This window comes from Lathyrus oleraceus, chromosome 2, assembly GCF_024323335.1.
Source record: "Lathyrus oleraceus cultivar Zhongwan6 chromosome 2, CAAS_Psat_ZW6_1.0, whole genome shotgun sequence".
Taxonomy (NCBI): domain Eukaryota; kingdom Viridiplantae; phylum Streptophyta; class Magnoliopsida; order Fabales; family Fabaceae; genus Lathyrus; species Lathyrus oleraceus.
Window position 1 is genome coordinate 345,880,892 of NC_066580.1, and position 72,089 is coordinate 345,952,980.

The 72,089-nt window shown below is 40.9% G+C and overlaps 2 protein-coding genes across 2 annotated transcripts; both read left to right on the forward strand.

Annotated features, from left to right (window-relative positions):
• Nucleotides 1-7,607: 7,607 nt before the first annotated feature.
• Nucleotides 7,608-38,855, forward strand: LOC127123202 (uncharacterized). The gene is made up of 3 exons (XM_051053445.1): nt 7,608-7,841; nt 37,830-38,299; nt 38,540-38,855. The coding sequence occupies exons 1-3, from the start codon at nt 7,608-7,610 to the stop codon at nt 38,853-38,855; spliced, it is 1,020 nt and encodes a 339-aa protein (XP_050909402.1).
• Nucleotides 38,856-60,888: 22,033 nt separating this feature from the next.
• Nucleotides 60,889-62,163, forward strand: LOC127123203 (eukaryotic translation initiation factor 4 gamma-like). Its single transcript, XM_051053446.1, has 2 exons — nt 60,889-61,662; nt 61,771-62,163. Exons 1-2 carry the CDS (start codon nt 60,889-60,891, stop codon nt 62,161-62,163), a joined length of 1,167 nt encoding a protein of 388 aa, XP_050909403.1.
• The last annotated feature ends 9,926 nt before the right edge of the window (nt 62,164-72,089 follow it).

Genomic DNA, 72,089 nt, shown 5'->3' on the forward strand with positions numbered 1-72,089 from the left:
CGGGGTGGTGGATTTCTTCTGGTTTGAGGCCTCCTCTACCTCCCACTTGAAATAGCATTGGTCTCATTATCCTTACTCTTGCTGAAACTGCTCCCATACTTCTTGCTAGTTGACGCCTCCTCTTTCGTCAATCGTCCTTCACAGACCCCTTCTTCAAGTCTCATCCCCATGTTTACCATTTCGGTAAAATCACTGGGGGCACCGGCAATCATATGTTCATAGTAAAATGAACTCAGGGTTTTGAGAAAGATTTTCGTCATCTCCTTCTCCTCCTTTGGAGGAGTGATCTGGGCAGCCAACTCCCTCCAACGCTGGGCGTACTCCTTGAATGTCTCCTTATCTTTCTGAGACATGGACCTCAGCTGGTTCCTATCTGGCGCCATATCCACGTTGTACTTGTACTGTTTCACAAAAGCCTCACTTAGATCATTGAAAGTGCGGATACTTGCACTATCTAGCCCCATATACCATCGGAGCGCAGCACCTGTCAGGCTATCCTGGAAATAGTGGATCAATAGTTTATCATTATCTGTCTGGGTTGACATCTTGCAGGCATACATCACAAGATGACTGAGTGGACAAGAGTTCCCTTTATACTTCTCAAAGTCAGCAGCACTTTTCCCAAACAGATCTTTGCCTCTCAGCGTTTTCAGTTCCTTGCTCAGCTCAAGGAATTGATCCTTCAATTCATCCATCTTTTCATACTCATGTTAGTCTTTCAATCAACTAGCATTAGGATTTTGAGATGTCATTGGCCAATTGAAATGAATGGATGAAGAAGGGGAATTAGATGAAGAGGGAAAGGGATGAATGAGATCACAAATTGGTCAAAAGAGGATTTTTACCAAATTAATATTATTCATTCATTTTGGGAGATGGAATGTACATTCCATCAATCCCCTAAATCCAATAATATTAACTTGACAAAGTCAAATCAACCTTGACCAAGGCCCAACAACAGAGGAGAAACTCCAACAAGTCAATCCAAATGGTTAACATAATTAAGATGGCATTTATTCAATTAAAAATATTAAAATAATGCATTAAATCCAAATATGTTTTGTCCAAATCCTAAAATCACATCAAAACACCAAATAAATGGTCAAAGGACCTTGGATAAAAAATTTCATAATTTTTGGACACTTAAAAATATTTTTTAACAATTAAAAACCAATGAAAAATCAATTAATTCATGAAAAATATTAATAATGATCCAAAAAATAATTTTAATTCAAAATATGAAAGAGAAAAATATTTGAAAAATATTAGTGAAAGTCCCATACTTTTTGGATCAATATTACTTTTATTATGAAATATTAAAGAAAATGGAATTAAATGAAAAATCTGAAAAATCAAAAATACGTGGACCATCAGATCTCCCTCATTAATTGAGGTGGCAGATATGATGATCCACAGCGTGCGTTCCACCAACACGTGAGTCAATTGCGCTGCAAACATGTTAATCAAAAGGAATGGCTGAGATTATAACATGAGAAATGGATCACACGGTTTAGACCAAAGACAACCTGTCACCGAAGCCAGAGCTCCGGTTGTCTTCTCCGGCGAGCTTCGCCGGACTGGTCATCATGAACCATCACCAAACTTTCAAATAGGGACATGATTTTAAAGAGAAAACATCACTGAGAACGAATATCACCTCTATTTCTTCCAATTCCAACTATATTGAGAGATGTGTGGAATTGAAAAATGAGGTTCATGATCTAAGTTGCTTCGATTTGACCTCAAAGCAACTCAAACACCTATCCTACATTGGTAGGACTTCAGCCAACACAATAATCAGGAGAATTGAGCCAGAAACAAGGAGAATCGAAGAGATCAAATTTTCTGCAAATTACCTTCAATGGAGGTCTGAGCTTGCTAGATCTTGATCTCAATCGTGCTTGGCTTCACTTTAATTGCTTGCAAAAGAGGAATGGAATGGCTTAGAATCAATGGACTCCTGGAGAATTGAATTCCAAAACAGTGGAGACTCAAGCTCAAATTCAACTGAATTTTTCAGGTTTATCCTCTTAATGTGAAGGGTTTTCTGTGGGGATTCAAAGCTGGCGCAATGTGTGTATGATTTCTGAGCATGAGGGCTTTAACTTATAGAGAATTCAAATGATATTTGCACACTCACTCAACTTTCCAATTTTAGAAACATGATGCAAGCATGGTGCATGGGCGCGCATAGGCCCATGAAATGATTGTTTGAAAGTCCAAAATGAGGTTCATATGCATTGGAGGTAGATTGGATTGCAAGGCAATTGAGCATTGTTGTTTGAAGTTTGATTCTTGACACATGATACCAGTCTGTTTAAGCCACGTGCAGCCTATGCATTTCTCATCCAAAATGCATGAAATTTATCTCTTTGGAAAGGTGAGATCAAGAGGAACAAGTTTTATGTTGGACACTTTTTCATTTGGAGCTTGGAACTTGGAGATATTTGAGGTGGATGTTTGGAAAAATTTGACATATTGAATTTTTTTAAGTGTCAAGCCATATGTCTCAATATTCTACCTTGCTTAACTTTTTATGGGAGCTTCTAATGATAAACGTGTCTTCATCAAAGTTGTAGCTCTCTCAAATACCTTCAAAATGGTCACCAATTTCATGTCATTTGGATTTTAAAGGATAGAGTTATTCATTTTTGAAGTTTGGCAAAATCGCTTGATCAATGGTATAAGTCAAAAGTGACCTATAATGTAGCCTCATATCACATGTTCAAAGAAGTTGAATTAGCTCCCACTCCAAACATCAAAGTTGAAGTAAACACATTTAATATTATTTTGAAACTTTGAAATCTTTCATCTCATAAAAATTGAGCAAGTTATGGCCTTGGGAAGTTGACTTTCAAATTAGGGTTTAGACAAAATGACCTATAATGTTTCAACATAGAAAATGATTTTCCAAGCAAAAATAGCTCTAGGTCACAACATTAAAGTTTTTTGGAATGTCATTTAGAGTAAGTTTTCTCTTGGAATAATTTTCATATGATGAAAATTGTAGGAGATAGAGTCTAGGGAGACCCAGTTTTGATCAGATGAATTCATCTAGCCAACCACCATCAACCAACTTGCTAATCTTCAATTCTCTTGACTTTATTGACTCATGGTATATCATATATGCATAAGATGATGAAATTTTAAGTGTCCCTTGATAAATTTGATCAATTGGTGAGATAACTTTTTGGAGAAGTTACTCAAGATACCCAGTCAAACTAGGGTTTCCAAGGCAAATCACCCTTAAACTCTTGAAGCAAACTTGATCAATATAACATGTAGAAGCAAATGGGACTCATATATGATGATCATAACCATTATTGAGTTGATTCTTGATTGTGCTCTTTGTTCATGAGGGTCTCAAACCCTAGATGTGATCAATGAATCAAGGAGATCATGCCCCTACCTACAAAAGAGTTAGATGGATACAAAGACATATTTTTGGTATTTTGGTTTGTAAAATGATAATATACACGTATGATATAGTCACAGAGTTCTTGGTGATCTCTCCCAAAACAAACCCAATGAAGAAGGGTAAGGAGGATGCCAAAGTATGATCCCAATGTTAATGCTTATGATAAAATTGCATGAGGGATCTTAGGGTCAAAATTGGAGTCTTACAATAAGATGAAAACCATAATCCACCAAAATGGATGATTGATCTTGACAATGAATTGATTCATCCCTTGACCTTTGTTTTGCTTTCCTTGTGTGTAATCCCTTATTTGTGATTATTCATGCATTCATACGCATCATGACATTTATCACACGAAAAATAACTTCAAGGAACTGAGGTTTTATTTGCAAATATTTTCAGACCATGGATTGTGGACGAAGGAACACTAAGAAGTACAGTTTCAGATGTCCTGACTTGAAAGAGCTAAGGTAGCTATGATCTTTTGTATTAGATCCCTTAGACTTCAAGCAACATCATGAAAAGCTCTTACCTTTGATATTTACTGATGTGGTTGAAGGACTCTTGAGTGTGTTGGTTCAGTTTTATGACCCTCTCTATCATTGCTTCACTTTTCCCGGTTATCAGCTTATGCCTACGTTAGAGGAGTATGCCCATCTCTTGGGAATATCTGTTTCTGAGAAGATGTCGTTTAGTGGATTGGAGGATATTCCCAGATCTCATATTATAGCTGAAGCTCTTCATCTGAAGAAGTCTGAGATTAAGGCTCGTTGGGTGAAGAAAGGAGGAATATTTGGATTGACTTCTGAGTTTCTCATAGGGAAAGCTACTGTCTTGGCTCAAGTCGGTAGTGTGGATGCTTTTCAAGCTATCTTTATGTTTCTCATATATAGTTTGACTTTGTTCCCTAACATTGACGGTTTTGTTGATGTTAACGCCATTAGAATCTTCTTGATTGGAAATTATATGCCTACTCTGTTAAGTGATGTGTACTTCTCTTTGCATTGAGGATTTCTAAAGGTGGTGGAACTATTGTGTGTTGTGTTCCTCTTCTGTACAAGTGGTTTATTTCGCACTTGCCTCAGACACCTGCTTTTGTGGAGAACAAACAATGTCTACGGTGGTCTCAGAGACTTGTGTCCCTCACTAATGATGATATAGTTTTGTATGACTCCGCATTGAGTGGATTGGATATTATTTACAGTTGTGGTGAATTCTCTAATGTGCCTCTCATTGGTACATAAGGAGGAATCAACTACAACCCTGCTTTGGCTCGTCGTCAACTTGGGTTCCCCTTGAGAGACAAACCTAATAACACTCAGTTAAAAGGTTTTTTCTATCAAGACGGTAAAGATCCCCAATAGATGAAGCTGAAGATGATACATGCTTGGCATAATGTATATAGGAAAGGAAGATCCGAGCATGGTCCGTGCAACTGTGTAGCTTTGGAAGCTTACAATACTTGGGTGAAGAAGAGACCTTTGGAATTGAAGATGTTAAATGCTTGTGAAAGACCTATGTATATGGTTGTGGTTGAGCCATCAACTCTCCCTAACTAAGACGTAGAGGAGTTGCAAGACGCACTCGCCAAGATGAAGCAAGAGAAGGATATGTGGGAAGAGCGGTTCCATGCTTTGAGCCGGAAGCATGAGGAGTTGCAGCTCGAGTCGAAAGACAAGGACACACTTATTGAACTTCTTGAAGACCGGGCAGTGAAGAGACAGAGAGAGCCAGACGGTCCATCTTCCTCTAGTATGCCTCAGTCTTCCAGCGCTTGGTAGAAGATTGTTGATTAGCTTGTCCTGGAGAAGACTCAGATGAAGACTTCTTTTGAGTCCGATATCCGACGCATCCGAAGGAAGTACGCGCCTTCATCCAGATCATCTGACACTGTTATTAGGGGATCCTTAGGATGATTAGTTTCCTTTTCTCTTGTATTCGTATTATGGTTTATGAAATTGTACTCAGTGTAATACTTCTAAATTTTTATGAATAAAAGAGATTTTTATGTTCAATCAAATTGTTACTATTGTAATTATATATTTGCAAATAAAATAGTATGTTCCTTGAAAATAAAAACAAACAAAAACGTTGCATTTCATGCATCATTTGCACAACAGGTTTTTCTTCTGCCAGATGTCTTATCGGTTATTCTTCTGTGCTTTAGCCAAGCTGACTCACTGATACAACACTCGCGCCAATCAACCGAGAATCATGGAGCACTTAGGGCAAGAGAACCGAGAATTGAAGGATAAGATTGCTCGTCTAACTGCTATGATGGAGTCTGTTCTAGATGCTCAGAACCAGTCTTCTCCAACTCCTGCAACTCCTCCTCCTCAGAGGATTGTCGTCTCATAGGTTGCTACCTCAACTGTGCCTATTACTGCTACTCAACCTGGCCCGTCTATGCCTGCCGGATTCCCGTGGGGGATTCCATAAAATTTTATGCCTGAAGGGTTTGCACCTACATTTGCTTCTATGTCGGCATCTAGCCCGGTCATGTCTGTGTCGCCTCTAGTGGTTCATACTCTGCCTCGTGTTGAGGATACCATCTACCATTCTAAGCCATCTGAGGGCCCTGATGTTTATGATAAGATGGATGAGATGAAGGATCATTTCCTTGAGTTGCGAAAGGAATAGAAGACATTGAGAGGAAAAGACCTGTTCGGTAAGAGTGTTGCCGAACTCTGCTTGGTACCAAACGTTAAGATCCCGATGAAGTTCAAAGTCCCTGACTTTGAAAAGTATAAGGGAAATACTTGTCCCCTTAGCCACCTTGTTATGTATGCCAGGAAAATGTAAACTCAAACTGATAATGATCAGTTATTGATTCACTACATCCAAGACAGTCTGACTGGTGCCTCTTTAAGATGGTACATGGAGCTAGATAGTGTAAGTGTTCACACTTTTAATGATTTGGGTGAAGCTTTTGTGAAGCAGTACAAGTATAATATGGACATGGCACCTGATAGAGACCAGCTGAGGTCTATGTCTCAGAAGGACAAAGATACGTTCAACGAATACACTCAAAGATGGAGGGAACTTGCTGCTCAGATTAATCCACCATTGGAAGAGAAGGAGATGACGAAGATTTTCCTAAAGACCCTGAGTTCGTTTTATTACGAGCACATAATTGCCCGTTCCCCCAGTGACTTTACCGAAATGGTAAACATGGGGATGAGATTAGAGGAAGGAGTCTGAGAGGGACGATTGTCTAAAAAAGAGGTATCATCTAGTAAGAAGTATGGAAGTGGTTTTGCCAAAAAGAAGGAAGGGGAAACCAATGCATATCAATAGGGAGGTAGAGAAGGCCTCATGTCAGAAGAAGTCCGCAACCACATCAGCATCAACATCAAGTTTCATTAGTTATTCTAGTATTTTCTAACAATAATTCAGTGCCAGTTCAACAAGAACGTCAACAACAACTGTCATAAAGAACCAACAACTACAACAACAACAATAAGAATCAACAACAACAAAACTTCGAGAGGGAGAAGGTCTCTTTTGACCCTATTCCTATGTCTTATGCCGAACTCTACCCGTCTTTGGTTCTCAAGAACCTACTCCAGCCAAGAAATCCACCTCAAATTCCAGAACCACTTCCGTGGTGGTATAAGCCCAAACTCCGTTATGCCTTTCATCAAGGAACTCCCGACCATGATATCGAGAACTATTACCCATTGAAGTTTGAGGTACATAAGCTAGTGAAAAGCGAGATGGTGTCCTTGGAGGACTGTGCTCCTAATGTGAAAGCCAACCCATTGCCCGTTCATGGTAATTCCTCTGTTAATATGGTAGATGGTTGTCCGGGAAATTTCCGAGTCTTCAATGTGCGACGTATTCGTCGGTCCTTGCTGGAGATGCATGGGATCCTGTGTACCATCAATGATTGTGAACACAACCATGATGGTTGTGCAATTTGTAGCGTGAAACCTCATGGGTGTTTGATCGTCAAGAGAGATATCCAGAAGTTGATGGATGAGAATGTAATCCAGACTCAACAGTCGAGGGATATAGATGATGTCAATGTAATTGTTCTAGTGTTTAAGACCCCGGAGCGGGTAGTGATTCAGTTTGATAGCAGCAGCAGTAACAACGTCAATAGATCGGTATCTCCGTTAGTGATATGTTTAGCGGGCCCGTCCCGTATGCATCCGATAGAGCTGTTCCTTACTAGTATAATGCTATAATGGTGGAGAATGGTCAAGAGGTTTCGTTGCCTACGACCAATTCTATTGTGAATATTGCAGATATTACGAAGGTGACCCCTAACGGTCGTGTTTTCGGTCCCGTTTTCTTGAAAGAGGTGATAGAGGATGTTTCAGTTGGTAAGAAGGTTGATATACCTACAATAAGCCCATTTAGTGCTCCAATGTGTCAGTATGGTGAATCCAACAAATTGAAGTCTAATGATGATGACGAGGTACTAAGATTAATCAAGAAGAGTGAATTTAATATGGTGGAGCAGTTGCTGCAAACTCCTTCGAAGATTTCAGTGTTGTCTCTACGAATGAATTCTGAAGCGCACAAAGAAGCATTGCAAAGAGTGTTAGAGCAAGCCTATGTCGAGGACGATGTTACTGTGGATCAGTTTGACCACATTATGGCTAACATCACTTCCTGCAACGACTTGAGCTTTTGTGATGAAGAACTTCTCGAGGAAGGCAGAAATCACAATCTGACACTCCATATATCAATGAATTGCAAGGAGGATGCATTGTCAAATGTGTTGGTTGATACCGGTTCTTCCCTGAACGTACTCCCCAAATCAACTATGTCTAGATTGTCATACCAGGGCGCCCCTATGAGGTACAGTGGTGTGATTGTTAAAGCTTTTGATGGTCCTCGCAAGACCGTCATTGGAGAAATGGACCTTCCAGTGAAGATAGGTCTGAGTGATTTTCAAATTACTTTTCAAGTAATAGATATCCAACCAGCCTATAGTTGTTTGTTGGGAAGGCCATGGATCCATGAAGCTGGAGCTGTAACATTCACTCTGCACCAAAAATTGAAATTCGTGAAGAATGGCAAGCTTGTCATTGTGGGTGGAGAGAAAGCGTTGTTGGTGAGCCATCTGCCGTCTTTTTCATATGTGGAATCTGAGGAGGAGGTTGGAACTTTGTTCCAAGCTCTATCTATTGTTGATGTAAAGAAAACTGGGGCACCCATGTCTTCTTTCAAGGATGCTCAGAAAGCTATTGAAGTTGGCAGTACAAATCAGTGGGGTCGTATGGTAAAAGTCTGCGAGAACAGGAATAGAGGCAGATTTGGATTCCAGCGAGGGCCATCTAATGTTAAAGCTGAAGAAGTGCAACCGAGTTTCCGTAGCGGAGGGTTCATCCATGGTAATGAACAACACTCAACTGTTGTAATCGAAGGCGTTGAAGATGAATATTGTACCAATTTTGTGACGCATGACAAGACTTGCAACAACTGGGCTGCTGTTGATGTCTTGTTATTATCCATCGCTCTAAGTAATTTGCTTTTTCATTATTTTTAGAAAAAATACTTCTCCTATGCCTAAGGGAGAAGTGAACATTGTTGGGCATTTTTCAAATTATCATCAATAAAATGCAATTCTATTCATCCACATCTATGATGTTTTATTTTTACTTTTTGCTTTCCTAAAATGGTAATCACAAAGAACATAAATAAATAATAATTGTCCATCTGTATAATATTTGGTCATAATTCACTTCTCTAAATCAAAATATTAAATCATTATGCAGGTTGGTTCCTAAACCCATCGAATACAATGATCATACTCCCTCTCCAAACTTTGATTTCCCTATGTTTGAGACTGAGGAAGAGACTGATGATGAAGTATCTGATGAATTATCCCGTCTACTTGAGCACGAGGAAAAAACCATTCAGCCATTCGAAGAGAAGATTGAGCTAGTCAACTTGGGTTCCGAAGATGATGTGAACAAAGTCAAGATTGGGTCTCAACTGTGTACAGAAGCTAATAAGGGGTTGATTGATCTTCTTCAAGAATATTCAGATGTGTTTGCTTGGTCCTATCAAGATATGCCTGGTTTGGATTCTGAGTTTGTGGAGCATAGATTGCCATTAAAGCCAGAATGGCCGCCAGTCAAGCAGAAATTGAGGAGAACTCATACCGATATGGCAGTGAATATCAAAGAAGAAGTCCAGAAGCAGATTGATAACGGTTTTCTTGTTACCGTTGATTATCCGCAATGGGTGGCCAATATTGTGCATGTTCCGTAGAAGGATGGAAAATTCCGTATGTGTGTTGATTATAGAGATTTGAACAAAGCTAGTCCGAAAGATGATTTCCCTCTGCCACACATTGATATGTTGGTAGAAAATACAACTAAATTCAAAGTCTTTTCGTTTATGGACGGATTTTCCAGTTATAATCAGATCAAGATGGCACCCGAAGACATGGAGAAGACCACATTCATTACGCCCTAGGGAACATTATGTTATAGAGTGATGTCTTTCGGTTTAAAGAATGCTGGTGCGACATACCAGAGAGCCATGACCACTCTTTTTCATGATATGATGTACAAAAGAAATCGAAGTCTATGTTAACGATATGATTGCTAAATTGAGTGATGAAGAAGAACATGTTGAGCATTTGTTGATGTTATTCCAGCGTTTGAGGAAGTACAAACCCCGCTTGAATCCCAATAAGTGTACTTTTGGTGTTTGTTATGGTAAGTTGTTGGGCTTTATTGTCAGCGAGAAGGGTATTGAAGTTGATCCTGTCAAGGTCAAAGCAATACAAGAAATGCTTACGCCCAAAACTGAGAAGCAAGTCAGAGGTTTCCTCGGCCGCTTGAATTACATCTCGAGATTTATATCGCACATGACTGCCACATGTGCGCCTATATTCAAGCTTCTTCGGAAAGATCAGTCTTGTGATTGGATCGAAGATTGCCAAAAAGCTTTTGACAGTATTAAAGAGTATCTGCTTGAGCCTCCAATTCTGTCTCCACCTGTTGAAGGAAGACCTTTGATCATGTATTTGACTGTGCTTGATGAAAGTATGGGTTATGTTCTTGGTCAGCAAGACAAAACTGGAGAGAAAGAATATGTTATTTACTACCTCAATAAGAAATTCACCGACTGTGAAACTCGGTATTCTATGCTAGAAAAGACTTATTGCGCATTGGCTTGGGCTGCTAAGCGTCTGCGTCAGTATATGTTGAATCATACTACTTGGTTGATATCCAAAATGGATCCAATCAAGTATATTTTTGAGAAGTCTGCTTTAATTGGGAGGATTGCCCATTGGCAGATGTTGTTATCCGAGTATGATATTGAATACCGACCTAAAAAAGCAATTAAAGGTAGTGCCTTGGCTGACCATTTGGCTCACCAACCGATTGAAGATTATCAGTTAGTACAATATGATTTTCCTGACTAAGAGATCTTGTACCTAAAAATGAAAGATTGTGATGAACCATTGCTTGAAGAAGGGCCAGAACTTGGTTCCCGTTGGAGCATGGTATTTGATGGAGCTATTAATCAGTATGGTAATGGCATTGGGGCAGTGATTATTACTCCTCAAGGCACTCATTTTCCATTTATAGCTAGGTTGACTTTCAAGAGTACGAATAATATGGCTGAGCATGAAGCTTGCATTATGGGGCTTGAAGAGGCCATTGATCTCAGAATGAAGTATTTGGAAGTCTATGGAGATTCAACTTTGGTCATGAATTAGATCAAAGGTGAATGGGAGACGAATCAACCCAGTTTGGTACCATATAGAGATTATGCAAGGAGGATTTCAACTTCCTTTACAAAGGTTGAGTTTCATCATATCCCTCGAGATGAAAACCGGATGGCAGATGCTCTTGCGACGTTGCCTTCAATGAGCGTGGTGAAGTTTTGGAATGAAGTTCCCTATTTGACTATGATACGTCTTGATAGGCCAGATCATGTATTTTCTGTTGAAGAGGTCAAAGATGAAAAGCCATGGTATTTTGATATCAAGTGTTTCCTCCAAAGTCAGATTTATCCGCCTGGGGCATCTTTGAAAGATAAGAAAACTTTAAGGAGATTAGTTGGAAACTTCTACCTAAATGGTGATGTGTTGTACAAGAGAAAATTTGATATGGTTCTGCTCAGATGCATGGATAGACACGAAGCAGCCATGTTGATGACTGAAGTCCATGAAGGTTTCTTTGGTACTCATTCCAATGGACATGCTATGGCTAAGAAGATGTTGAGAGCATGTTACTATTGGCTGACAATGGAATCTTACTGTTGCAAGTTTGTGAAGAAATGCCACAAGTGTCAAACTTATGCAGATAAAATTCATGTTCCTCGGACACTATTGAATGTCATTTCCTCTTCATGGCCCCTCTCCATGTGGCGAATTGATATGATTGGTATGATTGAGCCCAGAACTTCGAACGAACATCGTTTCATTCTGGTGGCTATTGACTACTTCACAAAGTGGGTTGAAGCGGCATCGTATGCAAATGTAACCAAGCAAGTTGTTATGAGGTTTATCAAGAATCAGATTATATGTCGGTATGGTGTGCCAAGTAAGATCATTACTGACAATGGATAGAACTTGAATAATAATATGGTGGAAGCTCTTTGCAAAGACTTCAAGATTTCACATCATAATTCTTCTCCCTACAGACCTAAGATAAATGGGGTTGTTGAAGCTTCAAATAAGAACATCAAGAAGATCATTCAGAATATGGTTGTGATGTATAAAGATTGGCATGAGATGCTCTAATTTGCTCTGCATGGGCACCGTACATCCGTCCGCACTTCAACAGGGGCAACCGCTTTCTCACTTGTTTATGGCATGGAAGTTGTGCTCTCAATAGAGGTTGATATCCCATCATTGCGTGTTTTGATGGAAGCCAAGTTGACTGAAGTTGATTGGTGTCAGACCAGATATGACCATCTGAATTTGATTGAAGAGAAGAGATTGATTGCCATGTGTCACAGTCAGTTATATCAGAAGAGAATGAAGAAAGCATTTCATAAGAAGGTCAAGCCTCGTGTATTCAGAGAATGTGACCTCGTGCTCAAGAAGATTTTATCTTTCAAACCAGATGCTAGGGGAAAATGGACTCCTAATTATGAAGGCTCATATGTTGTCAAGAGATTCTTTTTAGGTGGTGCTTTGATTCTTACAACTATGGATGGTGAAGAGTTCACTCGTCCTATGATGCAAATCCTCAGCATATCCTCTCTCTTTCCCCAATCATGGTCGAGCTTTTGAGGTGGATGATTTATGTCCATCCCCAACTTTTTTTCTCTAGTTGGTGCCTTCATCCTGTCGAGATTAGCCGAGTGTTGTGTAAGAACAAAATTGGTTCTACAATAGAATTCCAAGATTTTGATGATAACAAAGGATGAAACCAAAAATGGCACCCAAACGAAATTTTTCTAAGTGTGTAGGACTCTGAACAGCAACGAAGGACTCTGATCATTTTATCAGATACAAAGTGCTAGAAGATCAAACACCGCTGAGGAAGAAGTACGCCCAAGAAGTTATGAATCTGACCAAAGCAAGACAGTAAAACGAACCAGAATCTCTAACAACTATGGGTCTTAGTTCTGATTATCAAGAAAGACTAGTACTCTGAGAAGCTCTGATGAATTCAGACATGATCTCCTTCTAAAGAATGACTCCGATACAACAAGACTCTGATGAAGATTCACTAAGTCCAGAAAAAGTAACGGAAATAATTTCCCAATATGGAAAGGAAGTATTTTAAGAAAGAAGTTATTCAGGGAGACAAAATGGTTTTAGCAAGAAACACAGAAGTAATGACATTGAATGCTCATCAAAGGCCAAGTTTCCGTCATCACTCCAACGGTCCTTCTCACTACTATATAAAGGATAGTCTACCTCATTGAGAGACACAACAACAACACACAGAAAAAGTCATTCATATTCTCTCTCAATCTTTCATGAGCTGCTGCTCATACGTGAAAACTCTTGCTCCAATACTTTGTTGTAATACTTGCTTACTCTTAGAAGCACTCTTTATTACAAATCTATTTTGCTATATTGTTTTGTTCCTCAAGTGACTCTGCGCAGTCTGTATACTTGAGAGGACTAAGAGATCATTCTCTTAGATGATTAGTTGTGTAATCTTACAAGATTAGTGGATTAAGTCCTTTTTGAAGGAGAAATCACCTTGGCCGGGTGGACTGGAGTAGCTTTGTTTTCTAAGCGAACCAGTATAAAATTCTGTGTGTTCTTATCTTTTGAAAAAACTTTTATTTTTTAAAACAATTCAAACCCCCCTTTCTTGTTTTTCTCACCTTAAGTTGGTATCAGAGCTACGACTCTGTTATTGATTTCCTAATCAAACACTTAACAGTGTAGAGAGATCCAAAATGAGAAAAACTATGGCCAACTGTTACCACGAAAAATCTCTAAGGCATGCTGAAAGCATAGTTAATGACAGAGTCCTGTAAATTTGGGGGTTATACCCCATCAAAGGATGAAGAGGTGTTGGAGGCAAGCAAGAGTGGGAAAAAATACAAGTCAAGGGGAAGCCGACAAGAGAAGATGGACTGGTCGACAGGCCATTTCGTCAACTGAGTTGAAGTTTGAGACTTAAAGAATTATAGCCAAATGCGTAGAAGAAAGCATCGCCCTAATGTCTGGGCGGGAGAAATTTGAAATTTAAAAATAACCAGCAGTTACAAGAAGAATAAGAGCGCCAGAATCTAGAGCAGTTAGCAAGACATGGGTGCAACGGTTGTGCAGATCGTGTGACATAACCTCTGCTAGTTTCTAGGAGTTTTAGCTTATGAGCAGTTCCTTTAGTTTAGTATAAATAGAATGTCCCACGAAGGACTCAGGGTGTTCACTTTGTACTGAAAATCACCTGTAAGAAAACTTCCCATTCCCAGCGCGAGGAAGCAAGAGTTTTTTAGAGTGCTATGTACGTGAATCACCATATTTATTTCAATGCAACTTCCTTACTTTTCAATTGTTCCCGTTGAACATTTTATCTTAATTTTGTTTACTTTTGAGTTTTCATTTTACGTTGTCATCTACGCTGTCGACACTGATTCTATTATGATAATAGAGTTTACCGAAAGCGTGTTCGTCGTGTACATCTTTTGAATGCTATAGCGCTGTCGATCACGAGTCACCCATAGGCTGTAGCATCGTCTAAACCGTTCGTGTGGAAAATTCTACACTTGTTCGACACTTTGTTGGGAGCCGTTCCTCACAAAGTTATTTCATTGAGTTGGACAAGCCTCACTTGCACTAGCACATGTCCTAGTATCAACTGGTTGATCCTGCAAGTAACCCTTTGTTTTAAGGCCTAGGGAGGACCAGTGGTTGTTTACCAATTTCCACAGTAAACAAAATGGCACGCCCAGTGGGACGGTGCTAGAGCAGTTGCGAAATTGCATGAAACTCAGAAGTGGCAAATTGTATAGTAAGCCACGAAACACTATGAAAATGTCAGAAAATAACACGGATGAAGTACCACGAGGAACTTTATCCACTATGGAAACAGTAATCTCACAGGTTACCACTTTGCCACCGATGACAAGTGCAGCCTTAACCATGTCGACCACGGGTGCGGTTGGAACATCAATGCCTCATGTCGCATCACGCGAAAAAAACCGGCGGGAAAGAAAGAACAACAGAGCCGCCACCGTGCGTTATTTATCCCAAAAGAGGGAAAGGAAACGCTCAGAGTAAACCTGGAAAAGACATGGTCTCGCGACCAAAGAGAATGGGTTCGAGAGTCGGTTATGCGAAGGGAAGGTATTAGCACCCCTACGCATCCGTAGTACTCTACGGGATCCACGCACAAAAGGAAGGATAAATGGTTGCTAAACACTGCTCAAACACACACACACTAGCTGAAAGAGACAAAAGAAACTGACTGAAACTGACTCGGCAGGATATCGCATCCTGGGCCTACTTAGTCTATCAGGCATAGACATCAGAGTCGAAGTAGTTCGGACTGGGGAGACGACACATGCTCGCTAGGATATCGCATCCTATACATACGTATCTTCTCGGACGAGAGAAGAATCAGAGCATTCGTAGCTCGGCTGACACGCACACAAACAAACACAAGCAAAGGCAAACGTGGAGCCTGAATGCCAATCACTGGACTTACATCAGCGTCCGAACCAGAACACACACAAAGAGGCAAACGTGGAGCCCGACTGCCAATCACTGGACTTACATCAGCATCCGAACCAACAAACCCACACTGGAACCCAAATGCCACTCGATGGACTTACATCGGCTTCCCAGCACACAACAAGGCAACAAGTTAGTAGGGAGTCGGGGACTCGAGCCCATAACTGTCAAGCACACACTCAAACAAACAGACAACAAATTGCTAAGGAGTCAGGCACTCGAGCCTAGCAACTGTCAAACAACACACACAAAAGAAAAGAAAAGGCGCCCGGAGAGATCAACTCAATCTCCTGCCTACATACTTCATCTGGTATGAAGATCAGGGCGATGTAGTTCCCCTACAGAGGGATAAAGGACTAGCCTAACCAGATAACAGAGGGAGACACAACTAGGGAGACTACGACTCGAGCCTAGATGTTATCATGCAAAATCAACCCTAAGTTAAGGTTTCTAGCTAACTTGCACAGGAAGCAAGCCTATCCTAAACATGACTTGCATAGGAAGCAAGCCACACACACACCTAACTTGCACAGGAAGCAAGCCAAACAATCCTAACTTGCACAGGAAGCAAGTCAAACAATCCTAACTTGCACGGGAAGCAAGTCAAACAATCCTAACTTGCACAGGAAGCAAGTCAAACAATCCTAACTTGCACAGGAAGCAAGTCAAACAATCCTAACTTGCACAGGAAGCAAGTCAAGCAATCCTACAAGCACAGATAGCACACACTATACACAAGCAAGTGGCTCAAACAAGGGTTAGGTTTTAGTCGAGGGGTCATATCAACCTCAACAAACAAACCTCTGGAACTGGGTGAATGTGCTCTTAACCTTGCCATTGAGGGGCTAAGGTGAAGCAGATGAAAGGAGATGAGGGGTGTGCCTCATTGCTTCTATCCCTGGCCTGGGAGAGCATTTGACAAGAATGTGTGGGTTCAGAAAGTGGGAACCCTTCTACACATTTAAAACTGACTCAACTGTACAATCGTACAAGATCTTGGGTTTGTATCTGCAATGCATCAACACAGTGGTGTGAGCAAAGCAGATGACACACTGAATAGCAGGGGATAGGTTGCTTATCCCTTGGTTCTGCCAATTGCCTCTTCACTTAGGAGGTCTTTGACTCTATGCAAGGACAAAATCAAACAATCACAAACATTGCCTCTTAAGGAGGACTTCAGACAGTTGCCTGGCCAAGTAACAGGCCAGGTCTTCCAGACTACATGAAGATTAGAAGTATACCTCAATGCAAATTGCTTATACAAGCAAAGCAAAGCAAAAGTTCACAAGGAACTAAGCAACTAAAAGCACCTGAAACAGTCAAGCAGATGTTAGTATGCAACTTCAAAACAAAGCAAAAAGAAACAGACATCAACAGTTAATTGGAGGCAAATGGATGTGCAAGGCACAAGGCTTAAGGCATGTGAGCCAAGCCATCTACAAAACAAACAAGTTAGACAATGATTTTTAAGCGAGCTCAATCAAAAAGAATTGGTCTCATTGGTCATTTGTTGGTCAACCTGAAAACATGAGCTCAACAGTGAGTAACAGGACCACTAGGACAAGCCTAGGGTCGAAAAGGAATGAAAAAGTCAAAACAGCAAAGGGCAAGCATCCAAAATCATGTTCAAACATTCAAGAAACAAAACCAATTGGGTTCACATTCATATCAATCATCATCATCATTTCATGAACAAATTAGGTCAAAGCATGGCATTTAGAAGCTCATAGAAGTCAACAGCAAGACTTAACTCAAAAGCAATCTTAAACATTTCCAAAAATCACCAAATAAATCATGATCAATCACAACCGACAGCATGGTAAGCATGTCAAATTTCATCCCATTTGGACAAATGGAAGGCAGTCAATGAAAATCAGAAAGTCAAAGCAATTTTGAAAATGCTCAAAGAAGTCAACCAAACATGCATCAACTTAGAAAAATCATAAATCGGAGATAGCATACGATAAATGAATGGGATCAAAACCATGGCAAAGATGAGGATGTCTAGTTATCTCATGTAAAATTTCAAGTCCATCCAATAAAGTATGAGAATTTCACAAATGAAATGGGAACATGTGTCACACAAAGTCAACATATGACCAAGCAGGGGAGAAAATCTCAAACAATTAGGAAATGCCACAAATAATTCCAAGAAAATTTACATGTGAACTAGACATTCAAGAGTAGGTTCATGCAAAAAATCAATTCATTTGGAGGTCAAGAAGCATGGTATCAAAAATCATCAAGTTGGACATCAATGGTGTGACACAAATTGTCACACCCTAATTCAAAAAATCATATCTCCCAAACCAGAAATGATAAATTCACAAACTCTACACCAAAATCACCATGAGTGTGTCTAGTTTAAGCACAAAAACATTTGGGAGCCATTGGATAAAGTATCATCATTTCACAAATGTTTTGGCAAAGTGTACAAAAATTGGTCACATGTCACAAACCCTAGCACCATTTAAAATTCGACCATGCACAAATTCTGGAAAATATATGACAAAAAACTAGAGATTCATGTGAACACAATGCAACAAGTCCCATGAATTTTGGATCAAAATTGAACAAGTTATGATTTTTGTAAGATGAAGATCACAAATGAAATAAAAATGGAAAAAATGACATGATTCAATGTGACATGGGGCCCGGGGGTGGCATTTTTGTAATTCCAGAACCCACTTAGTGAGACGCAGTCGTTTTGGCCATGAAAATAAAATGTTTCTATTGGTTGTTGCTGGAATGGGCCATGTAGCGTACGAGTGAAACAGAAAATTCTGGGCAGAAATGGCTAGGGTTTCTACTGTAGCAGCATCATCTTCTTCATCATTTTAAAAAAACAGCAAGGGCATTTCATGACCAAAATCAACAAACAACATATCAACATGTTCATCTAAGCACGTACATTAATACTCCCACAACCATTAATATTGATTCGAGATATTAAGAGAAAAACAAGCAAAAGCATATTCGAACATCAAACTTTATCATGGCTTAAGAAAGTTTGGCTTGAGATGGCTTGGCTTGGCTTCAAACAAACTCTGCCATGGCTGTCACCTTGGAAAAACAGTCGGGCAAGGGGCTTCTACAGGTGGAGAAACAATGTTAAAATGAGCCCAAGATATTGTGTTGATGTTGTTTTTGGCAAAGGCAATGTCAAGCTCTTTGGAAGTTTTGGACAGTTTTTTTGTAAAAATGCCAAGATGTGATTTTGAGAGAATGATATGTTTTTTGTGCAAAGTCCTGGCTGCTGCTGCTACAAGGGTTCTCAATGACAGAAATGATGTCCAAAAATTCTGTTTTTGAGTACAAATCACAATCCATGGAAATATGGGATAGAGTTGGTAAAAAATGTACTTTTCTTCCCATTTTCAAGCAACTTAGCATGGGCTACATGTACTGCATAAAAAGGACTTGGCAACATGTCTCAAATGCATTTTCAGACCATATTTGAATGGTAGAAATGGTTGGAAATGATTATTTCAAAAAGTCACTTTTCACCCTTACTTAAAATTAATTCAAGTAGGTTCAAAAATGCCATTTTGATTGGTGAAGTTTTGGCACATGAAAGTTACATTTTTGGAAAGAGGGGATCAAATGTGGTTTGTAGGAAAAAACCCCACCCAAATTGGCCAAATGGTTTGAGAGATATGGCCTTTTGAAGTTCAAAATTTTCTGAAAACGATTCGATCATAACTTGCCAACCATACATGGGAATTGAGAGTTCTTGGACTTTTTGGAAATGGGAGAACAAGATCTTCAACTTTCATGTTGGGCAAAAATTCATTTGAAGCTTGTATCATGATGTAAGTTTGAGGATCAAGACTTTCCATTTTTGGTAAGTTTCAGTTACAGTTCCAGTTTCCATTTTTGGAAATTTCTTGTCTGGCTTCAAATTCTTCCATGATGGTGTTTGACATGATATATGAGGCCTATTTGGACATGAATAAGCTTTCTCAGACCAAATCCCATCATCAAATCACTGATTAAATGGACAGTTGACCCACAGTTGACTTTTAGGGTTTCTGACTGACTGTGCATTGACTGATGACTTCTGAACATCCAATCCTTGACCAAAACACTTCAAATGGACCCCCAAGTCATGTGAACATGTTGGACCAACCCTAGGGCCTTGGCTCCTTGAAAAACACACTTGCTTGCTTGACTGACTGATCTCCTGATCAGTTTGACCTAATTTCTTGATTGGCTTGCACTTGAGGCAAAAGAGGCAATGCAATGCTATGCAATGGACCATGATATGATATGACCTAATATGAAAATGTATGTACAATGATAGGTGCAAATTTGAGGTGCTATAGCTTCCCCTATTCAATCAGCTGGGAACCCGAACGGATGATAGCGACGGCTGTCAGACTTTCAGGGTAAACAGGGATTGAATACCAAGAACCGTAGAAATTTGCACTCTGCCGGATATGATACAAGAAGAACCATGTCATTTACCGATGACGCCTGCAATTGTCAACTTCAGAAAAGCGAAACCATTTACCGATGGTTGGAAACTGGAAACTTGATATTTACCGATATCAACTTCAGCAAGACCATTTACCGATGGCTGTTGGGAAACAACTCTGATGTAAAAGGAAGCAAGACCATTTACCGATGGTGGCTTCAAAGAAACTTGACATTTACCGATATCAACTTCAACTTGACCATTTACCGATGGCTACTGCAACTGGAGATCTGATATTTACCGATATTGAAGAAAGCGGGGTCATTTACCGATGGCGGATAAAACTGGGCATTCAATATTTACTGATATCGAAGCATACTGGGCCATTTAGTGATGGCGTCTCCACTTGGGGAGGAACAAAATCTTTGTGGTGTAATCAGACAAGACGTTTACCGACGACTTCTGGGGATCTTGATTTTATCAACAAGGAAACAAAACATGACCAGACATTTACCGATGACTGGGATGAGACTCGACGTTTACCGACATCGAAAGATGATGTTTACCGACATCCAAAAACGACCAGACATTTACCGATGACTGGGAACACTTCACCAAAGGAGAACAAATATTTGCAACTGGAAACCAGATAGGACATTTACAGATGACTCTACTGGGGATTTCTAGCTGGGGGTTATCAGACATATACCGATGACTGTAGAAAAGACTCGATGTTTACAGACATCGAAAGATGATGTTTACCGACATCAAAAAATGACCAGACATTTACCGATGACTGGGGAGAAACCCCGATGTTTACAGACACCGAAACAATGGTGTTTACCGACACCAAAAAATGATGACCAGACATTTACCGATGACTGGGGAGAATACCTGATGTTTACAGACACCGAAACAATGGTGTTTACCGACACCAAAAATAATGACCAGACATTTACTGATGACCGGAGAGAAAACCCGATGTTTACAGACACCGAAACAATGGTGTTTACCGACACCAAACAAAGAAACACATGCGGGTGCTAGTATGACACTTACTGGTATCACAAGAACGACTTTTTAGATATGTCAAGGCAAGGTTGACCACTTGCTGGGGGTCTCACTGGAGAGAAACAAACTTTCTGTCACCAATGGGTGAGGTAATAAACCTCTGTGGGGATATCAATCCTGAATACTGTCAAGAGCAACTGTAGCAGACTTGCTGTGCTGATGTTGAATGAAATGATCCGCCTCTGCCGGGGATATGGTCTGTGAGGTTAACACATGAATGCATATGTTTGAATTTTTCTATGGCGTAATGCTCCATATGGAATGGAAATGCTACGCATTCTGAGGATGCAATGATTACTACATGCAAAATGATGAAAAACTCCGGCTGGGGAGCCAAAACTGATTGGGCACTCCAACTCTGCGGGGAGACTCTGCAGGGAGAGCGACGACTTCTCACTCATGTTGGAGAATAGCACTGCTGCTGGGGAAAGGTAAACTCCGCTGGGGATATCCTTCAGTCCACAGATAGGATAAATGTTGGAGATAAATTTCAATGAACCTGCCGCACTCGGGGAGGAAATCGGGAAATACAGGCCTGCTGGGGATAGGCAATCCTTAGACCTGTTGGGGAATAGAAGGCACTATCCACAGACGTCTCCGCAGGGGAACATAGCTCTGATAGCTTCCATACTTGCTTGGGGAAAATATCTGCTGAGGAAACGTCCTCACAGATGCCAACCTGAAAAACAGCACAACAAAATGCCCCCAGAGGATACATGGACAAGATACGCTCAAGTGTCCTCAACGTTCAAAATGATTTTCAAATGTTCCATCTTTTTGCACGTTATTGTGTAGCCTTCATGTTCTTATATGCAATGCTTATCAAAAAATTCGGACATTTTTGCAAACAAAACAGTAAAGATAAAAACAGACGAGCCATTTATCTGAATAACGACTTTTATTGATTGAAAATGTGCCTGAAGAGGCAAATACATTGGGAAGCAATTCCTAGAAAGAGGTAATTGCGCACAAAAGGAAAAATCTATCCTAATGGCAACGTGAACACGGCATCCACTATTTCCCAATTCTGTTATAACTCACAGATCATCAGTTTTCCTCCCAACTCCTTGCTTTCTGAGAAGAATGACTGGACGGATCACATCTTTCGAGATGGCAGATGACAAAGCTTGATGAAGTACAGACAACTCAGACTGTAGTCTTCGCTTTAATCCCTCTTTTGCCTGGATCGGCCTTTCGGGTTTTCAATCCACCGGGATACCCATTTTTGCCTAAGTCGCCCTTGCGGGTTTTCGACTTACCGGGTGTACAAATTCTTTTCATTTTTATCCCTAATTTTTGCCCGAACCTTTTCTTTCTGTTTTTTGGTTCGCCGGGATGCCCATTTTTTTGCCTGGACTCTTTTTCTCTTTGTCCAGCGGGTCAATTTATGCGAAGTATTTTTTGACTACATCTGAGTTAACAGGAGACGGAAAATCTTCACCATCCATAGTTATAAGCATCAAGGCTCCACCGGAGAATACCTTCTTCACAACATATGGACCTTCATAATTAGGAGTCCACTTGCCCCTGTTATCTGCACCAGGAGGGAGGATCCTCTTCAAAACTAGATCACCGATCTGATAGCTTCGAGGACGCACTTTCTGATCAAAGGCTCGCTTCATCCTTCGCTGATACAACTGTCCATGGCATACAGCTGCTAGCCGTCTCTCCTCGATAAGGCTCAACTCGTTAAACCTTGTTCGAATCCACTCGGCTTCGTCCAGCTTGACATCCAATAAAACTCTCAGAGAAGGAATCTCCACTTCAACAGGTAGGACAACTTCCATACCATACACAAGGGAGAAAGGGGTTGCCCCGGTCGACGTACGTACTGAGGTACGGTACCCATGCAAAGCGAAAGGCAGCATCTCATGCCAATCCTTGTACGTAACGACCATCTTCTGCACAATCTTCTTGATATTCTTGTTTGCCGCTTCTACAGCACCATTCATCTTTGGTCTGTAAGGAGAAGAATTGTGATGTTCAATCTTGAAATCTTTACAAAGCTCTTTCATCATCTTGTTGTTGAGATTCGAACCATTGTCAGTGATGATTCTCTCAGGAACTCCATAACGACATATGATTTCTTTCTTGATGAACCGGGTAACCACTTGTTTGGTAACGTTAGCGTAGGAAGCTGCTTCCACCCATTTGGTGAAGTAGTCAATCGTAACCAAGATGAAGCGATGTCCATTCGAAGCAGTAGGCTCAATCTTCCCAATCATATCAATGCCCCACATGGCAAACGGCCAAGGCGAATTCATGACATTCAGAGGGCTTGGTGGTACATGCACCTTATCAGCATAGATTTGACACTTATGGCACTTCCGAGCATACTTGAAACAATCGGATTCCATAGTCATCCAGTAATAACCCGCTCTCAACAATTTCTTAGCCATTGCATGTCCGCCGGCATGAGTACCGAAGGAACCTTCATGAACTTCCTGCATTAACACGTCCGCCTCGGGTCTGTCCATGCATCTGAGCAAGACCATGTCAAAGTTTCTCTTATACAACACATCATCCTGATTCAAATAGAAGCTTCCAGCTAGCCTTCTCAGGGTTTTCTTGTCATTCTTCGACGCACCCTCAGGATACTCCTGAGTCTTGAGGAAGTTCTTGATGTCGTAATACCACGGCTTCTCATCAATCACAACAGACTCGGCTGCAAACACATACGCAGGCCTCTCAAGTCGATTCACCGCAACATGTGGCACATGATTCCGCCAATGAACTTTGATCATAGACGACAAAATGGCCAAGGCATCGGCCATTTGATTCTCATCCCGGGGGACATGGTACAACTTCACCTTCTTGAAGAACGTCAGTATTCTTCTGGTGTAATCTCTATACGGAATCAAATGCGGCTGATTCGTATTCCAATCTCCGTTGACTTGATTGATCACTAGAGCGGAATCTCCATAAATGTCAAGCGTTTTGATCCTCAGATCAATGGCTTCTTCTATCCCCATGATACAAGCCTCATACTCAGCTTCGTTGTTGGTGACGTCAAACGTCAATCTGGCAGAAAAAGGTATATGAGCACCTTTAGGATTGATCAATACTGCCCCAACACCGTTACCATTCATATTCACAGCCCCATCAAACATCAGTGTCCACTTGTCATTAGGATCCGGTCCTTCCTCGACAAGAGGCTCTTCACAATCTTTCATCTTCAGATACATGATGTCTTCGTCAGGGAATTCAAACATCATAGGCTGATAATCTTCAATCGGTTTCTCGGCGAGGTAGTCTGATAGAATACTACCTTTGATGGCCTTTTGTGACGTGTACTGAATATCATATTCTGTTAGAATCATCTGCCAACGAGCAACGCGCCCGGTGAGAGCTGGTTTCTCAAAGATGTACTTTACTGGATCCATCTTAGAAATCAATAAGGTAGTATGGTTCAACATATACTGCCTCAGTCGGCGAGCAGCCCAGGCCAAAGCACAGCAAGTTTTCTCGAGCAGTGAATATCTTGTTTCACAATCGGTAAACTTTTTGCTAAGGTAGTATATGGCATGCTCTTTTCGACCAGACTCGTCATGCTGTCCCAATACACACCCCATCGAGTTCTCAGTCACTGATAGGTACATCATCAGAGGTCTCCCTGGAACTGGAGGTATCAGAATTGGAGGTTTCTGTAAATACTCTTTAATCTTGTCAAAAGCTTTCTGACAATCATCATTCCACTTGATCGCCTGATTCTTTCTGAGCAGTTTGAAAATTGGTTCGCACGTGGCTGTTAGATGAGATATGAACCTTGCAATGTAGTTCAACCTCCCTAAAAACCCACGGACCTGCTTCTCCGTTTTCGGTTCAGGCATCTCTTGAATAACTTTGACTTTCGCTGGATCAACCTCAATCCCTTTCTCACTGACAATGAAGCCTAAAAGCTTCCCTGATCTCACCCCAAACGTACACTTGTTCGGATTCAACCTCAGCTTGAACTTTCTCAACCGATCAAACAGCTTCTGCAAATTAACCAGGTGCTCCTCTTCTGTCTGCGACTTCGCAATCATATCATCTACATACACTTCAATTTCTTTGTGCATCATGTCATGAAAAAGAGTCGTCATTGCCCTCTGATAGGTAGCACCAGCATTCTTTAGCCCAAATGGCATCACCTTATAGCAGAACGTGCCCCAAGGTGTAATGAATGTCGTCTTTTCCATGTCCTCTGGCGCCATCTTGATCTGATTATATCCGGAGAAACCATCCATGAAAGAGAATACCGAGGATTGAGCTGTATTATCAACTAATACATCAATGTGAGGTAATGGGAAATCATCCTTCGGACTCGCTCTATTCAAATCCCGGTAATCGACACACATTCTGACTTTGCCATCCTTCTTCGGCACAGGAACGATGTTGGCCACCCATGGGGGATAACTTGTAACAGCCAAAAAACCTGCATCCCACTGCTTCTGAACCTCTTCCTTGATCTTAGTTTCCATGTCAGGACTCGTTCTACGAAGCTTCTGCTTGACCGAAGGACATCCTTCTCTAAGAGGTAATCGATGCACCACAATGTCTGTATCTAACCCAGGCATATCTTGATATGACCAGGCGAATATCTCCACATATTCTCTCAGCATCTCAATCAGCCTCCTCTTGACAGAGTCCTCTAAAGCAGCCCCAATCTTGATTTCTCTTTTGGCGTCCTCAGTACCCAAATTAACAACCTCCAACTCCTCCTGATGAGGTTGGATGACCCTTTCCTCCTGCTTCAGCAATCTGACCAATTCTGCAGGGAGTTCACAGTCTTCCTCACTCTCCTCTTCAGCTTGGTAGATGGGATTGTCGAAATCATACTGAGCCATAACAGAACTGTTCATAGTGAATGCCATAAGATCGCTTCTGCATGTTTAATGCTTTGTTTTAGAAAAAGAGTTCAATAAAGTCACAAAAAAGAAAAACATTGCCATTTTTATTGTTTTTGAAAAAGGATGAAAACAAAAAAAAAATAGAAAGACAGGGATCACAAAGTTTGATTTCAAAAAATGTCCTTCATTAATGATAATCATTAAAACATGATGAGGCCCTACAATGAATCACTACGCCTTGGGCAGATCGTAGGATTTTCATGCAAAATGAAAAAACAACAGAAAATTACTCTGTCAGAAGAGTAACTTGAACCACTTCTTCAGCCGTCCAGTTGTTGATAGACCCCCCTGGTGCACACGGGCGAACCCAGTTGTCCAAATCACAATCACTGTCACAGTCTTCACTACCGGTTGCAGAGACGTCGCCATGATTCATCAGCCCAGCGCTGGTAAAGGTACTCGGACCCGCTTGACCATTCTGCTCTGCTTGGTGAGGCTCATAACCAACGCCAAATTTGTCTTCTTTGACAGGCAAATACACCATCTTACCCCAGCCTTTAGCTTTGCCAGAATCAACAACCTCCTTAGCCTGCTTGTAAGAAGTAATTGAAGCACCTGGCTTCCTCTGCTCAGCGTACGCCACTTTCTCGAGAGCCACAGTCTCAAACGCCTGACATAAGGTTTCGTGGATCTCGCCATCCACCTCAACATACTTGAACGAGGATAGATGACTCACCAGAATCTCTTCTTCACCGCACACGGTCACAATCTGACCATTCCAGACATACTTGAGCTTTTGATGGAGAGTCGACGAGACTGCCCCTGCTGCATGAATCCATGGACGCCCGAATAAACAACTATAGGCGGGCTGGATGTCCATAACATAGAACACGATATCGAATACCTCAGGACCTATCTTCACAGGCAAGGTAACTTCCCCACACACAGAACGTTTGGATCCGTCGAAAGCACGAACGATCAGGTCACTGGGAGTAAGCACAAACCCTTCCACATCAATCTTCTTCAGAATCTGCTTAGGCAACACATTCAGCGACGACCCGGTGTCTACCAATACGTGAGACAACACTGCCCCCTTGCACTCCATGGTGATGTGCAAAGCTTTGTTATGGTTCCGCCCCGCAGGCGGTAAGTCCAGGTTGGTGAATCCTACACCATGCCTGGTGCTCACATTGGCCATCACACCCTCTAGTTGATTGACAGAAATCTCCTGAGGCACGTAAGCCAGATTCAACATCTTCAGCAAGGCATTACGGTGTGCCTCAGAGCACAACAACAGTGAAAGTATAGAAATCTTGGACGGAGTTTGGTTCAACTGATCTACAATCTTGTAGTCACTCTTCTTGATTATCTTCATAAACTCCTCCACGTCCTTCTCAAATGACCCCTCGGGCGCTTCCTTCTGGACAGGTTCTTCCTCAACCACAGCTTGCTTACCCTTTGCTTTGGCGAGAGCCTCAGCATTATTGTCCCTCAAAGGCTGCGGTGCGAACAGACGACCGCTTCTGGTAAAACCTCCTGGACCCCCTACATTATCCACAGCCGGACCAACAGTTGCAGGAACTCCATTCGGTACACCAATTGTCACTGGAGTTTGATTCACTGGTCTCGTCTGACTTTCAGCCCTTCTGTAACTGCGGTAAGCATTATCATACTTCCACGGCACGGCTCTACTATTCTCAACAGCCCTTCTTCCAGACGCGGCGATAGTGGTTGGAGCACTGATGGTTACAGGCACGGAAATGGTAACTGGGGTACCATTTGTTGCAGGTGAACTAACGACCCTTTGTCCAAGTTCTTCAGACGGTTTAAAGTAAATGGTGATAGTTGACACTGTCCCACGATCTTTTACAGCCCTATTGAATTGCAAACAACCCTCATCCATCATACCCTGGATACCGGCCCTTAACTGGTCGCAACCATTCTCATATTCTGCACAGCCCAAACAATCCCCATCACAGCCCGAGTAGACACCCCCATTCAGCAGACGGCCCTTCACAACTAGCAGAGAAGTCTGAACATCATCAACATTAACAACCAGATCTTCAGCTTCTTTCCCCTCAATATTGTTCACTCTATGCCCACCATGCTGAGGCATAGGGTTGTTTACGACGTTAGGCACTGGAGCGAAGTTGATCGCCTTGGCATCAATCAAATCTTGGACCTTGTGCTGGAGAGCCCGACACTTCTCAGTATGATGCCCTGGTGCCCAAGAGTGAAAGTCACAACGGACGTTGGCGTCGTACCCAGGAGGCAATACTGTAGGCGGAGCCATTGTACGCAACTCAACCATCCCCAACCTGAGTAGTTCGGGCAGCAGTTCGGCGTATGACATGGGTAGCGAATCAAAACGTCGATCAGGCATCCTCTGTCTGGGCTGATACGGACGTTGCTGTTGTTGTTGTTGTTGCGGTTGTTGAACTCTTTGTTGTTGTTGTTGACGAGGTTGAGGTGCCGGAATGGTTACTGCAGCAGCTTGACGGTATTCAATTCTGTTCTGATCTCTGCGGTGTTGAACAGCATTAGTTTCACCCTCTCTTCGACGAGGTGCCCCAGCAAACGGCTTCTTAGAAGAAGAGGAACCAGCATCTTGGATCTTCCCAGTTTTAATCAAGCTCTCAGTCCTCTCTCCACAAATGACAACATCAGAAAAACTACCGAAAGGGCAGCTCCCCATCCGGTCCATAAACACACCCTGAAGAGTACCGATAAACATATATGTCAACTCCCTCTCCAGCATAGGGGGTTGAACTCTAGCAGCCAGTTCACGCCACCTCTGGGCGTACTCCTTGAAGCTCTCATTGGATTTCTGACAAAGACTCTGCAGCTGAGTCCGGCTAGGCGCCATGTCCATGTTGTGTTTGTATTGCCTCAAAAAGGCCTCACCCAGATCCCTCCAGCAGCGGATAGAATCTCTCTTCAATTCCATGTACCAGTCCAAAGAAGCCCCAGATAGACTATCTTGGAAAAAATACATCCACATCTTTTCATCATCGGTATACGCAGAGATTTTTCGATAATAAGCCTGCACATGGGTGCGAGGGCAAGAAGTACCATTGTATTTATCGAAGGACGGTGCTTTGAACTTGTGAGGAATTCTCAGACCTTCCACCAACCCCATATTGGTAACATCAAAACCGAGAGAATTTTGACATTCCATAGCCCGGATCTTCTCAGCAAGGGCATCAACTTTACGATCCCTCTCATTAACCCTTCCCAGAACGTCTTCGTCTTCACTGAGCAGAGAGAACATATCCTCTTGTCTGTCAACAATCGGAACAGGATTACGGGCCGGGGCACGGACTGCTCTGGCATTAGCGGCATCTGGAACAATAGGTTGACCGTTGATTCGAATACCCCCCAACTCATCACCTACAGCATAGTTGTTGATGGGTACAGTAGCAGCAACATTGTTATCATTGATCGGGCCTCCCTCTGGCGGAGCATGGTTGACCGGTGGATTTGCAGCCTCTTGTCTCTGAACCATGGCTCGAAGTTCTTCTTGACCTTGCGCAACCCCTTGCATCATATTCATAAACTGGGCCATGCTAGCCTTCATCTCAGCCAACTCTGCTTGAAATTGATCCATACTTCTCTGTTGATTCAGTCTTGTTGAGTAGCGGTGCGGACGTTGATCAGCTATCCTGCCTAAAACAGGAACCAGAGTGAGAAGCCACGACCAAGAACACCTGTTATGCAAAATGATATGAGTATGGTGCTAATGATGCGTATGATGCACATGATATGTTCATTTCTCAGGCATTCAAAGAGTCTGACCCATCCTGAAAAGATGGCAACCTGCAGCAACAAGAGAACAAACAGATACAAGGAAAATGAGAACACAAGGAAATACTGACAACCTTATCCATACATAAGGGTAAAAAGGTCAATACCACCGAGTCAACAGAAAATTCGCATAAACAGAGTACAAAGAAATGAATCCCATCCAACAAGCCTGGAGGTGACTCTCAACAATAAAGATCCAAAGACGGAGTACAAACAACTGAATCCCATCCAACAAGCCTGGAGGTGATTCTCAACAAAACACAAACAAAGATACGAGCTAAGACAAACGGTCTTCTGGAATGAGAGTCTTCAAGTAACGGCACTGGTCTATCAACAGTGTGCATTCTGAACATTCTGGTAGGGGGGTGATCTTCTCCTTCAGTTGTCGTCTAAGCTCTACCACTTCTCCTCCAAGGCGATTCTCTGATGCCTGTCTCAAATCTACTTCCTTCTTCAATTGGATGTCTTTATCTCTGAGTTGCTTCTCCAAGTCTCTGATCTTCTTCTGATAGCCGGCCTCAAACCTCTGCAGTCTCAAGCACTCCCGGTGTTCTGCATCTAACATGCTCTCCATCTCCTCGTAGGATCTCTTCTTGCTTCTCAGTCTGCTAGCATCTTCTTCTCGCACTCCTCTGAGTTGATGAGCCAAGTTCAAACTATCAGCTTTGGCTTTGTACAACTCCATCTGGGTATCTTGCTCCTTTTCTCTCAAACGGCGATTCTCCATCAGGGCTTGCTTGTAGTGCTTCGCAGGCACACTCTCAGCAAGGATCAAAGGTGGTTGCTCCTGCAACGGCTCCATCCTATCGTAGGGTAACAACAAAATTTCTACTCTCTCCTTGACCCAATCAGTGTAATCAGGCATAGCAACAGCAAACTTCTTCCCTAAGACAGATCCGTCCTTCACACCGATAGACTTCCAAGCTTTCCCTATCTGCTCCAATCCAGCCGGGTCACTCTGCTTCTCAAAATACACACTTTCAGCTACCTCAGCCTCAAGCGGTCTTCCCTTCATCACAAACCCCAACTGGCGAAGAGAAAGAACCGGGTTGTAATTGATGCAACCCCTAGTCCCTACGAGTGGCACATTACGGAATCCTCCACAGCTCATAATGACGTTACGCACATCCATCCGGTACGATTGCCACCTGATATCATAGGAGGTAAGAGACATAACCCTCTGAGTCCACTTATGCGTGCTCTGAGCATCCACAAAAGGTCCACTGACTGGCAGAAGAGACAAGAACCATCTGAGCAAAAGCGGGAGACAACACCTGATAGCCCCACCCTTACCATGCCTACTGTGAATAGCATAGTAAGTGTCGGCTAACAGAGTAGGAACTGGATTTCCTCCAATGAAAATACTGACTGCAGCATAGTCAACAAAATTTGGCATACTCGGAAATAAGACGGTCCCATAGATCATGACGGCCAACTGAGCATGAAAGGCTTCCCAACTTCCCTTCTCTGCTTCTTCTCTAGCTACCCTTAACAGAAACTTCAAAGGCAATCCTACAACATCCCCACTGGACTTCCAACTATCACTGACTCCCTTGATACCCAAATGAAGAGCTCTGGCAATAACTCTGAAATCAACCTCCTTGGGCACATCCAAGAAAGGAACCTGATACCGGACCGGGACACTCAGCAGAATGGAGTACTCCTCAAGAGTAGGCGCCAACTGATAATCTTGAAAGGTGAAACAATGAAGCTCTGGGTCGCAGGACTGTAGAAGAGTCTGCAACGGCACCGGATCGACTACCATCTTCAACAGTGTCAGAATATCTCCATACTGGTCAACGAACCCCTTCTGGTTACCACTGGTCATAAGGTTGCTCAACTCAATCAGAGACGTCAAAGGTTCACGGTGAAAGCTGTAGGAACAAGTCTTCCGCTTCAACTCTGGGACTGTTGCCATCTCTATCAGTGAACAAGCTCTGGAATGTACCTGAGAAATGATATGCATGCAGGGATTAGTTTTTTTCTTTTTCTTTTTCTTTTTCCCCTTTTTTTTGTATCTTTTTTATTGCGTTTCTTTTGAAAAATAAATATGCTATGATGCAAATGATGCAGACACGACTGGTTGGCTGTGTCTCTCAGAACACAGGATCAAAGCTTCGGCTTGAACTCGGAACCACAAATTCATCTGAAACCCAAAATCATCTGAGACCCCAAAATTCTAAACCAATAGTCACCAACAGGATCACAAGTCGCCAACAAGTCACCAACAAGTCACCAACTGTACCTGTAATAATGATCATTCCCTCCCCACTCACGGGTGTCATCTAGGCCAGGGTAAGGTCGAGAGAAACGCAGCATAAATAACCTTTCGCAGAACATCATCATATACACACCCGAAGCATGTAACGATAATGTCCCACCAGGGTCTGAACTGCTCGTGATATCAATGTTCCGCTAAGTGGCGCAATACCACCCGCTTCCCATGAATCACTCTATTCCTAAGTATCCTAGATTTCACTCATGGCCTGGGTATTGGGCCTTTTACCTCATGTAACTCCCACCCCAACAGAGAGAAACAGACAACCAGCCAGATGAATATGAATGAATGCAAACATTAATGCACACATAAATGCAAACAATAAATGGAAATATATACAAATGAATGCAATAAATAAAACAGCACAAAGCAACCAAAACCCTAACCTAGAGAGCGCTAGGAGAGACTCGCTTAGGGAATATGGACTAGCATAGGTCAACTTCTCTGGTCCCCAGCAGAGTCGCCAGCTGTCGCATCACGCGAAAAAACCGGCGGGAAAGAAAGAACAACAGAGCCGCCACCGTGTGTTATTTATCCCAAAAGAGGGAAAGGAAACGCTCAGAGTAAACCTGGAAAAGACATGGTCTCGCGACCAAAGAGAATGGGTTCGGGAGTCAGTTATGCGAAGGGAAGGTATTAGCACCCCTACGCATCCGTAGTACTCTACGGGATCCACGCACAAAAGGAAGGATAAATGGTTGCTAAACACTGCTCAAACACACACACACTGGCTGAAAGAGACAAAAGAAACTGACTGAAACTGACTCGGCAGGATATCGCATCCTGGGCCTACTTAGTCTATCAGGCATAGACATCAGAGTCGAAGTAGTTCGGACTGGGGAGACGACACATGCTCGCTAGGATATCGCATCCTATGCATACGTATCTTCTCGGACGAGAGAAGAATCAGAGCATTCGTAGCTCGGCTGACACGCACACAAACAAACACAAGCAAAGGCAAACGTGGAGCCTGAATGCCAATCACTGGACTTACATCAGCGTCCGAACCAGAACACACACAAAGAGGCAAACGTGGAGCCCGACTGCCAATCACTGGACTTACATCAGCATCCGAACCAACAAACCCACACTGGAACCCAAATGCCACTCGATGGACTTACATCGGCTTCCCAGCACACAACAAGGCAACAAGTTAGTAGGGAGTCGGGGACTCGAGCCCATAACTGTCAAGCACACACTCAAACAAACAGACAACAAATTGCTAAGGAGTCAGGCACTCGAGCCTAGCAACTGTCAAACAACACACACAAAAGAAAAGAAAAGGCGCCCGGAGAGATCAGCTCAATCTCCTGCCTACATACTTCATCTGGTATGAAGATCAGGGCGATGTAGTTCCCCTACAGAGGGATAAAGGACTAGCCTAACCAGATAACAGAGGGAGACACAACTAGGGAGACTACGACTCGAGCCTAGATGTTATCATGCAAAATCAACCCTAAGTTAAGGTTTCTAGCTAACTTGCACAGGAAGCAAGCCTATCCTAAACATGACTTGCATAGGAAGCAAGCCACACACACACCTAACTTGCACAAGAAGCAAGCCAAACAATCCTAACTTGCACAGGAAGCAAGTCAAACAATCCGAACTTGCACGGGAAGCAAGTCAAACAATCCTAACTTGCACAGGAAGCAAGTCAAACAATCCTAACTTGCACAGGAAGCAAGTCAAACAATCCTAACTTGCACAGGAAGCAAGTCAAGCAATCCTACAAGCACAGATAGCACACACTATACACAAGCAAGTGGCTCAAACAAGGGTTAGGTTTTAGTCGAGGGGTCATATCAACCTCAACAAACAAACCTCTGGAACTGGGTGAATGTGCTCTTAACCTTGCCATTGAGGGGCTAAGGTGAAGCAGATGAAAGGAGATGAGGGGTGTGCCTCATTGCTTCTATCCCTGGCCTGGGAGAGCATTTGACAAGAATGTGTGGGTTCAGAAAGTGGGAACCCTTCTACACATTTAAAACTGACTCAACTGTACAATCGTACAAGATCTTGGGTTTGTATCTGCAATGCATCAACACAGTGGTGTGAGCAAAGCAGATGACACACTGAATAGCAGGGGATAGGTTGCTTATCCCTTGGTTCTGCCAATTGCCTCTTCACTTAGGAGGTCTTTGACTCTATGCAAGGACAAAATCAAACAATCACAAACATTGCCTCTTAAGGAGGACTTCAGACAGTTGCCTGGCCAAGTAACAGGCCAGGTCTTCCAGACTACATGAAGATTAGAAGTATACCTCAATGCAAATTGCTTATACAAGCAAAGCAAAGCAAAAGTTCACAAGGAACTAAGCAACTAAAAGCACCTGAAACAGTCAAGCAGATGTTAGTATGCAACTTCAAAACAAAGCAAAAAGAAACAGACATCAACAGTTAATTGGAGGCAAATGGATGTGCAAGGCACAAGGCTTAAGGCATGTGAGCCAAGCCATCTACAAAACAAACAAGTTAGACAATGATTTTTAAGCGAGCTCAATCAAAAAGAATTGGTCTCATTGGTCATTTGTTGGTCAACCTGAAAACATGAGCTCAACAGTGAGTAACAGGACCACTAGGACAAGCCTAGGGTCGAAAAGGAATGAAAAAGTCAAAACAGCAAAGGGCAAGCATCCAAAATCATGTTCAAACATTCAAGAAACAAAACCAATTGGGTTCACATTCATATCAATCATCATCATCATTTCATGAACAAATTAGGTCAAAGCATGGCATTTAGAAGCTCATAGAAGTCAACAGCAAGACTTAACTCAAAAGCAATCTTAAACATTTCCAAAAATCTCCAAATAAATCATGATCAATCACAACCGACAACATGGTAAGCATGTCAAATTTCATCCCATTTGGACAAATGGAAGGCAGTCAATGAAAATCAGAAAGTCAAAGCAATTTTGAAAATGCTCAAAGAAGTCAACCAAACATGCATCAACTTAGAAAAATCATAAATCGGAGATAGCATATGATAAATGAATGGGATCAAAACCATGGCAAAGATGAGGATGTCTAGTTATCTCATGTAAAATTTCAAGTCCATCCAATAAAGTATGAGAATTTCACAAATGAAATGGGAACATGTGTCACACAAAGTCAACATATGACCAAGCAGGGGAGAAAATCTCAAACAATTAGGAAATGCCACAAATAATTCCAAGAAAATTTACATGTGAACTAGACATTCAAGAGTAGGTTCATGCAAAAAATCAATTCATTTGGAGGTCAAGAAGCATGGTATCAAAAATCATCAAGTTGGACATCAATGGTGTGACACAAATTGTCACACCCTAATTCAAAAAATCATATCTCCCAAACCAGAAATGATAAATTCACAAACTCTACACCAAAATCACCATGAGTGTGTCTAGTTTAAGCACAAAAACATTTGGGAGCCATTGGATAAAGTATCATCATTTCACAAATGTTTTGGCAAAGTGTACAAAAATTGGTCACATGTCACAAACCCTAGCACCATGCAAAAATTCTGGAAAATATATGACAAAAAACTAGAGATTCATGTGAACACAATGCAACAAGTCCCATGAATTTTGGATCAAAATTGAACAAGTTATGATTTTTGTAAGATGAAGATCACAAATGAAATAAAAATGGAAAAAATGACATGATTCAATGTGACATGGGGCCCGGGGGTGGCATTTTTGTAATTCCAGAACCCACTTAGTGAGACGCAGTCGTTTTGGCCATGAAAATAAAATGTTTCTATTGGTTGTTGCTGGAATGGGCCATGTAGCGTACGAGTGAAACAGAAAATTCTGGGCAGAAATGGCTAGGGTTTCTACTGTAGCAGCATCATCTTCTTCATCATTTTAAAAAAACAGCAAGGGCATTTCATGACCAAAATCAACAAACAACATATCAACATGTTCATCTAAGCACGTACATTAATACTCCCACAACCATTAATATTGATTCGAGCTATTAAGAGAAAAACAAGCAAAAGCATATTCGAACATCAAACTTTATCATGGCATAACTTTCAAAATATCCAACCATTTTTAGTGGTTCAAGTTCCAAAATGACCAGCATAAAAAGTTCTACACGAAGCATTGCATGATTTGGATAAAAGAGTGACTCGAATCCTTACTTGTTTTTGAAGAAATCCACGAAACAGTTGTTGTTTGTGTGTTTAATGGTGAAACAGATGTTCTATGGCCCTTCAAATGATGGATGCTTAAGAAAGTTTGGCTTGAGATGGCTTGGCTTGGCTTCAAACAAACTCTGCCATGGTTGTCACCTTGGAAAAACAGTCGGGCAAGGGGCTTCTACAGGTGGAGAAACAATGTTAAAATGAGCCCAAGATATTGTGTTGATGTTGTTTTTGGCAAAGGCAATGTCAAGCTCTTTGGAAGTTTTGGACAGTTTTTTTGTAAAAATGCCAAGATGTGATTTTGAGAGAATGATATGTTTTTTGTGCAAAGTCCTGGCTGCTGCTGCTACAAGGGTTCTCAATGACAGAAATGATGTCCAAAAATTCTGTTTTTGAGTACAAATCACAATCCATGGAAATATGGGATAGAGTTGGTAAAAAATGTACTTTTCTTCCCATTTTCAAGCAACTTAGCATGGGCTACATGTACTGCATAAAAAGGACTTGGCAACATGTCTCAAATGCATTTTCAGACCATATTTGAATGGTAGAAATGGTTGGAAATGATTATTTCAAAAAGTCACTTTTCACCCTTACTTAAAATTAATTCAAGTAGGTTCAAAAATGCCATTTTGATTGGTGAAGTTTTGGCACATGAAAGTTACATTTTTGGAAAGAGGGGATCAAATGTGGTTTGTAGGAAAAAACCCCACCCAAATTGGTCAAATGGTTTGAGAGATATGGCCTTTTGAAGTTCAAAATTTTCTGAAAACGATTCGATCATAACTTGCCAACCATACATGGGAATTGAGAGTTCTTGGACTTTTTGGAAATGGGAGAACAAGATCTTCAACTTTCATGTTGGGAAAAAATTCATTTGAAGCTTGTATCATGATGTAAGTTTGAGGATCAAGACTTTCCATTTTTGGTAAGTTTCAGTTACAGGTCCAGTTTCCATTTTTGGAAATTTCTTGTCTGGCTTCAAATTCTTCCATGATGGTGTTTGACATGATATATGAGGCCTATTTGGACATGAATAAGCTTTCTCAGACCAAATCCCATCATCAAATCACTGATTAAATGGACAGTTGACCCACAGTTGACTTTTAGGGTTTCTGACTGACTGTGCATTGACTGATGACTTCTGAACATCCAATCCTTGACCAAAACACTTCAAATGGACCCCCAAGTCATGTGAACATGTTGGACCAACCCTAGGGCCTTGGCTCCTTGAAAAACACACTTGCTTGCTTGACTGACTGATCTCCTGATCAGTTTGACCTAATTTCTTGATTGGCTTGCACTTGAGGCAAAAGAGGCAATGCAATGCTATGCAATGGACCATGATATGCTATGACCTAATATGAAAATGTATGTACAATGATAGGTGCAAATTTGAGGTGCTACACCTCAGCCTCCACCGGGAGGTTCAGGATCAACGATAACGACGTTCAGACCTTATATGCCTCGCTTTGGCACCACAGATCCTCTTTATGGAATGTCGTATTCCTTAATGCCAGGATATCAGTCGACATCAAGTGCAGCACTGTTTTCAGATACAAATCCACCCTTGCAGGGATCAACGCAAGGGGGCAACATTAGGAATAATACTCAGAACAGAACCATGCCGCTGTCGAACACTTCAGTAGCGGTGTTGAGACAACAAATGGACGATAATAACCATGAATTGGTTAACATGTTGACCAACCAGATGGGCACAGTCTTTAATCCAGTAATATAAGAATTTGCTGAAACAAATAGGCAGGTGGCGAATCAATTGACACGCTTGTGCAATTTTCTAGGGGCACCGGCTCGACAGATGGCACAAGCGGTTAGGCAAGTTGTTCCTGTGCAAATGGAGATAGGGGCAGCGGAAGATGAGAGAGTCCACGAAGGAAAAATCATTAGACCCCTTCAAAATCAAGGCGTCGAATCAGGAGTCGCGGGACGTAACCAGATGGTGATGGTTAACCGACACCAGGATGCTGATCAAATTGTTGATCAACATCGACAAGAAGACTTAGCAGTGGAGAATAATTTGATAACTATTGTCGAAAGGATTATGGCCAGAAATGGTATGGGTGCTACACTGCAAAGGCCATTGTACGCCTCCCCGTTAGCTGAGTTTATTCTCCAAGCCGAGGTGCCCAGGGGGATGAAAGTGCCTAAGTACACTAAATTTGGGGAAGAGTCTGGTGAATCGACAATAGAGCATGTTGCCAGATACTTAACAGAGTCAGAAGATCTAGCTCATAATGAATGTTTGAGAGTAAAAAACTTTCCTTCCTCTCTGACTAAGGCTGCCTTCACATGGTTTACTTCGTTGGCCCCAAGTTCAATCGATTCGTGGGCCAGATTAGAAAAGAAGTTCCATGAACAGTTTTACGAAGGACACTCCAAAATTAGTTTGGCAGAATTGTCTAGTATCAAGAGAAGGTTTGCTGAGAACATCGATGATTATCTGAATCATTTTAGATCCTTAAAGGCTAGGTGTTTTACGCAAGTGCCAGAACATGAACTGGTTCAAATGGCCGCGGGGGGTTTAGATTATTCCATTAGAAAGAAAATAGATCCAAATTTTGTGAAAAGTATGTCACAATTGGTTGATAGAGCTCGACATCTAGAACGGCTAAGGGTAGAAAAAGTTAGACACAATAAGTCTAAGAAAGAAAAGGTAGCGTTTGTCGAATACGACGCAACAGACCCAATATGTGAGGCTGATTATGCTTCATCGGCCGAATTAGAAATCAACGTGGTTGAACTAAAGCCAGGATCCGCCTATGAGTGTTGATCATTGCTTCCTGCGCAAGGAAAAAATCCTGTCGAACACAACCCAAAATTCCCTTCGAAAACTTATACTTTTGACGTGTCGAAATGTGAGGAAATTTTTAACTTGTTGGTCAAAGATGGTCAAATGGTGGTACCTACTGGTACTAAAATACCACCGTTAGAACAGAGACAGAAAATAGGGTTTTGTAAGTATCATAACTATCTTGGTCATAATACCTCTAATTGTTACCTTTTCAAGGATTTGGTTCAGAAAGCGATTCAAGAAGGCAGGCTGAAATTTGTTGGCCACAGAATGAAGATCGGCGTTGATCCTCTTCACTAGGAGGAAGACCTATTCGTGGAGCCAGTCGAGATCAACATGGTCGAGATCACCGAGTACGATGAGGCCAACATGCTGGAGCAAACTGGTGAAAGCCCAGATGTCGATATAGTTGAAACTTACCCAAGGGCTGATGAAGACTTGGTGGATTTTCTGTATCGCTGCAAGAACAAGGGTTCACAAGTGTGCCTGTGCCCTAGGTGTGGTGTTGTCACCGACAAAATAGCGGCGGAAAATTTCCAGAAACTGCAGTTAGGTAAAAGCAAAAGAAATGGGCAGACCAGGGGTTACCAAAATGAAAGAGGCTCAAAAAAGACTGTGGGAAATACCCAAACAAGGCCTAAGAGCTTTGTACCGTCGGCAAGTGCCCCTAGAGGTACTTGGATCAAGCCTCAGGAAAAATAAGACACCCAACAAGGTGTTGCTGCTACTGCTAGAGGAGATCTAGCAATTAACTACAGATGTGAGTTTAAGTCTGAAAAAAGGACTCATGTTTCTGAAAATTATTTGGGGAAGAACCCCATGTTGAGAACTCAATGGAGACGCTTTCAGATGCGTAAACAGACCGAAAGAGAGGCTGCAAGAGGCATGGCTAGTGAGGTGAATGTTGGGAAGAAAATTGTTGTGAAGGTCGACACATCAGCGAAGGAACGGATCAGAGAGTATATCCGTCGACCAACTGAGAGATGTTCTGATGAAGTGACTGACGACTTCAATTCAGAGTCTGAAGCAAGTTTGGATATCTTGGTCAACGTGGTGTCAATCCTACCACAAGAATACAAATGTGTGACTGAAGTGGAGGAGTCGGTAGACGATGCTGACGCTGAAGAAATGGCTCTGCACTAGCCAAGATGTTATTTTGTGTTGAACGATGGCTCTGCTGAAAGCCAAGAGGCAGTGTTCGAAAGACCAACGATGATCATGAAGAATCATTTGAAACCACTGCTGATAAGGGCAAAAGTGGAAGGTGTGACTGTCAACGAAGTCTTGATCGATTGTGGTGCCACGGTCAACATCATGCCGCATCATATTCTGAGGAAGATTGGCAAGTATGACACCGACATCAGATCTAACAACGTGGTTTTGTCTGACTACGGAGGAAAGACGAAAAGTACCATGGGAGTGATTATGGTGAATATCACGGTGGGTTCAATAACCAGACCGAAATTATTTATGGTGATAGACGCTAAGCCAAGTTACAATTTGCTATTTGGCAGAGAGTGGCTACATGGTGTCGGAGCCGTACCATCTTTAGCGCACCAAAGGTTGGTGATTTGGAGAGAAGATGGAGTGGTCGAAAATGTTGAAGCAGACCAAGGGTACTTCATGGCCGACGTAAATAATGTCGGCAAGAAGGATTTCGAGAGGAAGTTGGCCAATATTTCTCCTTGCTTTCCAGCTGAGGATATATATGCTAATCTGAGTGAAGCTTTCGTCTCTCTAACTCTGCACGAGACTCATGGCTTCATTTGGGATGTGGAACGCCTAGATGATCCACCCTATACAGGTATCCGACCGACAGGCTGGGGAGACGTCATTGATGATGACTGAGCTAGAAGCTCTAAGAAAGATTTCGGCATACGTTGCCGAGAACAAAATAAAGTCGGCTCTAGAGGCTGAAGAAAACATGGTTGTCGAAGCCTATGCGTTAAATAAAGAGGGGCATATGGCTATTGGGCCAGAACCCCCAGACAAGCCAACTTTGGCTAAAAGGAACATCGACATGCAGCGTCTGGACTGTATTTATGATAATGAACCTTTAGGGTTCGAAAAAGACCCAAAGGCACCAGATAAAATCCGACCAAAAGACCCCTTGGAAGAAGTCGACCTTGGCGAGAATGGCAAAGAACTAAAGTCTGAGATAATATCCATACTTAAAGAATTTTGGGACTGTTTTGCTTGGGATTATAATGAAATGCTTGGTTTAAGTAGGGATTTGGTCGAGTTAAAGCTGCCAATAAAAGCTGGAAAAAGCCAGTAAAGCAGACGCCCAGGCATTTCGCCCCAAAGATCATGGCAAAGATAAAAGCAGAAGTAGAAAGACTCCTGAAAAGCAAGTTTATTCAAACTGCAAGGTATGTCGAATGGTTGGCCAATATTGTGCGAGTCATCAAGAAAAATGGGTCTTTAAGAGTATGTATTGATTTTAGAGATCTAAATGCCGCCACCCCAAAAGATGAGTATGCCATGCCCGTGGCGGAAATGTTGGTCGATTCGGCCGCTGGTTTTGAATATTTAAGTATGCTAGATGGTTATGCTGGATATAACCAAATTTTTATTGCAGAAGAAGACGTGCCGAAGACGGCGTTTCGATACCCAGGAGCCTTGGGGACATATGAGTGGGTTGTCATGCCATTTGGCTTGAAAAATGCTGGAGCAACATACCAGAGGGTAATGAACTCAATGTTCCATGATTTTATTGAGGATTTCATGCAAGTATACATTGATGATATTGTGATAAAGTCAAATGGTCGACATGCTCACGTCGAACATCTTCGAAAGGCCTTTCTAAGGATGAGGAAATGTGGATTAAAAATGAATCCATTAAAGTGTGTCGCAATGCGAAAAACTACCGGCGGAAAAAAAACAGAAGAGCCGCCACCGTTCGTTATTTATCCCAAAGGAGGGAAAGAAAACGATCGAAGAAAACCTGAAGAGAGGAAAAGACAAGGTCTCGCAACCAAATCTAGGGTTCGGGAGTCGATTATGCGAAGGGAAGGTATTAGCACCCCTACGCATCTATAGTACTCTACGGTATCCACTCTTGTTGTTCTATTTTAAAGGGTGTAGGTATATCTAAGGTACTATCTGCTAAAAGAAGGTCAAAAGAAAATGACTCGCAAGGATGTCGCATTCACTGCCTACGTATCTCACCTGAGTATGAGAATCAGAGTCTTCGTAGCTCGGCTACCTATGGGTGAAAGAAATGTGTGCTCGATAAGACATCGCGTCTTATGCCTACATATCTCATCTGGAATGAGAATCAGAGCAAACGTAGTTCAGCTAACTACGGGCACAAGGGTCTCGATTGCAACTAGGGCAAGAGAAAAGGAAGGTCTCGATCGCAACGAGGGCGAGAGAAAAGAATCGCAGCAAGGGCGAAAGCAAGCAAGGATTCGTTGTTAGTCGTCAGTCAAACTCAGAAAAACATCGCGTCTCGTGCCTACGTATCTCATCTGAACATGAGAATCAGAGTTGTCGTAGTTCGGCTAACTAGGGGTTAAGGATTGCCATCTGAACATGGACTTACAAAAGAGGACACTAGCTGTGTCAAAGGAAAGTGGGCAATGTGTTCAACGTCCTAGCAGTAGGTGTCGTAGCTCGCTGAATCGAGTCTTAGGCAGTTACCTCTTTGCAATAGAACAGACTGACATGCCACAAGATCGGAGATGCATGGAAGATCTAAAAGTGGGGAAGCTCTGCCCTAGAGTTGTCATGCAATATGGACCTACGTGTTAGGATTTACAGAGGGGAACATCTACCTAATGTTAGCATGCAAAGAATAAGGGAATTCTACCTATGTTATCATACAAAGGGTTCTACCTAATGGGTGCTACCTAAACGGAACAAGAGTCGACGGATGGAGCAAGGAGAGGAGCCATGGATAAGGGTAGATGGAGATGCCTGAGGCGATCAACTTACAGGTAGATGGTGATGCCTGAGGCGATCGACTTACAAGAGGGTGGATGAATGCGTGTTGGTTTTGTTAAGTTTTGAAAATGGTTACTCAACGTTGGATCGAGCTTTTGATCTTGTTTTGAAATGATTATCGGATGTTCGTTTTAATTCTTGTATTAACAGATGAAAAAAGAATAAAAGAATAAATATTATACACTTTATGGGATAGGGATACATTTGTTACGAATGGGGATGGTTCATGGCAATCAAACAATAAGAATATATGCCTCAATCATCATACAAGTAGGCAACAATCATCAATCAAATTAGATAAGTAAACAAGTATATAATCAAATCAAAGAATCAAAGAATTAAATAACGGAGCATTAAACAAGGCATGGGAAGTATGAACATGTTAAACAACCAAAAAATAGTAAGCATGGATGAAGGAAACAAGTATAAAAGATAACAGATGAATCAGACAGATGAAAAGATGCACAAAAGGGTCCACTTAAATAATTAAATCAAGAAATGAGGTAAGGATCAGATAAAATCAAGATAAAAGGCCTCTAATATATGGCCTATGAGATGAACAAGGGAGGATCAAAAGATCTCTTCAATTGCCATAAGATATCCCTAAATCAAACATTAATCATAAAGAAGTCAACTAAAAATTCAAGCCAACTTAATAAATATCAAATAAATAGCAAATTAATAAGGAAAATTGTGAAAAATTAAACTAAGTAAGGTGGGGTCAGGACATCATCATCCCCCAAAAAGATTTTAAAAATAATGAAAATTAGTACATGAATTAATTGAAATAAAACAGAAGTCAAACCAAAAGTCATTCAACAAAACTAGGTTAAAATTAAATCAAAAATAAATTAAAAATGTGAAATAAAAATCTAAGAAAAAGTCAGGTTGACCATGGGGGAGTGGTCAACCTTCATCCCAAAAATCAGAAGCTGAAAATAATTTTAATTTATAAAAATAAAATCAAGAATCAAATGTATGCTAAAATGGACCACTTGGAATGAATAATTAAAATAAAATATTAATACTAAATAAATGCGAAAATAAAAAGTAAATAAGGCATCAAGCAATATGGAAAATATTTTTGAATATTTTTATGAACAAAGAAAATATTTTAAATTAATTAAAATCAAAACAGAAATAAATTGGGGATTAAAAAAAAGAACATGAGAAAGGGTGGTGTATTAGTATTTTAATTGAACTCGGAAATGAGTAGTGCGCTGATGGGCCATAAGCGAGGGGTGTGGAAAGCAAACAGCGAAGGCTCACGATCCAAACCAACATTAAATCTGGGCGTGATATGCTTAAATGAACATTTTAATTAAAAAACCATGTGAACCTTATGTCAATCGGTCACTTTTATTTTAAGTCACTACAAGACAAAAAAACAAACGGATGGACAGGTTTAAACAAGAGCAATAGATCCAAGGGCTCTCAAGACGACACGCAGTCATCTTCTTCATTGAGCCAAAACCCTAGCCATGCTCATGCAGAAAAACAACGTGTTTCTCTCAACTTCAACACAAAAATATGAACACCATAGTGCATCAAGAAACATGAAACAGAGCCCAGATCTCAAGCACAAAATGTGATGATTAACGTGGTAACTTGTTTTAGGTGAAATGGTAGCTTATTCATGGAGAAAAGTTGACAATAAGGTGTCAATATGAACACAGACATGGGCAGAAAAATCAACAGCACAACTCAACACCATGAACGATGCCTCGTACTGAGGACTTCAAAAGCAAGCATAAGTGCATGATTAGCATTGTAACAAGCATGATAATGAGCATAGATGTATCAATAAATGGCTATGGAAAAGGAACAAGAGAGTTACCTAGTCGAAGTCTAGTCCACTGCTTCTTGACTATGGAGAGGCTAGAAGAAAAGGATGCTTCTTGGTGCTTCAAGAGCTTCACCTTGAGAACTTGCTGAGAAATGGAAGCTGACTTCTAATGAACCTTGCCTTGCTTGCTCGAAAATCCACTGGCCTTCCTTTCATGCTTAGGGTTTTTTCTTTAAGTATGGTGGGTCAAACTCCTTAATGGGCTCTGAAATAATTGTTTGTCCATGAGGGGAGCAATTTGGTGAGGTGTATTAGAAAGAGGGAATGAGGGCACGTGAGGTTTCTTATTTTGGAAAAACTTTTAAGTTAATGGAAATATGATGTATGGCCAAATGAGGTAAACAAACATTGGTTGTGAAGGTGCATTTGTGCAGCATGCATGGTTTGGTTTGGCAGCAAGCAAAAAATCAGTTCAAGGTGGTGACTTTAATGGTTAATATCTTGCAAATGAAACATCCTATGAATCTCATTTCAAAGGCATATGAAAGATGGCATATTGGAGAGTATCTTTGATGTTCAAGGTTAAAAGAAATGGTGAGTATAAGCAACCTAAAAAGAGGCCTAAAGTTGAGCAAAACTGAAAAATGCAAGGCTGGCCAAGGTAACTTGAAATCTGCCTAGAAATTTCAAGTCATGGTACCAACTTTAAGTGAATGTATCTCTCAAACCATGGATCCAAATGAGATGACTCCAAAGGGAGGTGAAAGAGGACATGACAAGGTATAATTGTTGTGAAGAAAATATTTTCAATGGGTGCCTTGAAGTGCAAGAAAACCGGCCAAGAAGTTTTGACAAACTTTAAAAGATGTTTAGACTTAGAAACTTTTCTAAGTGTCCTAAAAATATGCCCTACTTTGACCAAGCATAACTTTCTCAATTTTGATCCAAATGGAGCAAACTTTATATTTCTAAAAAGCTTGGAACAAGAGGAACAACTTTCATGTTGGATAAATCTTCAAATGGAGCTTTTATCTTGATGGAAAATGGGCTTAAAGTGAGTGCAAAATCATGAAAACTTGCCCAAAATGGAAAGTCAACCATTTCCAAATTAAGTAACTTTTCCAATTCCTGATTAAATGATAAATACATGATCCAACCTTGATCCAATTTCACATGTAGGCTCCCCTAGGCATGAATTTTGAGATTCCAATCTCAAAAAGTCAGGAGTTGACTTTTCTGGCCCCACAGTTGACTTTTCCTAAACTGTCTGATTCTCGATTCCAGTGATCAATTGAAGCACTTCTGGCTCAAATTAAAAACTGATTTTTATATGTAGACCCTTGTGGACAAATGGAGGGCCATGGAAAAGAGTTTCACCCAAAGAATCAGAAATAAACTGATTTTATACCAAACCCTAATTTTTGGGCAAAATTGATCGGGAACTGATTGCACTGCTTGCCAATGGATCTTTCTGAGATAATTGTGAGTCTTCCTAGGCCAAGATGCCTCTCCAACCATGACATGGATGAGCTCCTCTACTTCCCACCAAATATTTCCTGTTGCAGGTAGCCATGAAACCCTAATTTCCTGATTAAATCCAGATGAATACTCTGATAGCTCTGAATCCTTCACTGATGAACTGAAGACCATAATAAGATACCTGGAGCCCCCTGAGACCCTTGATACTTGTATACTTAGAAAATGAAGTCCAATTCTCAATCTTGCTTTGTGTGGGCTCCTTCTGTTAAGGATTGATCAATCAAAAACCTGATTTCCAAGTCACTAATGCAGTATGCAATGAATATGACCTAGTATGATGCCAATGAAATGTGAAACATAATCCCATGCTTCCAGGAAAAATTGTAGGGAAAATCTTGGGGTATTACAAAGTGTGCTTTTTGTGTGCAAGCAGGCGACTTCCTTGGCTTTATGGTGCATAAAAAGGGTATTGAAGTAAACCAAAGCAAAACAAAATTCATTATGGACGTCAAGCCTCCGTCGACCAAAAAGGAGCTACAATCTTTTCTGGGAAAAATAAATTTTCTTAGAAGATTTATATCAAATTTAAGTGGCAAAACAAAAGCTTTCTCCCCACTACTCCGACTGAAGAACGAGGATTTCAAGTGGCAGGATGAGCACCAAGAGGCTTTTGACAAAATCAAAGAGTATTTGACTAGGCCTCCAGTACTGGCCCCTCATGTTAGGAATAGGCCAATGAGACTGTATATTGCAGCCTCAGAATCGACTATAGGAAGTATGTTAGTCCAAGAGGATGAAAAATGTGTCGAGAGACCTGTGTATTACCTTAGTCGAATGCTTAATGATCCTGAAACTAGGTATAGTGATATAGAAAAACTATGTCTATGCCTGTATTTCTCTTGTATGAAACTAAAGCAATATATCAAGCTTGTTGATGTGTACGTATCTTCCCACTTTGATATTATTAAACACATGTTGTCAAAACCAATTTTGCATAGTCGAATTGGAAAATGGGCGTTAGCGTTAACAGAATACTCCCTGACGTACGTACCCTTGAAAGCAATGAAAGGGCAAGTAGTAGCGGATTTCCTTGTCGACCACTCAATGGTCGAAATGGCGCAAAATTACGTAGACTTAGAACCATGGAGGTTATACTTTAACGGTTCAAGACATAAGCGCGGATCTGGGATAGGAGGAGTCATAATTTCTTCAGATGGAATTCCGGCAGAGTTCAAATATAGAATTGAAGGGGTATGCACTAATAATGAAGCAGAATACGAGTCACTGATCACAGGACTGGAACTACTGTTAGAATTGGGGGCAAGGAAATTTAAACAAGCATCAAAAGAGTACAGGCGTGTTAAAGAAAATTTAATCATGTATTTTGTGGTCACCATCAGATTACTAAAGAGGTTTGAGCAAGTCAACCTCCAACATATGCCATGAAAAGAGAACCAAAGAGCAAATGATTTGGCATAGGAGGCCTCAGGGTACAAAGCGTCGAAAGACCAGGATGAAGAGATCAAGGTAAGAGAGAAAGTACGAGCGACATTGTTGTCACCATCAGATTTGTCGATTGTGAAGTTGGGAGCTGTAGATGAAAATCATTTTGAAATTCTGACCGTCGATGACGGGGAGGAAAGTGATTGGTGTAAACTGCTAGTCGATTACTTACGCAATCCCGTAGGGTCGATAGATCGAAAGATAAAATATAGGGCCCTTAGCTACGTCTTGGTAAATGATGAATTATTCAAAAAGACGGTCGAAGGAGTGTTACTAAAATGCCTAGGAGAAAGCGAGGCATACGTGGTTGTGTCAAGCATACATAGTGGGGCGTGCGGGGTGCATCAAGCATGTTTGAAGATAAAATGGCTCTTGATGCTCAGGGGTTTATTAGCCTTCAATGTTGAAAGATTGCATTGAATTTGCTAAAAGCTGTCAAGAATGCCAATTACATGGGGGCATACAGCACGTGCCTGCAAGCGACTTGCATACAATTGTGAAGCCCTAGCCATTTCGAGGATGGGCTCTGGATGTTATAGGAGAAATAAAACCAGCCTCGTCGAAACAACAAAGGTATGTTTTAGTCGGTATCGACTATTTCACAAAGTGGGTCGAAGTCGTAGCATTAACAAATGTAGACCAAGAGGCTGTGATAGATTTTGTCCAAAGTTATATCATTTGCAGATTTGGCATCCCAGAAACTATTACAACCGACCAGGGGTCAGTTTTCACTGGTCGAAAAGTGCAAGAGTTTGCAAAAGAAATGGGAATCAAATTACTGACTTCTACCCCCTATTACGCACAGGCGAATGGCCAAGTCGAAGCTGCTAATAAGGTGATCATCAGCCTAATAAAGAAACACATAGGCAAGAAACCAAGAAATTGGCATAAGACGTTAGACCAAGCCTTGTGGGCATGTCGAACGTCACCAAAAGAAGCAATTGGAACAACTCCATTTCGACTGGCGTATGGGCATGACACAGTGTTGCCAGTAGAGATTTAGGTCCAGGGGGTCAGAACCCAAAGGCAGTATGAAATACCTCCTGAAGATTACTGGAGTATGATGACAGACGAACTGGTCGACATAGATGAAGAAAGAATGGTAGCTTTGTACTCCCTACAAAGGCAGAAAGAAAAAGTCGCCAGAGCCTACAATAAAAAGGTGAAAGGTAAAGTGTTTGTTGTCGACGATCTGGTTTGGAGAGTGATTCTGCCTATGGACAGAAATGATAGAGTTTGGGTAAATGGTCCCCTAATTGGGAAGGACCGTTTAAGGTTCTGCAGGCCTTTTCTAACAACGCCTACGAGGTCGAGGAGTTGGCACCAGATAGGCGAATCCTATGAGTGAATAGAAAGTACTTGAAAAAATATAGGCCTCTCCTTCAAGAAGTCAAAATTTTGACAGACTAAATAACTGTCGAAAGAATAATGTTGGAGAAAACTATGTTGGAAACCAGCTGCAAAAGGTACAGAAAATAAATACACAGTGCTAAAAGTAAGAAGGATAACATTAAGGTGGCAAGAAGCCATTGTTTAAATATTACAAAAAATTCATACAAACAATAGAAACGGTCAAAGTTGGCCGAACTTAGATTGGAAAGATTTAAGCTCAAAATTGAAATGCAAGGACGTAGGCTCCAAGGTGTCGGCGTGGGCTTTGAGCTTTTCAAGCTTCCCTTCGACAGTCATAAGCTCTTCATCGACCGCTAAGGCATGACTGGTGGTTTGCTCCACAGTGGCCTGGGCAGGTTTTAGAACTTCGTTGATAAAGCGTGACTCCTCCTTGGTAATTGATTCCAACTCACTGTCCAGAGTGGCAATTTGACGCCGAAGGGCATCAATTTGTTGTCGGATCTCAGTGGCCCTTGTTTGTTTGGAGATCAATTATTTCTTCTTCTCCTCCATAGCCCCTAACATGTTGGTGACCTCCGCATCGGCATGCATCACCAACTCCCATTTTTCCTTCACAGAGGCTTCAGTACCAGAAATCTGGCGTTCAGTGTCCCTAACGCTGCGAGATGGCGCAGCATGGGAACCAGAAGTTGTTCTAAAGTGGCCATTGCACGTTTGGCATAATCTGAGAGCTGGAGGTCTTTTAATTGGGCAAGCATGCACAAGATCTCTGGATCTACAGAGGGTTCATGCATGAGCACGAAAGAAAGGTCAGGATGCAAGGCGTGAACGCGGATTTTATCCATTAGAGCCTTAGTCTTCGTCGCCTCAGGGCCCATTTTTCCAGAATGAAGCTGCTCAGAGTCGGAAGAGGCATCACGTGATTTCACCAGATTTTGGAGCCTGACAATTGCTTCTAAAGCAGACGGCTTTATCGCCAGCCCCGGGAAAGACAAAGGGGAAGCAGCCGACGGAGGAGTAGTCTGAGAAGAGGGAGAAGCAGTCGACAGAGGAGTAGTCTGAGAGGGTTGTTGCTTATTGGTGTCGACACCTACTGGTCCCCGTGGATCCTACAAAGACAAGGAAGCTGAAGAGAGACTAGAGTCAGAACTAGTCAAATTGGAATCTGGATGCGTTGCAGGACTAGTAACTGAGTCAGAGTCACTATCACTAATCTGGACAGGGAATTCAATGAACTCACCAGCGGTGTTGACAGATTGAAATGGGCGAGCTAGAGAAGAAACCGGCGACGAGGGAGTGTAGTCGGCAACAGGTTGAGTCGGCTCAGCAGAGGCATCATCCTGCGGTAAGAAAAAATGTGTAAGAGAAATACAATAATCCAAGGGAGTAAACAGGAAAACAGGTAATTACCTGTGTCGACGCAAGGGAGACTACATCCTGATTTTCTTTCCCCAAGGCAGCAGCAGGGGAGGTGTCAGTCGACTGTGAATCCCCCACAGCTGGATCATGGACCTTGTCGAGGATGGAAGTGTCGACTACAATGGTGTCGACGTCTTCAGCAGGAACCTCTGGAGTGGGCATTGTATGGTGCCTCTTCTTCTTGGTTTCGCGACTCCTGGAGGGAGAGTCATGCTTCTTCCTCTTGTGGCCATGGTGGCTTTTGGATTTATGCTGGGAAGTATGCTGGAGACACGAAGAGAGGTTATAAGCAAATATTCTAGCCAGAAGATCAGACAAGCCGACGAGAAATACCTCAGAGCCTGTAGGGGAAGAATGTTTGTGTTTTTTTTATTTTTTGGAGTGAGAGAGACAGTGGGGTCTGCCGAACGTGGTTGCCCCTTCACATAAGGGAGATATTAGACACCACGTAGTATTTACTTTAAGAAGTCACAAGAGTAAATGGAAATGTGTCAGATAGGTGCATACAGAAGAACTGGGTTTCATCACCACCAGAGGATTTCCAATGGGGCGCTCATCACCACCAGAGGATTTCTCAGGAGCAACCTGCAAGAAGGGATAGGATGGCTAAGAATAAAAACAAAAAGCCAAAGGAAATAGCAACTCATCCAGAGTCAAACCTGAGCCTCCTATGTCGAAGGAGTAGGTTGGTTAGCAGGTGCAGGACCTACAGGATCTAGAGGGATCGTTGCAGATAAACAAAAGAAATGCAAGTGAGCAACGAAAGCCAGTTGAAATGAAGTTTTAAAATTTTCAGAGAAGTGTTACCAGGTTGTGTAGATTCGAACATACTAACATATTGAGGCTCGATATGAAGTGGCCCTGAGTAGTCAGGAAGATAATGCTTCGTCAGGACCACTCTGTCATCTTTTTTCTTATAGGCGTTTTGTACGTATGAAACGGGACAATAAAACCACACCGGAACCAAATGACCAAAGGCCAAGGCCAAAGGGCTAGTTGGCAGAGGAGGGAACTTGAGGTTTCGAAAGTGAAGAGCGTAAAGATACTTGTCTTTCGCGTAATCGGGGATTTTAAGTTTTGGAAGCCTGTCGGTTACTTTCACCTTTAGTTCGACCGCAGCCTCCCAGATGGTCCCACGAAGATTATCTGGTCGATACACAACTTAGAAATAATTTTGGAAAGCACGAATTTGTTTGACATGAAGAGTCTTACACTTGGTCGATTTCGCCTGCAAATGAACAAAAGCTTCAGTTAATTCAGATAGTTTGGCCTCAGGAGCGCCAACATAAATGGTAAAATACGACTGTCACCAATCATGGAATTCTTTGGTACAGTAGTAGGTTGGTCGAAAAGGAAGAGAAGGGAGACGTGGTCGGTTTTTCCAAATGGTTTCAAGTTCCTCTTCGATCTCGCTCCAAGGTTGACCGTAGAGGATATTGGCGAGAAATTCTTGAGAGGAGAATAGAGACTTGGGAATGAATTGGAAAAGGCCAAATTTCCTGGCCACAAGGTTAGGCTGATAAGCCACTAAGCCAGGATTGTTGCTAGAGGTTTCAGCCGATAGGAATCGAGGGACCAGAAGACGCCTCTAAATGAGGAAGGTTTCATCTCACTGTTCCCCTTCAGTCAGAGGGAAAGGCCTGGTGAGCCACGCAGGACCCTCAGTTCGACGGCTGAAAGGGGCCATAAAAGGTAGAAAATTGACACGGGTCAGCATGATGTTGAACAAAAGTCGAAACACTTGGAGGTCGGAGAAGTTTTTGTCGATAGGCTTCAGAGGGATTAGCCGTTTCCAGATAAGGTGTCGTTCCTCTGGGGGACACACAACCCTCCTCATCCCGTAGGGGGCTATATCCTTAAAGAAGGTGGCGTTGAGCCACAGTTGCAAAAACCAGAAAGGGCCATAGACCAACACATTTTTCTTTCTGTAGTTCTCAGGGTCGAAAAGTCTAATTTGGCAGACAATCTCAGACAGAGACTCATAGAGAGAAGCTAAAATCAGTTAACCCAAGGCAATGTCACGCTCTTGGTGCAGTTGGGTTGCGAGGAGAGCAAAGTGCTTGGCTACCTGCATCGATCTGGAACAAAAGACAAAGCGGGATAGCCAGAGGGTCAAGAAAGCCACATGTTCCTCGTCGGTCACAGGGCCTGCAGAGGTGGCATGATGATCAATAAAATTGTTGTATGTTGGCTTGCGAGAGTCACCAACGTCAAACCTCAAGGGAATTGGCGCTACAGCTTCGCAGTCGAAGACTTTGCCAGTTGGTTTCAAGCCAGTGATGGCAGCAATGTCCAGAAGTGTCGGCGTGATGATGCCACACTTGGTATGGAAGGAGTTCGTCGAACTCTCCCAAAATTGAAGGGCAGCTAATAACATGCCACAAGATTGAGGAGGGCCACAACGGGCAATCTGTAGAAGGGTGTAGATGCCTTTCCTTTTCCAATGGTCGATTTTTTCTGATTCCAATCGATCCATCCAAGCGCATAACTTAGGACAGTTTTTGGGAGGAGCAATCCTGAAGTTCTTGTCGATGTAGCGAAGGGAAAAAGGTTGTTGAGCAGAAATCACAGGTTCAGAAATGTGACTGGAGGGGAAAATGTAAGAATCTGTTCTGGTAATCTCTGGGTGTCGGTTTTCTGGGGAGGACCTAAGAACGCTAAGGGTTCACTAGCCAAAGAAAGAGGAATCAATACCTGAGAACGCCAGATTTTTGCCTTCTGTTCTGCAAACGGAGGCTCAAGAACATACTCCCTACCATCAATGTTGATGGGATGTGTGAGTTTAGCAGTAGAGGGTTTGTTGGAGCTTGCCATGGAGAAAATGGAAGAGTTTTTCGTTTTGGAGAAGAAAAGTTTTCACAGGGCGCAGGAGACAAGTGAATGCTGAAGCAAAAGGGTAGAAAAAAGGGAAGAAGAAGAAAGAGTGAGGGTTTTAAAGGGGTTAAACCCTAAGCGAAGAAGAGGTAGCGTTTGATTTTCCATTTTCGACACGTATGCCCATGTTCCCATGTTTGCAGACACGTGGAGGAGAGAAGCTAGTGCACGTTTCAGTCATAAAGACGTGAAGTGATGGGGATGAGATTTTGTGCATCTCGAGGGAAAGAGGAAATGTCTGCCATGATTATATGACGTCATCAGCGTGGGGTAAATAGAGGTCCCACTAAGTAGAAGTGGAAAACAGTAAGGGGTAAGTCGACGTTTCAGAGATGTCATCATCACACTAACTTCGACAGTCGAAAATGGCATCTCTGGGGGGCATTTTGTTACCACGAAAAATCTCTAACGCATGCTGAAAGCATAGTTAATGACATAGTCCTATAAATTTGGGAGTTATACCCCATCAAAGGATGAAGAGGTGTTGGAGGCAAGCAAGAGTGGGAAAAAAATACAAGTCAAGGGGAAGCCGACAAGAGAAGCTGGCCTGGTCGACAGGCCATTTCGTCGACTGAGGTGAAGTTTGAGACTTAAAGAATTATAGCCAAATGCGTAGAAGACAGCATCGCCCTAACGTCTGGGCGAGAGAAATTTGAAATTTAAAAATAACCAGCAGTTACAAGAAGAATAAGAGCGCCAGAATCTGGAGCAGTTAGCAAGACATGGGTGCAATGGTTGTGCAGATCGTGTGACATAACCTCTGCTAGTTTCTAGGAGTTTTAGCTTATGAGAAGTTCCTTTAGTTTAGTATAAATAGAATGTCCCACGAAGGGCTCAGGGTGTTCACTTTATACTTAAAATCACTTGTAAGAAAACTTCCCATTCCAAGTGCGAGGAAGCAAGAGTTTTTTAGAGTGCTATGTACGTGAATCACCACATTTATTTCAATGCAACTTCCTTACTTTTCAATTGTTCCCGTTGAACATTTTATCTTAATTTCATTTACTTTTGAGTTGTCATTTTACGTTGTCGTTTATGTTGTCGACATTGATTCTATTACAATAATAGAGTTTACCAAAAGCGTGTTCGTCGTGTACATCTTTTGAATGCTATAGGCTGTCGGTCACGAGTCACCCATAAGCTATAGCATCGTCTAAACCGTTCGTGTGGAAAATTCTACGCTTGTTCGACACTTTGTTGGGAGCCGTTCCTCAGAAAGTTATTTCGTCGAGTTGGACAAGCCTCACTTGCACTAGCACATGTCCTAGGATCAACTGGTCGATCCTGCAAGTAACCCTCTGTTTTAAGGCCTAGGGAGGACCAGCGGTTGTTTACCAATTTCCATAGTAAACACCAACACCAATGAAAGAGATAGTTACAATGCTAAATCTCCAGTCTTTGATGGAGAGAAATTCGATTATTGGAAAGACATAATTGAAAGTTCTTTCTGGGCTATGACGCTGATCCCTGGGACATTGTCACTATTGGTTACATACCACCTGTAACAGATGCTGGAGTTGCCATCCCTAGAAGCAAAATGACAGATGATCAGAAGCATGAATTCATGAATCATCACAATGCCAGAATGATACTTCTCAATGCCATATCCTACAATGAGTATGAAAAAATCACCAACAGGGAAACAGCTAAAGAAATACTTGACTCCCTGAGGATGACTCATGAAGGAAACTCTCAAGTCAAAGAAACAAAGGCTCTGGCTCTAATCCAGAAATATGAAGCCTTCAAAATGGAGAATGATGAAGTTGTAGATGTAATGTTTTCTAGATTCCAAACTTTAATTGTAGGTCTCAAAGTGCTAGGTAAAGGATATACAACTGCGAACCATGTCAAGAAGATAGCCAGAAGCTTGCCAAGGAAGTGGAGACCCATGGTCACAGCCTTAAAACTATCGAAGGATCTGAACAACATCAGCCTTGAAGAACTCATCAGTTCACTCAGAAGTCACGAGATAGAACTGGAGGAAGATGAACCTCAGAAGAAGATCAAGTCTGTAGCACTAAAGTCCAGATCAGAAAGGCGCAAATTTGATAGAAACAAAGCCTTCCAGGCTGAAGAAGAAGACACTGATGAATCTGAAAAGGAAGATTCTGACGATGAGGAAGAATTATCCCTTCTGACCAGAAGTGTGAAACAACTCTAGAGAAAAAGGAATAATAACTTTAGAAAACCAAGATCCAAAGGAGATCGATCAGATTCAGCTTCAAAAGGTAAATCTAACAAAGATGTAACTTGTTATGAATGTAAAGAAACAAGTCATTACAGAAACGAATGTCCCAAGTTGAAGAAAGGAAGCTCCAGAAAAGAGAGCTTCAAGAAAAATTCCTTCAGAACCAAAAAGGGACTAATGGCTACTTGGGACGACAGTGAATCTGAATCATCAGAATCCGACTCTGATGAACAAGCAAATGTGGCACTCATGGCTACCACCTCCAAGAATACTTCAGATGAAGAATCTGAATCCGAAGAGGTATTTTCTGAACTTTCTCGATCTGACCTAGAATCATGCCTATCTGAAACTCTAAACTCATATCAAAAACTTAAACAAAAATTTAAAGCTGTAAAAGCGGTGCTTGAGGAAACTCTGGAAGAATGTGGTAAACATGAGATAACAGTTTTAGAACTAAAAGATGAAAACCAAACTTTGATATTAGAAAGAAATTCCACAAACAAAAAATGCTTAAAACTTGAAGAAGCATTATCTCAAGCTCCACAAACTTCAAACACAGTAATTTATGAATATGAAAAATCCTTTCAAAAGTATCTGAAGAATGGGATAGAGAGGAGCAGAATGACATCCATGATTTATGGGGTCAATCAGAACAATAGAAGAGGTATTGGGTATGATCCTAGTGAAGATAAAACTTCTACTAATGACCAACCTAAATCTCTATTTTCCTATCACTATACACATACACAAGCACAACGTTTTGATAATGCTAGAAAACCCAAAGTGTTAAGATACTCTAGGAAAACTAATCACAAAGGACCCAAATAATTCTACGTACCAAAGGATAAGATTGTTTATGTTGCGGATATCTTATGCAGCAGAGTTAAAACACCAGTCATGGTACCTGGACTTTGGATGCTCGCGACACATGACAGGAAGAAAGTATATATTCCAAAACCTGGAACTTAAAGATGATGGATTCGTAGGCTTCGGAGGAAATCAGAAAGGAAGGATCAGAGGCTCCGGAACTATTAGTAATGGTACTCTTCCCTCTATATCTGATGTCTTTTATGTAGAAGGATTAATGCATAATCTGTTATCAATAAGTCAATTAAGTGATAACAGATATGATGTAATCTTCAATCAAAAAACATGTAAAGCAATAAATCAGAACAATGGATTTGTCCTATTCACTGGCAAGAGGAAAAACAATATTTATAAAATAAATCTTTCGGATTTAAAAGAACAAAATGAAAAATGTTTAATGTCTGTTCATGAAGAGCAATGGGTATGGCATAGACGTTTGGACCACATTAGCATGAGAAAGTTATCTCAGCTAAATAAACTCGAGTTAGTCAGAGGTCTACCTAAGCTGAAGTTTTCTTCAGATGCTCTATGTGAAGCATGTCAGAAAGGAAAATTTTCAAAATCATCTTTTAAAAAGAAAAATATTGTTTCTACCTCTAAGCCTCTGGAACTTCTTCACATTGATTTATTTGGTCCTGTGAAAACAACATCGGTCAATGGAAAGAAATATGGACTAGTTATTGTTGATGATTTTAGTCGCTGGACATGGGTAAAATTCTTAAAGCACAAGAGTGAGTCTCACTCTATATTCACTAGCTTCTGTTCCAAAGTGCAAAACGAATTTGACTCTAAAATCATCAGAGTCAGAAGTGATCATGGTGGAGAATTTGAAAACAATTTTTTTGAAGAATTATTTAACTCTAATGGAATATCCCATGAATTCTCCTGCCCTAGAAATCCACAACAAAATGGAGTTGTAGAGAGGAAGAATAGGATACTCCAATAGATGGCCAGAACCATGATCAATGAAACAAATGTGGTTAAGCACTTTTGGGCTGAAGCAGTAAATACAGCGTGTTATATTCAGAATAGAATCTCCATAAGACCTATTCTGGAGAAGACTCCCTATGAACTTTGTAAAGGAAGAAAACCCAACATTTCTTATTTTCATCTTTTTGGATGCTCTTGCTTTATTCTGAATACTAAAGAACATCTGAACACGTTTGATTCAAAAGCACAAAAAGGTATTATGTTAGGATACTCAGAACGCTCTAAAGGCTACAGAGTATACAATACAGAAACCAAAATTGTGAAAGAATCAATTCATGTCAGATTTGATGATAAGCTTGACCCTGAAAAGTCAAAGCTAGTTGAGAAACTTGCAGATCTGGAGATTACTCTTGCAGGTTCTGACGAGAAGATCAAAGCACATGAAGCATCTCCTACTTAAACTTCAGTAGGAACTAAATCCCCAGCAATCCCAAAGAAAGCTAAAAGTCGCCTCAACATATCTGAAGAGTTGATTCTGGGAAGCAAGGATGAACCTATCCGAACTAGGTCAACCTTCAAGTACCTGAAGAAACTCCTCTGGGACTAGTTTCTCTGATTGAGCCTACTTCCTATGATGAGGCACTTCAAGATAACGACTGGGTTCTAGCCATGCAAGAAGAGCTAGATCAATTCACAAAGAATGACGTCTGGGATCTTGTTCCTAAACCTAAAGGCACTCACATTATCGGAACCAGATGGGTGTTCAGAAACAAGCTGAATGAGAAAGGAGAAGTTGTCAGAAATAAAGCTCGATTGGTGGCTCAAGGGTACAGTCAACAAGAAGGCATTGACTACAATGAAACCTTTGCCCCAATCGCCAGGTTAGAATCTATTCGCTTACTTGTTTCATTTGCTGTAAATCATTCTATCAAACTATATCAAATGGATGTCAAGAGCGCATTTCTTAATGGATATATATCAGAAGAAGTGTATTTCAACCAACCTCCAAGTTTTGAAAATTCAAATTGTCCAGAACATGTTTTTAAACTTAAAAAATCTTTATATGGACTAAAACAAGCTCCCAGAGCTTGGTATGAAAGACTAAGTAACTTTCTTCTGGAACATGATTTTATCAGAGGGAAAGTTGACTCTACAATCTTCTGTAAAAACATTAATAATGATCTCATGATATGCCAGATATGCGTTGATGACATCACTTTTGGTACAGCTAACTCCTCTGTATGTCAAGAATTCTCTGAGCTAATGCAGGCAGAATTTGAAATGAGCTTAATGCAAGAACTAAAGTTCTTTCTAAGAATTCAGATCAACCAAGCTTCAGAAGTCACCTACTCATCAAAATAAATACATAAAAGACATTATGAAGAAATTCGAAATGGCGGAATGCAAACCTGCTAAGACACCCATGCATCTAACTTGCATTCTGGAAAAAGAAGAAGTTAGTCAAAAGGTTTGTTAGAAGCTCTATCATGGTATGATAGACTCTCTTCTCTATCTGACTGCTAGACGTCCTGATATTCTATTTAGTGTTTGTCTCGGTGCCAAATTCCAATCAGATCCTAGAGAATCTCATTTAACAGATGTTAAGAGAATACTCAGATATCTGAAAGGAACTCCTAACCTGGGCCTGATGTATGAGAAAACATCAAAGTATAGACTATCTGGTTTTTGTGATGCAGATTATGCAGGAGACAGAATAGAAGGAAAAAGTACATCTGGAAATTGTCAGCTCTTGGGAAAGAATCTGATATCCTGGGCCAGCAAAAGACAATCAACCATATCCTTGTCTACTGCAGAAGCAGAATACATTTCAGCATCATTATGCACTACCCAAATGCTCTGGATGAAGAATCAACTAGAGGATCTTCAAATCTTTGAGAGTAACATTCCTATCTTTTGTGACAATACTGCTGCCATCTGTTTAAGCAAGAATCCTATTTTGCACTCCAAAGCTAAGCACATAGAAATAAAACACCATTTCATTAGAGACTATGTCCAGAAAGGGGTAGTAATGTTGAAATTTATTGATACAGACCATCAATGGGCTGACATCTTTACCAAACCCCTTGCTAAAGATAGATTCTCCTTTATCTTAAAGAATCTGAATATTCAAAATTGTCCTGAATAAAATGTGCCTCTGAGATAGCAAAATAAGATTCTGATATAAATAGTTGGATTATGTATCTGACTCTGATACTCCTACCAGTTAGAAGTCATCTGAGTTAGAAATCTCCAGGAACCAACCCTTTGGTATTCCTGTAGATCAGATAAATTAACACGTGGAGTATCATGCGTCTGATTTTGGAACTTCTAGATAGCTATCTAGCAGAAATCAAGAAACAGTCTCATGAGATCTCCTCGAGCAGTGTGCTGATGTTGGGACTAGACATCATTTATGAGCTGTAATCATTCTCCCTCCAACGTGCGTACTTGGTTTTTGTGCTAAACTCATTTATGTGTGTCGTTTTGCATGCGCCCTAATTTGGGTATTTAAATTCTTCTCTTCACACATTGCACACTTTTCACTCTCACAAACACTCTTACCTTCTTGCAAGTTTTTCCTCCCTCAAGGCATTTCTGCAGTGTGCACTCAAGTTCTTCAATGTTCAACCCAGCTCTTCAACAACCTTCATGGATTCTCAACAACAATCAGTGTATAACTTCTCTCAATAGATGAACTCAAATGAGCAAGCTCCAAGTTCAAGCAACCCAAACCCATCAGTTACCGGTGTCGTCTCAACTCCCATTTACAAAGAACCTCACATTCTTGATCGTGAGCCCCATATCCACCTTGCAACACCTTTTGAAAAATTGGAAGTGTTGTGTGAATCACTGGTTGATTTTGACAACATGCGAAGGAACGATGTCGATCTCACTGACGAACTGAAGAATCAAGGTTGGGGAAACTACTTGCAACGTCTCTATGGCCCAGCCTACACAAATTTGGTGAAAGAACTCTGGAGATTTGTTGACGTTGATGATCACTACATCGTCTCCTATGTTCTGGGAGTCAAGATGGTGATCACTGAAAAGTCTATTGCTGCTCTTTTGGGCAAGGAGAAAGCTGGAGGAAGATGAATCTATAACATTAATCCTAGGACAAAGTATCTGTCCCATGAGATAACCCAACAATCTTTCAACAGAACGCTAAAGGCAAAAATTCAAAGAATAAGGAACTGCATCAGAACCTCCAGGTCTGGCTGAAGATCATTTTGGGCACCATCCATCATCGCCCAGCCTCTAACTCCTCAGACTACATCAACACATACCAGAAGTTCATTCTGTACTGTATTCACAAGGGTCTGAAGCTCTTCCTTCCTGCACTCCTCTTCAAATACCTCAGAGACTCTGTAACGGATACAAGAAACAACATGAAGACCATAAACTACATTCCTCTAGGGAGGCTCATCTCTGACGTCCTGATTGAAAGCGGTCTCGTGGACCATCTGATACAGTTCAGACTCATGGAAGACGTAATGATAGATACTGGAAGAGCTCTGAACGCCCGAAATCTGAAGAGCATGGGAATTTTGAATCAAGTAAGGGTCAAACCAACTCTGGACACCTCCTGGGAAGCTCTTAAAGATCAGAGAAAGATCCCAAATGGACTCTATATGTTCTCAAAGATCAACCCTCCAGAGGTAGTCATGTACTACTTAGACGATCTGCGCAAACAAGGAGTTGAGTTCTCAGACTGGCTGCCACAATTTCCTCTAGACTTCATGAAGAGGCCACAAGAACCTTCTGAGAAGGCAAAGCAGGCGAAGAAAGCAAAGCTGGGAGAATATTTTGGATCAAGACCTCCAGTACCTCTGACTGGATCCTCTGGTAAGTCTGTCTCTCTCCCTCCTTCTGTACAAGTTAAACCTGTTGCTTCCTCAATCCCTCAACCAACGCCCATATACACTAACTCAAAAACTCCTCCCTCAACCACTAGACCATCTAACCAACCCTCTCAAAAATTTAACCTGGCCACCACCTCTCTACCCATTTCGGAAGCAGAAAGGCTAAACAAAACAACCTCACCCTCCTCATCTTCTTCTCCAAAATCACCACCCTACTACACACTTTCTTCAGACACTGAACCATCTGACCCTCACTCCCCAACTCTGGCTCAGCTCCAAACACGTGCTCTGGCCTCTCAACTGCCAACACAATCCATTCCGGAACCAGAAGTTACCTCTTCACCCACAGAAGACCCAAACACAACCACATCTGACCCTCCACCATCCGAACCAATTCACGCTGAAACACAACCACCCAACTCTGAAATACCCCCACTAAATAGATCCACTGAACCACAAACTCCCACACTTAACTTAAGCCCTCCCACTTCTCCACCCCAAGCCTCTGAACCTGAAAACACCCTTCTAACCCTTGAGGAAGCAATAAAGGTGTTTGCAGAAGCTTCAGTTGACAAGGTCAAGTCTCTGACCATCAACTCTGGCATCAATGATGATCCCTCCGCTGTAAGGACTCACTGGAACAGAGTGATAAGTTGGATGACCTCTGAAGCCTTTAAGCTGAAGGGCCTCTCTGAGCAAGTCCACAACGACTTTATCAAAAACGTTGAGATCAGACTTCAAGAGCATCTAGCTAGAGAAGCTGAGGAGCGGGCACACAAAGAAGCTGAAGAGAAAGGAAAGCAAGAAGAACTACAGAGGCTCAAGGAAGCTGAGGCAAAAGCTCTAGCTGAGGTCGCCGCTGCTGCTGAAGCTGAAGCAACAACCAAAGCTGCCGCTGAAGAAGCAGCTCGTCTGGCTGAAGAGTCTGCCGCCAGGGTAGAACACGATGCTCTGACTCAGGGGGAGTCCTCCACCTTTGTCCCTCTGGTCCTCAAGACCCTTGAAGAACTACAGAAGGAACAGCAGGAAGTCCGAGCCAGATTGGATCAACAGGATTCCGTCAATATCAACATTTAGAATCTGCTGACCCAGTTGCTCCAGAGGATGCCTCCACCTCCAAACCCTTAGGCACCTAGGACTTGTTTCTATGTTATTCACTTTTGCTTGTTGTTCTTCTGATTTGCTTGTTGCTCTGCTCTGATTTGCCTGTTGTTTTCTGCATTCTTGTTTTTCTGCGTTTCTGGCCTTTGTACCTACTATCTATATATATATATATATATATATATATATATATATATATATATATATATATATATATATATATAATATATAATATATATATATATATACATATATATATATATATATATATATATATATGCCCTTTATTTTTCAATAAGTCTTTTTGATTATGACAAAAAGGGCGAGAACTAAAAACAGCTCTGATGAAAACATATCTAACTCCTAGCAAAACTCTGCAAAGATTGTTTCTAATTTTTGACTTAGAGATTTGCAGGAAAGTAGCTAGAAACACCAAATCATGGAAGGTCCGGTAAGAACTTTTGAACTTCCAGATTTAACTCAGGGGGAGCTCACCTCTATCTGATCTAAAACTCTTATCTTAAAATGTTTCATCTCTAAATTAAAATTGTTTTGTCATCATCAAAAAGGGGGAGATTGTAAGAACAAAATTGGTTCTACAATAGAATTCCAAGATTTTGATGATAACAAAGGATGAAACCAAAAATGGCACCCTAACAAAAAAATTCTAAGTGTGCAGGACTCTGAACAGCAACGAAGGACTCTGATCATTTTCTCAGATACAAACACTGATCAGATACAAAGTGCTAGAAGATCAGACATCACTAAGGAAGAAGTACGCCCAAGAAGTTCTGAATCTGACCAAAGCAAGACAGTAAAAAGAACCAGAAGCTCTAACAACTACGGGCCTTAGTTCTGATGATCAAGAAAGACTAGTACTCTGAGAAGCTCTGATGAATTCAGATATGATCTCCTTCTGAAGAATGACTCCGATACAACAAGACTCTGATGAAGATTCACCAAGTCTAGAAAAAGTAACGGAAAGAATTTCTCAATATGGAAAGGAAGTATTTTAAGAAAGAAGTTATTCAGGGAGACAAAATGGTTTTAGCAAGAAACACATAAGTAATGACATTGAATGCTCATCAAAGGCCAAGTTTCTGTTATCACTCCAACGGTCCTTCTCACTACTATATAAAAGGACAGTCTACCTCATTGAGAGACACAACAACAACACACAAAAAAAGTCATTCATATTCTCTCTCAATCTTTCACGAGCTGCTGCTCATACGTGAAAACTCTTGCTCCAATACTTTGCTGTTATACTTGCTTACTCTTAGAAGCACTCTTTATTACAAATCTATTTTGCTATATTGTTTTGTTTCTCAAGTGACTCTGCACAGTCTGTATACTTGAGAGGACTAAGAGATCATTCTCTTAGACGATTGGTTGTGTAATCTTCCAAGATTAGTGGATTAAGTCCTTTTTGAAGGCGAAATCACCTTGGCCGGGTGGACTGGAGTAGCTTTGTTTTCTAAGTGAACCAGTATGAAATTCCGTGTGTTCTTATCTTTTGAAAAAGCTTTTATTTTTTAAAACAATTCAAACCCCCCCCCCCTTTCTTGTTTTTCTCACCTTCATGTTGTAGAGATGATTCAGATCATTGGCATTTGTATCCTTTGTGATTGTTTTGTCAGCATAATCATCATATATACATGTACACATACATTTACATTCATATATTTAATTATTGTATTATTCTTGCACTTTTTAATTCATCATTTTTCTGGTCCTCTGCTACGGTGATATCATTTCCCTACGCATATTTGGTGTGTCTGTCCTCCCTCAATTGTAGAGTATCAACCCCCTAAGCAGAAAGAATTTAACCTTTCTCATTCCCCACTGAGTTATTTCCTCATGGATGATTATTATTTCAGTTTCCTCCCCAGTCGATCATCTGGATGGAACCACTCCCCTTGAGTTATATCCTCATTGGGTCGAGTCTTTGACTGACCATTTCTTTCAAGCTCTTACCTAGATCGATGCTTTTGGTCCCTTAAGAGTCTATTACCCAGTAACTGGTAATATTCTTCTCAATTTGCGAATACTTTACTCTTAACCAATATCCGGTAACAGTGATCTACTTTCTCTTGTTTTTCCCCAGCGGATTTGTTTTATGTTTCCCTAGGTAGTCTATCCTTGATATGTTCATCTTAACCGATGACAGATATTCTTTCCTTTCGAGTCTATCCTTGATATGTTCATCTTAACCGGTGACGAATATTCTCTTTGTGGTTTTCTACCCAGTAAAAAGGTAGTTGTAATCCCTATTTCATTTCCCAGAGGGTTAATCCTTGATATGTTCATCCTAACCGATGACGGGTTTCCTCCTCCTTGCGGTCTTCTGCCCAGTAACCGTTAGTTGTAAATCCTACTTTCCCTCTCGGAGTTTATCCTTGAAATGTTCATCCTAACCGGTGACGAATATTCTCTTTTTTTTGGTATTCTATCTAGTAACTGATCGATGTAATTCCTATTTCTTCCCTAGGATTCTATGCTTGATATGATCATCCTAATCGGTGACATAGATTCTCTCTTTTGGTATTCTATCCACTAACTGATAGATGTAATTCCAAATTTCCCCCGGCAATCTATCCTTGATATGTTCATCTTAGTTGATGACAGATATTCTTCCATTTGAGTTTATCCTTGATATGTTCATTTTAACCAATGACGGATATTCTCTTTCTTTGGTATTCTATCAAGTAACCAGTAGTTGTAAATCCTATTTGGCTTTTCTCTAGCAGGTTATTCTTGCCCAGTAACTGGTAATGAATACACCTCCTATTACCCTCAGTGAGTCATCCTTGATATGTTTACCCTAACCCGTAACCGATGTCCTCTCTGTCAGATTATGTTATCTCCTTGCCCAGTAACTGGTAATGGATAATATACTTCTGTTACTCCTGTGTTGAAGTTCATTCTTCCCCCCAATTGAGTTTGAGTGCGTATTTCCCCAGTGAAGTCGTTATCCCCTGTTTGGTTCAGACATTTCAGTTTTGTCATGATTTACCCGTTTCCCATGCGGATTTTTCCTTTATCCCTGGCTGAGTCTTTCCATTGATTTATTTTTATGGAATCCCTCATGTCCCCCCAGCAGTTTTAAGTCGTAGCCTAGCCTACGTATAACTTTTTATCCCCAGAGTCTTTCCCTCCCTAGTGAGTTTTCCTTATGGAATGCATTATGCTCTTGTGGACTTTCAGTCTCTCCGAATTCCTTTCCTTTGTGGCAACATTTTCCCCACAGAGATTACTTTTAACATTTCATATCATATGCATCATGAGGTCCCTTAAGGACCAAAATTTGCTTCTATGTTGTTATTTAAGTCCATTCTACTGAGTCAATACGAAGATTTTAACCTTCATCTCCTCAGCTAGAATGTCCTTAAATAGGGGCAGCTGTAAGACCCCAATTTTGACCCTAAGATCCCTCATGCCATCTCATCATATGCATTAGCATTGGGATCACACCTTGACATCCTCCTTACCCCTCATTCATTGGGTTTGTATTGGGAGAGATCACCAAGCACATTTGATTGTATCATACTTCATTTTTTATTATTTACTAACCAAAATACCAAAAATATGTCAATGTATAGTTTGTTGCTTTTGTAGGTAGTGTGCATGCTCACATATGCTCTATCAAACTCATATATAGGGTTTAAGACACTTAATGCAAGGAGCACAATCAAGAAATGGTTCACATTGGATCTAATCATCATATATGGATCCCCATGATCTTCACATAATATTTTGATCAAGAAATCATCAAGAGTTTGGAGCTTGTTTGCCTTGAAAACCCTAATTCATCTGGGTATCTTATGTGACTTCTTCAACACATTTCTTCAACAATTGATCAAATATTTCAAGGGATACTTCACATTACATCATATTATGCATATATGATCCTACATGAGTCCCAAAAGTCAAGAGAATGTCAAGCTAGCAAGATGGTTCATGGTGGTTGACTAGAGAAAGTCAACTAGTCAAAATTGGGGTTCCCTAGACCTTATCTCCTACAAGTTTTGTCAGATGAAAATGATTCCAAGAGAAACGTTACTCAAAATCACATTCTAAACAACTTTTATGTTGAATTCAAGATCTATTTTTTCTTGGAAAGTCATTTTTTATGGTGAAAAATTATAGGTCATTTTGTCTGAACCCTAGTTTGGAGGTCAGCTTCCTAAGACCATAACTTGCTCAATTTTTTATAAGATGAAAGCAATTCAAATTTCATGATCAAATTCAAGATATCTAATTCAAATTTTATGTTTGGAGGAAGTTCAAATTCAACTTGCAAATGCATGTGCCAAGAGGAAGGATTATAGGTCATTTTGGGTCAATACCATTTAACAAGTGATTTTCCTCAACTTCTAAAATGCATAACTCCTTCATGACAAATCCAAATAAGGTCAAATTTATGACCAAATTGAATAGGTTTGAAACAAACACAACTTTGATGGAGGAACTTTTCTCATTTGAAGTCCATAGAAAAAGTTATTCAAGGTGGAAGAAGTGAACATTTGACTTGGGACTTAGAAAATTTTCAAATATGTTTGATTTCCCAAACTTCCACCTCAAAATTCATCATAATCCAAGCTTCAAATCAAAAAGTGTTCAACAAGAAAGTTTTTCCTCTTGATATCACCTTTCCAAAAAGTCTAAGATCATCTCATTTGGCCAAAGTATGAAGGACTTGCGCATGGGTGTAAGTTGAAGGCCCATTTGGATGATTTCCACTTCCACTTTTCATACACAATTACATGGCCTTCCAACATGAATTCCGCATGACTTTCACTCAATTTTGGATCAGATTTCATTACTTGATGAGCCTATCACACGCCCACGCAATCATGCAAAGAGAATTTTCAAATTTTGCCAAAATTGGAAGTGTATGAAAATCAATATCATGGCTAATAAATAAGATCCTCATTGTTCAGAATTAGGGACCTCATGCCCAAGCTTTGAACCTGCAACCCCAAACCCTCATCATTGAAGGATAAGCTTGAAGATTTTCTTTGAAAATCGAGTTTCAATTCTCCATCTATTTTGAGATTGAAACTCCAAGAGTCCATACCTTTCCTTGATCCATTTCACTTCCAACAAGCATCTGAAGCAAGGCCAAGCATAATTGAAAGCAAGATCGTGCTAATCTGAAGCTCCATTGAAGGTGAATTTTCAGATTTTCATCTCTTCGATTCTCCCTCAATTCTTCACCATTCTTGTTGATTTTTGGTTGTATGAAGTCCTATCAATGTAGGGAAGAAGATTGAGTTACTTTGAGGTCAAATCGAAGCAACTCAGTTCATGGTCCTCAAAATTCAAATCTCTATACCTTTTAATATACTTGGAATTGGAGAAAATTAAGGCCAGATTCGTGCTTCTGAGCATTTTTCCTTCAAATTAGTGTATTCATTTTTCATTTTCCATTGAGTTGAGCTTGGACCAGATCAGTGGTGCTCACCGAAGAAGATGACCAGAGCTAAGGCTCTGGTGGTGCGATGGAACAATCCAGGCCATCTGATTTGGTTCTCACGTTTTAATGTCATCCATCCAATTTGATTATCACGCGTGTGACATAGTTGACTGAGGCGTTGGTGGAAGTCGCGCGCTTGGCCATCAGATCTGCCATCTTAATTAATGAGGGAGATCTGATGGCCCTTGTTTTTTATATTTATATTTTATTTTCTGATTTTTCATTTAATCCTTTTATTTTGATTAATTCATATTAATTTCATTTTTAATCCAAAAAATATGGGACTTTCCCCAAAAAAAATTAGATATTTTCCTCTTTCATTTTCTGAATTAAAATTATTTTTTGGATTAATTTTGATATTTTTCATGATTTAATTGTTTTTATGCATATTTTAATTGTTTAAAAATACTTCTGACTTTTCAAAAATCATGAAATTTGTTGTCTAAGGTCCTTTGACCTTGTTTGACCTATGATAAATCTCTTGGAAATTTATTTGGTGTTTTTAAGAGGTTTTAGGTTTTTGATCAAACATAATTTAATTTAAATGCATTTTAATTTGATTTTTAATTGATTAATTGTGTAAAAATTATGTTAAGCCATTTTTATTGACGTGTGAAGTTTGACTATATGTTTGGGCCTTGGTCAAGGTTGATTTCACTTTTGTTGGATTAAAATCATTGGATTTAGGGGATTGATAAAATGTACATTTCATCTCCCAAAATGAATGAATGATTTTAATTTGATAAAATTCCTCCCATGATCAATTTGTGTTTCTCTCATCTCCCCTCCCTCTTCATATTTAATCCCATTCTTCCTTATCCCTTCCATTGACCAATGAAGTCTCAATATCCTAAGGCTAATTGGTTCATCCATAACTTTATGTTAGATGAACTAATATAAGTATGGATGAGATTAGGTTCATCCTTTGATCATTTTCTTTTTGAGTGTGGTATGTTTTAGGAGTATGGTTCATTATACCATATCTATAACATGCATTAACACCAAAAATTCTATTGCCCGACCTGAGATAGTTGTGACTTCTACATAAGTCCAATTACGATTGCTTAACATAGCGCTAAATTTTGACCCAAAGGCATAGCATTCTAGTAAGTGAGATTGTAAGTATCCCCCCTTTCATGGTATTGTATGGAAACTTGGCCTTTTTTTCATTCCTTTGGAAGATGTCTTGGTTCAAGGATTCATGCTTGTGAATAGAGGGTTGAGTGTTCTCCAAAGAATGACTTAATCAATTGAAAAGAAAAACTCCACTAACATCTAATCAACTAACACTAGACTAACTTTTGTTATTCTTTCTTTTATTTTCAAGTCATTTACTTTATGCAATTTAAATTCAAGTCATTTACCATTTCATTTGTCATTTTACATATCATTTAACTTGTTTATGTTTATGTCATTTTCACTTTGCTCACTTGAGCCATATATTGTGATTGTATATATTTTTTGTGTATCTTGTTTGTGTTTGTGGTCTTAGGACCTTAAAATACTTAATAAACAACAAAAAACCATAAAAAAAATATTTGAGTGGACTATTGGATTTGATTTGAGCTTTGGACCTAGAATTAGGCAACATTCCCTATGCAAAAGGACTTGGCCAATGCCACCATTTCTGAGACCAAATTATTGTGATTTGAGTTTCCATCTAATGCAAGTATTGGGATCCACATGAATTCATCTGCTACATGGTCTTGATGCAAATGTTACTTTGAACTTGTGTCTAATACCTTATTCTGAGCCAATCAAGGAGTTTCTTGCTTGGATGTGGCTATCTTTATTTGATGCCTTGCTCTTCATATTTCCACTTGCTTATTGATATTTCTTAATTTAAAGTCCAAAGGAAAAGTGGCTTTCAATATGACATTCTTGTCTATTGGATTGCATCGCATTGGTCAGATCTTTTCAACTCTTAACTTTTAATTTCTTCTTAGGATTAGTCTATTCATCTCCTCCCATTCTTCTTAAATTTCAAATCTCTCCCCCCTTTTTAAAATCTTCTTTGCTTGAGATTTCTAAACTTAGACTCTATTGCAAATTTGAAACATTGGCCTTATGCCATTGGATTTTAAAAAAAAATTCTTAAATCAAACTTGTAAATGAATCTAATTATATTGACTTAAAATTTTCAAAAGACAAAAAGAACTAATACTCATTCAAACTCTTTTGGGCCTTTGTGTCTCTTCTAAATTTAAATTTTGATTAAAAGCAATCCACTCGTTTTGAAATTGATACCACGAACTACGAGGTTTTGATCCCTCGTTTTTATGTTGGTACGTAGGCACAAGTCCGAAGGTCTTGTTAAACACAAAAATATAATTAATGAATTATTTTCTCACCCCCACACTCTATTTGTTGCAAACATCTTTTATGCCAAAAACACATACACACATAAAAAATGGCTCCCTAGGACACTTTGGGTGCTAACACCTTCCCTCTGTGTAACCAATCCCCTTACCTGTAATATCTGGCATTTTATTAGTTTTGATTTGAAAACTTCTTATCTTTGGGTTTTGTTCGTACTTTTCCCTTTTCCCTTGGAAACAATAAAAGCGCGGTGGCAACTCTGGTTTTATTGGCGTTAAGCTTATCCATAGCTTGATGGTCATGACCTTACCGCTACAGCAGCTCAAGGAACTGATTCTTCATTTTGTCCATCTTCTCATATACATCTAGGCCCTCAGAGGGCTCAGAATGGTAGATGGTGTCCTCGACACGGGGCAAAGTATGAACAACTAGAGGCGGCACAAACATGACCGGGCTAGATGCCGGCATAGAGACAAAGGTGGGTGCAAAACCTTCAGGCATAAAGTTTGGTGGCATTCCCTATGGCAATCCAGCAGGCATGGAAGGACCGGATTGGATGGAAGCAACGGGAACAGTCGAGGTAGCAACCTCGGGAGAGGAGTCGTGGGAGTTGGTGAAGACTGATTCTTTGCAGCAAGAACAGACTCCATCATAGCAGTTAATCGTGCAATTGCATCCTTCAGTTCTTTATTATCTTGTTGCAAATGTTCCATGATCTTGGGTTGATTGGCGCGAGTGTTGTATTGGTGAGTCAGCTTGGCTGAAGCACAGAAGAATAACCGATAAGACATCTGGCTGAAGAAAACCTTCTATGTAAATGATGCATGTTATACAATATTTTTGTTTGTTTTTAATTTCAAGGAACACATGAAGTTCTATTTGCAAATATATTTAAATAATAGTAGTAACAATTTGATTGACCATAAAAATCTCTTTTTATTCATACAATTCGGAAGGATTACACTGAGTACAATTTCAGAAACCAAAGTATAAATATAAGAGAAAAGGAAACTAATTATCCTAAGAACCCCCTAGCAACAATGTCAGATGATCTGGCTGTGGGCGGGTACTTCCTTCGGGTGCGTCGAATCTCAGACTCAAAAGATGTCTTCATCTGAGCCTTCTCAAGGACAAGCTGGTCAACAATCTTCTTCCAAGCACTGGAAGGCTAAGGCATACTAGAGGAAGATGGACCCTCTGGCTCTCTCTGTCTCTTCATTGCTCGATTTTCAAGAAGTTCAATAAGTGCATCCTTGTCCTTTGGCTCAAGCTGCAACTCTTCATGCTTTCGGCTTAAAGCATGGAACCGCTCTTCCCACATATCTCTCTCTTGCTTCATCTTGGCGAGTGCGTCTTCCAACTCCTCTACGTCTTGGTTAGGGAGATTTAATGGCTCAGTCACAAGCATACGACATCTTCAACTCGAAAGCTCTCTTCTTCACCCAAATAATGTAAGCTTCCAAAGTTACACAGTTGCACGGACCAAGCTCAGATCTTTCTTTCCTATGCATATTATGCCAAGAATGTATCATCTTCTGCTTCAAATGTTAGGGATCTTTACCCTCTTAATATAAAATACCTTCTAACTCAGTGTTATTAGGTTTGTCTCTCAAGGGGAACCCAAGTTGACGACGAGTCAAAGTAAGGTTATAGTTGATTCCTCCTTGTGTACCAATGAGAGGCACATTAGAGAATTCACCCCAACTTTCAATAATGTCCAAGCTACCCAATGTAGAATCATACCAAACAATATCATCATTAGTGAGAGACATGAGTCTCTAGGACCACCGTAGGCATTGTTTGTTCTCCAAGAAAGCAGGTGTCTGAGGCAAGTGTGAAATAAACCACTTGTACAGAAGAGGAATACAACACACAATAGTCCCACCACCTTTAGAATTCCTCAAATGCAAAGAGAAATACATATCACCTAACAGAGTAGGCACAAGATTCCCAATCAAGAAGATTCTAATGGTGTTAACATCAAAAAAACTGTCAATGTTAGGGAACAAAGCTAGACCATAGATGAGCAACACAAAGATGGCTTCAAAAGCATCCATGCTACTGGCTTGAGAAAAGACATTGGCTTTACCAATGAGGAACTCAGAAG

Excerpts from the sequence above, each read along its gene's own strand:
- LOC127123202 (XM_051053445.1), top strand. The coding sequence starts at position 7,608 with ATGGTGGAGAATGGTCAAGAGGTTTCGTTGCCTACGACCAATTCTATT. Across the intron at positions 7,842-37,829 it reads AGTCTAATGATGATGACGAG|GTGGCGAATCAATTGACACG; the intron begins GTACTAAGATTA and ends ACAAATAGGCAG. Across the intron at positions 38,300-38,539 it reads GTTGCCAGATACTTAACAGA|ATCCTTAAAGGCTAGGTGTT; the intron begins GTCAGAAGATCT and ends GAATCATTTTAG.
- LOC127123203 (XM_051053446.1), top strand. The coding sequence starts at position 60,889 with ATGTACTACTTAGACGATCTGCGCAAACAAGGAGTTGAGTTCTCAGAC. Across the intron at positions 61,663-61,770 it reads CAGAAGCTTCAGTTGACAAG|GGCCTCTCTGAGCAAGTCCA; the intron begins GTCAAGTCTCTG and ends TTTAAGCTGAAG.